The sequence below is a fragment of the Rattus rattus genome, chromosome 3 (assembly GCF_011064425.1).
Source record: "Rattus rattus isolate New Zealand chromosome 3, Rrattus_CSIRO_v1, whole genome shotgun sequence".
Taxonomy (NCBI): domain Eukaryota; kingdom Metazoa; phylum Chordata; class Mammalia; order Rodentia; family Muridae; genus Rattus; species Rattus rattus.
The window spans coordinates 176,894,691-176,966,779 of record NC_046156.1 but is presented as its reverse complement, the minus strand read 5'-3'; the positions used below and the strand labels follow the sequence as shown (position 1 = coordinate 176,966,779).

The 72,089-nt window shown below is 45.9% G+C and overlaps 1 long non-coding RNA gene and 3 pseudogenes across 1 annotated transcript; 2 read left to right on the top strand and 2 right to left on the bottom strand.

Annotated features, from left to right (window-relative positions):
* Positions 1-12,049: 12,049 nt before the first annotated feature.
* On the bottom strand, positions 12,050-12,559 carry LOC116896015 (annotated as a pseudogene).
* Positions 12,560-14,683: 2,124 nt separating this feature from the next.
* LOC116896014 lies at positions 14,684-15,296 on the bottom strand (annotated as a pseudogene).
* A 5,199-nt stretch (positions 15,297-20,495) lies between these two features.
* LOC116896013 lies at positions 20,496-21,833 on the top strand (annotated as a pseudogene).
* A 12,766-nt stretch (positions 21,834-34,599) lies between these two features.
* LOC116895639 lies at positions 34,600-38,951 on the top strand. Its single transcript, XR_004387296.1, has 4 exons — positions 34,600-35,167; positions 37,677-37,778; positions 37,920-38,232; positions 38,750-38,951. It is a non-coding gene; the product is annotated as an uncharacterized LOC116895639 (long non-coding RNA).
* The last annotated feature ends 33,138 nt before the right edge of the window (positions 38,952-72,089 follow it).

Below are 72,089 nucleotides of genomic sequence, written 5' to 3'. Positions count from 1 at the left end.
AACGTCTGCCCAGCTGAGGCCTAAGGCTTTGAAATATCAGAAGGACTCTAGTTAGTTTGGGGAAAGCTGGTAAAGGAATAATTACCACTGGACTAATTTCCAGCATTAGGTAGTATCAACAGAATGTTAATAATTTTTCATTTATATTACCCTTTTATGTTGCCTCTCTTCCCTCTGTGTTCTCATAAGAACTGGGCATATCCTATTTTGTCAAATCTTTCTCTGATTTATTACTTTGCCTGCCACTCAATTAAACATCACTTTCAAACATGGCTGCTTCCTTCTACAAACTAACTTAACCTTCATTGTGGGATTAAAAAACTCTGCGTAGTTATTACTCTAACGAAATGAGTTTTAATATATTCTAGGTATATTCATTAAAGAAAAAGGATTTTTCTATCCCTTCCACTTTACTTTTTAAATTGCCAATATTTAAATATTTGACAATTTAAAAAGTAAATAATGTTGAAAACTTCATCTTACCATCTCTTTAAAGGAAGCACTTTATAAACAAATGGTACCTTTTGTAAATTATCCAAATACCGCTCATCTTCCTAATTTATTTCTCTTCAGAGACTCTGTATATCTTTGTTGGTGTACAGGAATCACCACACAAACCACGAAAACAATAGTTCAGACAGATAGGGATAGTTTTTTTGAATGCACACCCAAGACTGATCAATCAGGGTCCCAGGACACACTCAGGAGCTGGCTGTGATGGTGGTACAGACTTTTTATAGGAAAACCACGTGCAGAAGGCAAGGGGCTGGGATTGTTGCATTTTTGCCTAAGTAGACAAAGTATTCCCAGCTGACCTTTAAGCTGATTGGTCCCAAGTGATGTTAACTGAGGAAGTGGTCAGGCATTTTCGAGAGCTTTGGGATAGCAGAGCATGAGTAATAAACTATATCACTGCGACCGTTTAGGAGAATTTTCAGAATCAGCTATGATTAATCACTTCTGAGAAATGGAATCTGAGAGCCTGAAACTTAACTCCACCTTATGATCAAAATGGAGACTGAATACATAATGGCTACAGTTGGGTTAAATGACTACAGTTAGTGAGGGGGGTCTCAACACTCTGAATGCCCTTAAACCCTTGTGTGATTTTGTGAGTCATTTTATGTCCCCACAATACAATTTTATAAGTTTTCATAAAGTCAAGGATATCTGGGGTTTTTTATCTTCTAATTTAAATTATTACTTTTAGTTTTCACATTATTTGTTTGTTTGTTTTTAAAGAAATGTTTTCCCTTTTTAGCCCCAGGTGACCTGGAACCTGGTCTGTAGATCAGGTTGGCCCCACACTCAGCGGCGCGTCTGCCTCTGCATCCTATGTGCTGGGCTCAAAGGCATGCACCACCACTGCTCTGCCATGTTTTTCGTATTCCTATTTATTGATTTATTAAGGAGTAGTTTGTTGCAGTAAAAATAAAAGAATGTTTTCTTTTATCCCATGCTAGTGCTGGCACTGTAGGGCCACATGACATCTGTGGGATATTTTCATCTCAGTCAGCAAAGTGTCACCTGCTAAGCTCCATCCCATCTCACACTATCAGTGGCTACTCTCTGAGCCCAGCAGCAATCTCTCTGCCTATCCATTTCCCAAAGCGGGTGACTGCCACGCCAGTTTCATACAGAGACCAGTTTGACACAGAGACTGCCTATCTTGCAGCTCTCTTACTGTGGACTCATGAATGAGCACACCACACAATAACCTCTGATCCAATTGATAGGATATAATTTGCCCACGTAGACAGCACGAAATCCTGTACACACCCATCCCTTAAAAAATAGCCATAACAACCTGATTCTGTGTGCAGAGAAGAGTCTTAATATCTGCCGCCATGTTCTCCCAGCTCTGTCCTCTCGCTCTGGCCCCTCTCTCTTGCTTCTAAGACTTTGTTCCCGCCCATCCTTCCTTCTCGTCCAATGACAGACCTTGTTCTATCCTCTACCTGCTGTCACCTACATAATGACGTCAACCTACAATAGTTCATAAGTTTCTTGTCTTCTGCATGAGCTGTGCAGAAGACCTATCTTAAAGCAAATGGATGTTGGTTACGTTCACACAGCATTGAGATGTCCCAGAGAGCTCTAGTGTTCCTGTGTGTAATAACTTAGGGAGAAATGAGCTCTGAATTCACTCAGGAATAGAGCAGTATGGAAGGGTTAGCAAGTGAGAGTTCAGGCCGCCTGTGTAATAACATGTCATAACGGACATTGGACATTAATGATCTCACATGGTGAACTTTGAATTTTCGTCACAACATCCTCCATTCAAGCAGAGATCAAAGAAACTAAGGTGAGAAGAGACTCTGAGCAAAGGGCACCTGGTCAGAAAGGGCATCTTGAAACGAAGCTCTGGAGGAACTAAGGTGAGCTCTATGGACAATGAATTAGCCATGTGTGAAATCGTTCAAATAAACATTTCTGGGGTTCACAGTCAAAAGCCTGCACTAGGTAATTTTAAATTGGTGGTCTGTTCTTTTTTATCCGCTAGTCCCTGTGTGGATGCTTTACCATTTATTCACAGGTCCACTCAGTCATTCTCTGATGTTTTAAATGAAGGCAATTCTCACAGTCTCATATGTTTGAATGCCAAATTTCTAGTTGGTGGAACTTTTTAGGAAGGATCAGGAGGTGTGACCATTGTGGAGAAAGTTCGTTTCTGGGACTGTATGTTCATGTTTCAGAAGACTCCCTTTACTCAGTCTCCCCTCTCCTCTCCCTCTCCTCTCCCTCCCTCTCCCTCTCCTCCCCCTCTCCCTCTCCCTCTCCCTCTCCCTCCCTCTCCCTCTCCCTCTCCCTCCCTCCCCCTCCCTCCCCTCTCCCTCCCCCTGTCCCTTTTTTTCTCCCTCTCTCCACTCTCCTGACTTCTGGTGGTCGATCAAGATGTAAGCTCTCTCAGTTATTCTCTCTGTCTGTCATCATGGACTCTTAACATTTGAAACTTTAAGCTAAGCTAAACTCTTTCTTTTAGAAGTTGCCTTGGTCATTGTGTATAATCACAGCAATAAAATAGTAACCAGGACACATTCATTCATTTTCTCTATTGGATGATATGAGTTTGCATGATGTTAATTTCGAACAACAGTATTGTCCTCTTTGAGCCTATTCTTCCTACTTCTCAACCTTTCTGATCAGCCCATTTTATTTCCCACACAATTCCCCAGCTACTTTCATATCATTGGAGCAAAACATGGTTTTATGTCTCTAGCAAGCCTAGGACCCTCGCATGAGAGACATTTGGTTCCTGTCACCTTGAGAATCCGTCATCCATTCAGTGATAATCTCCAGTTGCACCTATCTTCCTGAAAACCATAAGCCTCTGTGTTTCTCATGGATGGCAATAGTTGTTGTGCATCCATCAATCACACTTTCTTTCCCTGTCTTCCATTGCTGGATACTTCCTTCTGTTTCATAACTTAGCCTTTTTCATAACAGGGCTGAACTCAACATCAATGTGTAAGGAACTTTGCTAGTTATGCCCCTCAGGAGTTCGGGTTATCATACAGACATAGCCAAGACCAAGAACCACACAACAACCGCAAAATGACACAGAAATGGCATCAAGAAACCCTGGTCACAAATATACAAGTCTCTCACAGGAGGTGACTCAAGATCCAGAGGAACATGCACTACTCAGGAAGTGTAACCAGAGAGGCCCAACGAAGACACAAGGCCTGAGGAGACACAGGCTAAGCCTGCAAGGACAATCAGTGAGCAGGCAGAGGACATTAAGGCTCTTCTCAGGCCGAAAGCAGTTACGTCCAAGATGTCAAAGGGCCCAGCTGCAAACTCAACCATTTTTCTTTATCACTCCTCTCAGGCCTGGGAAGTAGATTTGAAGCTACCTGGCCAAGAGTCATGGCGTTCCCCAATCAACGTGCAAGGTTCAAACCAAGGCAGAGGCCATTGCTCCCGCTCTGGCCCAGCTTTCAGCTCCTGTTCAGGCTCCCAAATGTGCCCATGCGCTTGTGAAAGGGAAATGAAATAGATACAAATGTAACAAAAAGAAAAAAAATGAAAATAAATATAAAATGAAAGGACAGGTTGAAATATAAAGGAATAAAACAGGGCTGGAGAGAGGTTCAGAGGTTAAGGGCACTGACTGCTCTCCTAGAGGTCCTCAGTTCAATTCCCAGTAACCACTGGGATCCAGTACCCTTCCCTGGTGTGTCCCCCACAGTGTACTTATATAATAAATAAATAAATCTTTTTAATAAATCTATTTTTTCCAGGGAAGCCCGCTGAGCTACCTCCCACCTGTGGAGAACTTCCTCTTGTGGTGAAGCTCAGACCTCACCCAATGATCATAATTCTTCCAAGAACCAGAAGTAAGGGGTTGACCATGGTTACAGAATTTCCCAAGTCAGGACTGCAGGAGGCTGAGTCTCTGTGTCTGCTCCCCTGAGACACCCTAATCCCTTTGCATCGGCACAGACCAGAAAATTTGGCTCCAAGGCACAAGCGACAGTCACATTAGCCTGAATTACACAGCTACAGTGTTCTGTGTTCATGCTTATATGTGTTTGTATGTGCACTCCTAAATATGCAAACCAACAGGATTGTTCTGTATAATGGCACTGGTATGCATATGATTTCGATGCTGAATACATGGTATTGGATAGCGCTTTGGGGGGCTCTTCCTGGGGACAAATATTTCTTTTGTTATCTGGATTCCTTTCTTACTCTTAGTGGATGTCCTAGTGAGACATAGTGGAGTTACATAACTTCCGGGTTAGATGTCTACTTGTGCTTTCCTTGTTCAGGTCTTGTTTACACAGCCAAGTTGATGAGACTTCACATGTGCAGCAAACGGTGGATATTTTATGAAGAGGATATTTAATGTATAGGTTGGAGTTTTATGTAAAAGGCTGAATCTCTGGGCAAATGACTGACTTCTTATGGACCAGACCAGCTTTTTGTTTAAAGGATGCATTTTTTAATTTAAATGATTCTCTACATTAAATAAATTAACACTTTTTCCAAAAGACTTTTTTGTTATACACTGGACATTTATTTACGGATTCATTCCATTAAACAGATTGATCATTTAATGGAAATTATTATCTGTTTTTTATAGGTCCAACCTTTATTTAAAAGATTGACTTTTTATTAAAAGATTGGTTTTATGGAAAGAAAAATAGCTCTAATGGAAAAGATTAAGTTCTATTTTAGATCTGCAAGGCAAGGAAAACACGGGGAGAATTTTTATTGTAATGATTCAAGTCGTTTCCTTAGGATTGTCAGTTTAACCTCACATGATGTACATTGGAGCCCAAAGAACATTAGTTTTCTTCAGACTGTGGTTGTCTCCATTTTCCAGATCAGCACAGTGTCCCAGGAGACATCATCTCCAGGTAAAGGCAAATGTCTTAGGCAAGATAGTGCATCCTGGAATTTCTTCAAAGAGCTATTTCTAAACAGACCCACAACCCCATTTCCTAATAATGTTTCAAAATAAAATCCCACTCCAGCTGCCCCTCCTGCTCCTGTTAAAGGTTTGGTTTGTTTTCTCTTTCCAATGTTATTTAAGTGCAGAGCTGGGTGTGATGGTGCACAGCTGCAATCCCAGCCTCTACTGCAGATGTGGGGGAGGGATGGCTGCAAGGTCTAGGCCAGTCACACAGAACAGCTAATGTCTGGCCAGCCAAGGCCACTCAGATGGAGAGGGAAATATCCTTAAATATCCCAATTCATGTGAGATCACAAACGACCTAGGATAGTCCAACTCTCTCTTTCTATACAACAGTGCAGGAAGTGTCACTTCACCAGACTCTGGAGTCCCAGAAACAGAGAGGTAGAAACCGCACAGGGTGTGCTGAAGACCGGATACTTAGAGAGATGGATCAGACCTGAGTTTCCATGAAGAAATTCATGCCAGGACAACACTTGGTTTGTTTACTAGATGCAAACCCCTCCCCAAGGGAGGGTTTCTCTTTCCAGCCTTTACAGTGTTTCCCAGAGCCCTGCTCTGTGAACTGAGCCCCTGTTACCTTGCTTTTGGGTCAGAAGGTAGGGGACAAGCTGCCTGGATTGCTCTGCACACCTGGCATGTGAAACAGTGCTGCCAAAGGCAAGTGGGACTTCATGAAACGGCCAGCCTTCGGGCCAGCAAAGGAAGTGCTCAAATGCCCACAGGATAGGACAAACTTCTGACAGAAGATTAGGATCTAAAATAGGCAAATGACTCAGATACTATCATTTTAAATAAAGTATTTCTCTTTGTTATTTCTTATTTTCGTGTTTATTGGTGTTTTCCCTGAATGCATGATTATATGTAGATGTTATATGTCCTGGAACTATAGATACAGACAGTTGTGAACTGATATTCGTGGGCTACAAATGGACCTGGGTCCTAGTGTGATTCTGTAAATTGCTGAGCCATTTCTCCAGGCCCCAGAATTCAGAGTATTAAAGAAGAGCACACATAACCACCCAAACGACATGCCTGACAAAGTGAACAGCCCTTTCCATGAGGCAAAAACCTATCTGCATGGAGGAGGGCTTCATCCTAGCTGGCCAGCTGTGTGGAAGACAGGGAACCCTGGCAGCCTATTGGTGAGAATGTCCACTACTCAGGTCACTGTAGGTTGGCATAGAGGATCGTCACAGACACTAAACGGGACTCTCTCCCTAGGGCCCACATTTGCCAGTTTGGGTATTTACCTCAAAGACTTCAAGTAAGGAAGCATGCTTGCAGAATGCAGTCCCCAAAGGTGCCTGCCATTCTCTATGGTGTCAACAACTATGGGCAGCAGCCAGTAGCAGGAGAGCATTGGTGTATCAAAAGGATACTATAAACCCCATTTTTCATTTAAGGACCGGGCCTGATTTCAAAAGAGGCAGTGAGATACCAGCTTCAGGAATGGATAGTAAGTCCCAGAAACTAAGTCATAAGACACCAGCTCTAGAGTCAGACCATAAAATCCAGAGCAAGATCATAACCTCACCCCAACTCCCAAAGAACACCCAGGGGAAAACCACAGTGGGGAAAACCTTATCTCAGAATGGGCCACTGTGCTGGAGCCCTACTTCATCACAAGGCTGAACGCTCATGACATAAGAATGGAGACCCTGAGCACCTGTGAGCCCTCCAGTAGCCACCACTGAAATTCTCAATTACCTAATGCTTCCAGAGAGTTCCCTGTCCCTATAAGAGAAACTGCATGCCTTTGTTTGAGATCTACATTTTATACAATGGTTGGATTACTGCCTCACCCCCATGCTGTTTGTTTCTGCAGAATAAACCCTGACTCTTTTTGAGATTTTCAGACCCTCAAAATAGGATTCGCTCCCGGAGACCTAACAACAGAAAGTCTTCTCCACTCGTTGTTGGGGACAGACAGACCACACTTGCTCCAAGTCTGAGGTCTGCTCATGCTCTGTGAGCACCAGGCTGGGGGGCTCTAGTGTGACAGCATTGACTTGCTTCCCCAGGGTCCTCTTTTGGGAACTGAACCTCTGGTTTCTTGCTTCCAGGACAGAAGGGAGGAGCCAAGCTGCCAGGATTGCTGTGTTCTCTACAAGAATCAGTTGCCCAAGATGCAGCTCTCACCTGATTATGAATCTCCTAACACCTGGAGAGCAAGGCACCTGCCATGGCTGAAGGTTTTCCTGGGTGACACAAACAGGCTGAGCCTCTATAGCTCTCCCTGCTCTATCAACCTCACAGACAGGTAACTGGGCTCCATAGCCCAAACACAGCTCTAAGCAGGGAAGGTAAAGAGGTAAGGCCTGTGTATCTTCATCTTCCTCAATTTTTCTGTTTCAGTTTTCCTGTATTACAGAGTTTAAGAGAGCTGTGTTTACTTAACAGCTTGTTTCCCTGGGGCAAAGCCTTCTGCCGCCAGATGGCTCTGCATTTTCAAAGTCTAACAGCCAGCTAAACCAGTCAATCCTGGTTTGCCAACCTCTACCTGCCCCCCAAACCTGCCAGCATGCTGGGGTTGGGGTGGGGAACAGTTTAAGTGTGTCATTGCTAAAAACAGAAAGGAAATGTTCCCACAGAAGAGGAAATGGAGAGTCTGTCAGCAGCCAGGAAAAGGAAACCTAAGGCAGATCAGGGCTGAGCAGATGTAGAAGAGCCTAGACAATTCAGCCACTGCAGGGTGAGGGCTGCTGGATCACTGGGGAAGGTACTGGTCTGGCTTCTGAGTACTTGGGACACGGTTCCCTGAGGATGACCTCGTGCTGGTCCTGACTGGACCTGGATTTCCAGAGGACTGGAGTTCATCTGCATCCTGTCCACCACGGTCAGGGAACGGCTAAAAACACACAGACAATGCAGACACCACTGAGCTACTGCCCTTCTAGCTGTGCTGGCCCTGGTCACATGGTTGACTGAAAACTGCTTGTACTGAGCAAAGGGGAATTTCCCCTGCTGGCTCAGAAAACTTGCAGAAACTTGGAGGCCCAGCCAAAGAGGAACTTGTGGCCATTTACTGACCGAAATCTGCCCCACCCAGAACCAGCTGGCCTTGCTCTGAGACCCTGGGAACTAGGAGCCTTTAATTTCCATCCTGGGTGAGTGTTAGTTCCAGATAGAAACCATCCTTAGATGGGATGGGTGGTGGGTGGGTGGATGGCAGATACAAAAAGGGGACGACAGGAAGACCAACAGCAATCCAGGCAGCAAAACCTTGTAGTTGTCTCCTTGAGTCAGGACTTCTCATGACTGGGCAATCACACTCCAGGATGCATCTGGAACTGGAGACATGTGGAAAACCTCCGGCCAGGTTATGGAGGAAGATCCATGCTCACCAAGTCTGGCAACTCAACACCCAGCACTAATTAAGAAAAAGCAACTGAATTTCCAAACGGGAGCTGCAATGTTGGCTGAGTGTAAGCAGCAGCAGAACCAATCCCATCTCTGCCAAGACCCAGGATTCTGAACTTCAGAAGAAACTAAGTAATTCTTGCTGTGCGGACATTCAACCCTGGTCCTAGGTAAGTGTTGGAAGACTGGTCCCAGGTTTAAGTTTTAAGCTTTAAGAACTTCTCTGTCACATACTTAAACTTTTCGTTGTATTCTTAATGTTTGTTCCTCTTTTAGACAGTCCATACATTAGTACAAATTTCATGTAAAAATGACAGTTTTCATCTAACCATGGTTTGGAAGCTCCATTATGAAAGAAAACACGCATGCTTTGTGATTATGGCCAATGTTTAAAAGGCAGACTCTCTAGGAAGAGGACAGTGTTTCCTACAGAGGGTGAACATTTGTTCAAAGGGTTGACTGAGTGAGGAAAAACACTGCCTTTAGACCATCACACATCTATTTATAAACCCGGCTTCAGTTAGAGGATTGAGTCTGTATTAAAGAGAATGTGATTTTATTTTTTATCTTTTGAGATAGGATCTCTCTTCATAGCCCTGGCTGTCCTGGAAGTAGCTATGTAACCAGGCTGCCCTTGCACTAAACACATTCCTCTGCTGCCTGATTTTTTTATTGAAATATAATTAATTACCTTATTTTCCTCCCTTTTCCTCCGTCCCCTTCTATGTGCCCCTGTGGTAACAGCCTCTCTTTCTGTATATGTAGCATATATGTGATGGTTAGCATGTTTGTGTGTGTGTGTGTATACTTGGAGTGCTTGTGTGTGTGTTCCTAATGTACAAATACAACCTGATCAGTCTGTGCAGTGTCACTGGGATGTCCATGACTTCAAGGCTGAGCACTTGGCTTTAGAAATCTGAGTTGGGGGCTCTTCCCTGGGAAAGACTGTTTCTCTTGCTCTCAGATTCCTCTGGTGGTCTTATGGTTTTTGGTTTTGGTTTGTTTGTTTTGGTTTTTTAAAGTCAGTTAGTTATTTAGTTATTTTTCTTCTTTTCTTAATTTTTATTATTATCTCTAATCTTTTTTTCACCTTTATTAAACTGGGTATTTCTTATTTACATTTTGATTGTTATTCCCTTTCCCCTCCCCATCACCTTCTCCATGGGTGTTCTGCTCCCCATCCTCCCCCCATTATTGCCCTCCCCCCAAAAATCATGTTCACTGGGGGTTCAGTCTTGGGAGGACCAAGGGCTTCCCCTTCCACTGGTGCTCTTACTAGGATATTCACTGCTACCTATGAGGTCAGAGTCCAGGTTCAGTCCATGTATAGTCTTTGGGTAGTGGCTTAGTCCCTGGAAGCTCTGGTTGCTTGGCATTGTTGTACATATGGGGTCTCAAGCCCTTCAAGCTCTTCCAGTTCTTTCTCTGATTCCTTCAATGGGGTCCCATTCTCAGTTCAGTGGTTTGCTGCTGGCATTCGCCTCTGTATTTGCTGTATTCTGGCTGTGTCTCTCAGGATCGATCTACATCCAGCTTCCTGTCAGCCTGCACTTCTTTGCTTCATCCATCTTGTCTAGTTTGGATGGATGTATATGTATGGGCCACATGTGGGCAGGCTCTGAATGGGTGTTCCTTCTGCCTCTGTTCTAAACTTTGCCTCCCTATCCCCTCCCAAGAGTATTTTTGTTCCCCTTTTAAAGAAGGAGTGAAGCATTCGCATTTGGTCATCCTTCTTGAGTTTCATGTGTTCTGTGCATCTAGGGTAATTTGAGCATTTGGGCTAATATCCACTTATCAATGAGTTATTTAGTTATTTAGTTAGTTAGTTAGCTAGTTCGTTAGTTAGATACTTAGTTAGTTAGTGTGTTTGTCTAAGGCTGAGGCCTCATGGGCTCCCCCACTTCCAGGTCTGCATGGCTATTGGTGTCTCCTTTTCAGTCTCCATGTTCTCGGGGCTGAGACTGCAGTGGTGCAGCAAACGGTGAATCTTTATTATAAGGAGTTGCTTTAATATGGGGCAGAGCTTGTTGTGTTTGTTGTTACTTTGTTTTCTTTCTTTAATGACTCATCACTTAAAAACCCACTTTTTAAAACAGTTTAGGTTTCTATTTAGAGCTTGGATTTTATTTTTAAGAAAATGATTGGTGCTACATTAAATACATCGATACTTCATTCAAATGCTGAGAATCTGCTGTACACGCTGAATATTTATATAAAGATGTGTATAACAACATCTCCTGAAATTAGTGATTGACAGCCATGTTAATGAGGTCAACCGAAAGTTTTAAATCCAGTTTATTAATGGCCAGATAGAGAACAGTCTTGTGCCTCTGAAAAGTCTGATTCTGCCTGAAAACATAAGCACCTAGAAATAAAATCAAATTTGCTGTGTGCAGTCAAGGTCGGATTCAGCCTCTCCCTGCTGATAGCACAGCAGAACTTGCCTTGGCTGACAAGTCCCAGCCTCTCATGAACCAGGACGGACAGCCCCAAGCTCAGGCACTGGACATGGGAAATCGCTGAGAGTCTCATTCTTGGCCACACCGTGCTCTCTGCTGTAGAATTTGCTGGCCTGGATCTTGCAGGCAGAGTTGCAGGTCTCTGAAAATGAACCATTTTCGTTTAGGACTTATATTTCCTCCTGCTCCCCTATTACTATGGAAAAGCCAGCAGGCAGGTGCACTATCCGTGGACAAATCCAATGTCACAAGACTGGGTTAAAACCCGGACAGCAAAACTGAGAAGCCATCAGGTCTCCATCTTTGGCCGCTGTCTCCAGACCAAAAGCATATCAGGGAAATAACCCAGAGACCTCCTTAGAAAGAAAGAGTAGAGAGACCTAACAGCAGGGTCTGGCCCTGACCATGCCTTCCCTGAACAGCTAGAAACATGAAGCCAGAACTGCCTTCTCACTGCCCGTTGTATCAGGGTTGCCGTCTTCCTGGCCTTCCATTGAATCCTAGAAACCAGCGGTCCTGGGTGAAGCCAATATCTTTGGAAACGCTGGCACAACCCAAAACATTCTTTTGAAATCATCTATTAAAGGATTAAGACAGGACACAGACCATCCAAGGCAAATCGCTGGGTTGCTTTATTATAGCAGCAGGGGGCGCCCTGAACAGCCAGCTGGGAGGAAATGGAGAGGTTTAGGCACAGGGATCCTCTTTGCACAGACCTAGCTATACAACACCAGAAAGGCGCCTGCTGCGCCCTAAGGCTCCTTGATGCCAAAGGCAGGCTCTCAGTAGCCAAACATCAGGAAGCTTAGTCCGCGACAAAGGCTCTCTAGGTGTCCTGACAAAGTCCAGAGTCTTCCTCTCCAGTTTAGGGTTGCTGGTCACTGGAGAGACCTGTGCCACAGGTCTCGGTGTTCAGTGCATCGTCGCCACGGGTGGGCGCTGTGGAACTGGACTCGGGCTGCACCCTCACTGCAAATGATTTTTCTGCAGCATCCTCCGGGTTCCTGGAGTCTCTCTGGCTGTTCCTCATTGACGTCACTCACGGAATCCTGAATGCTGGGCTTCGAGGTGCTCTGGCTCCTGCGAAAGGCGGTCCCTGGGTAGATTCCCGCCAAGTCACCCATCCAAACTGGAAGCCTCTGTTCGTCTTGGTCACCGCCTTCGGATGGGAACTCGCCAAGGACCGGATAGAAGGGAAGAGGCCAGGGACCGCGGATTTCTGAGAAGCTGGGGAGCAGAGGAGGCTGGGCCTCTTGCTCCGGGAGACCGAATCCCAGGCCTGCTTCACTTGCACGGACCAGAAAGCCGACTCCATCCCTCGAGCAGCACTTGCCTCGCAAGGACAGTAGCAAGTGCAGCACTGCAGCCTGAGGAGCTTTTGCGGGCTCTGGTTGCTGGGTATTTGTAGTCTTCGAGGAGGGCGGGGTCGGAAATTGGGAAATTTCCCTTGCTGAAACTGTGACTTTGCTGGACGGAACTCCGAATGAAAACGTAGCTTTACGGATGGACAACCGCCCGAAATCGGCTTTGACAGGGAACCGAATGAATACGTAAATTTACCGAGGAAAAACTGCACGAAATCAGCTTTGAACACTTAACCGAATTCAAACACAACTTTACGGAGGACAAACTGCACGAAATCGGCCTTGGACAATTAACCGAATTCAAACGTAACTTTACCGACGGCCAACTGCACGAAATACGCTTTGGATACGGAAAGGAATGAAAACCTAACTTTACCGACGACAAACTGCACGAAATCGGCTTTGGACAATTAACAGAATTAAAATGTAACTTTACGGACTGCCAACTGCACGAAATCGGCTTTGGATATGTAACAGAATGAAAACTGAAATTTACCGAAGGCCAACTACAGGAAATCCGCTTAAGGTAAGGAAAGCGAACTTTCAATTTTCAACCTTTAGAAACACCTGGAGCTGAAGACACTTAATGGACTGAAAAGGAACTTTACTGTACAACTGACTGCAGGAAATTGTCCGTGGAGGCGTAACCGAATGAAAATGTAACTTTGCTGAGGACAAACTGCACGAAATCTTCTTTGCAAAGGTAACCGAAAGAAAACGTAACTTTTCCAAAAATGACTGCACCAAAGCTACTTTGGACACTTAACCGAATAAAAACGTAACTTTACTGATGCCCAAGGCACCAAATCGGTTTCGGACACGTAACCGAATGAAAACTGAACTTTATTGACGGCCACCTGCACGAAATCCACTTTGGACGTGTAACCGAATTAAAACGTAATTTTACCGACACAAAAAAATCCGGTTTGGACACGCAACCGAATGAAAACGTAATGTTCCCGACGACAAGCGGCACGAAATCGGCTTGGAAAGGTAACCGAATGAAAACTGAACTTTACTGATGACTGAGTGCACGAAATAGGCTTTGGACACTTAATCGAATGAAAACGTAACTTTACCGACGACAAACAGCTCGAACTGGGTCCTAGACACCTAACCAAAGGAAATAATAACTTTACTCATGGCCGACTGCACGAAATCTGCTAACAGTAAGGAAACCGACCACTGATTTTTCAACCTTTTGAAATACCAGTAGAGGCAGACAGTTAACGGACTGAAAACGTAACTTTACGGACCACCGACTGCAGGAAATCCACTTTGGAGACTCTACCGAATGAAAAGGTAACTTCCCGACGACGACTCACTGCACGAAATCCGCTTAAGGTAAGCAAACCGACCATTGATTTTTTTCAACGTTTAGGAACACCCGGAACCTGAGACACTTAACGGACTGAAAATGTAACTTTACCGATGACTGACTGCACGAAATCCACGTTGGACTCGTAACCAAATGAAAACGTAATTTTATCCAAGGCCAACTGCACGAAATCCGCTTATGAAAGCAATCCAAGCCTTGATTTCTCAGCGTTTAGAATCACCGGGAGGCCGCTATGCCAAGTAAACAAATGGAAACCCGGAAGATCCTTCTTATTCCCTGAGTAGTGGCTATCAGAACAGTGGGTTCGCACGGAATTCCGCAGCAGCCTCCCTGACAAAGTCACAAAACAAAAGAACAATCGCGTACAAAAGAGTCCTGAAATAAAATCGAGTACAGGGTTTGAAATCGCCATCGGATTTCAAGTCTACAATATTGAGAGCCAAGAATAACTCGGGCCGTCGGACACCTCACAGCTACCAGAAACACAAAGGTTAGTGATGCTCCAGCGGCTGGGGAAGATGCTTGAATTCAATTGAGGAAAAAAAAAACTTTGTTGAATCAAAGCAAAAAAATAGATGATAGAAAGAACGAACGAACGAAAGAAAGAAAGAACGGACACAGACCATCGGAGTCAAATCGCTGTTTCTTTATTGTGGAAGCAGGGGGCTGCACTGAGGACACTTGGGTGCAGGGAGGTGGGGAGGGGAGCAGTACAAAGACGCGTAAGGAACTTGCTCTAAAGGGGGCAGAAAGTCACCTGTTGCTCTCTAAGGCTCGGTGCTGCCCAAAGCCCGCTCGCTGGAGCCACACAGCAGGAAGCTGAGCTGGCCAAGAAGGCTCTCCAGGAGTCCGGACAAAGTCCAGAGTCTGCTTCTCCAGTTTCCATTGGCTGGTCGCTGGCACTCACTGGAGAGACCCGTGCCACAGGTCTCGGTGTTCAGTGCTTCGTCGCCACGGGGGGGCGCTGTGGAACTGGACTCGGGCTGCACCCTCACTGCGAATGATTCTTCTGCAGCATCCTCCCGGGTTCCTGGAGTCGCGGGTTTCTCTGGCTGTTCCTCGTCGACCTCACTCACGCAATCCGGAATGCTGGGCTCCGAGGTGCTCTGGCTCCTGGGAGAGGCGGTCCCTGCGTAGATTCCCGCGAAGTCACCCATCCAAACTGGAAGCCTATGTTCGTCTGGGTCACCGCCTTCGGATGGGAACTCTCCAAGGACCGGATAGAAGGGAAGAGGCCAGGGACCGCGGTCTTCCGAGAAGCTGGGGAGCAGAGGAGGCTGGGCGTCTGGCTGCGGGGGGACCGAATCCCAGGCCTGCTTCACTTGCACGGACCAGAAAGGCGACTCCATCTCTCAAGAAGCACTTGCCTCGGGAGGACAGCAGCAAGTGCAGCACTGCAGCCTGAGGAGCTGGTGCGGGCTCTGGTTGCTGGGTATTTGTAGTCTTCGAGGAGGGCGGGGTCGGAAATTGGGAAATTTCCCTTGCTGAAACAGTCGGTTTGCTGGACGGAACTCCGAAGGAAAACGTAGCTTTACCGATGGCTAACCGCACGAAATCGGCTTTGAACACGGAACCAAATGAATACGTAAATTTACGGACTACAAACTGCACGAAATCAGCTTTGGTCAATTAACCGAATTAAAACGTAACTTTACCGACGGCCAACTGCACGAAATCGGCTTTGGACACGGAAACGAAGGAAAACGTAAATTTACCGACGACAAACTGCAGGAAATCGGCTTTGGACAGAGAACTGAATGAAAACGTAACTTTAATGACAGCCAAATGCACGAAATCCGCTTAAGGTAAGGAAACCGACCATCGAATTTTCAACCTTTAGAAACACCCAGAGCTGGAGACTTAAGGGACTGAAAACGGAACATTACTGCAGGCCAAGTGCACGAAATCGGCATTGGAAACGTAACCCATTGAAAACGTAACTTTACCGTTGACCAACTGCACGAAATCAGCTTTGGACAAGTAACCGAATGAAAACGTAATTTTACCGACGACATAGAGCACGATATCGGCTTTGGACACGTAACCGAATGAAAACTGAACTTTACCAATGGCCAAGTGCACGAAATCAGGTTTGGACACGTGACCAAATGAAAAGGTCGGTCGTGCAGTCAGTCATCGGTAAAGTTACGTTTTCAGCCCCTTAACGGTTTGCTTCTCCTGGTATTTTTAAAGGTTGAAAAATCAATGTTCGGTTTCCTTACTGTAAGCAGATTTCGTGCAGTTGGGCATCAATAAAGTTACGTTTTCACTGGGTTACTTGTCCAGGGCCCATTTCGTGCAGTTTGTCATCGGTAAAGTTACGTTTTCATTCCGTTACCTGTCCAAAGCCGATTTCGTGCATCCCGTCGTGGGTAAAATTACGTTTTCGTTCCGTTACACGTGCAAAGTGGATTTCGTGCAGGTGGTCGTCAGTAACGTTCAGTTTTCATTGGGTTACGTTTCCAAAACCGATTACGTGCTGTTCGCCGTCGGTAAAGTTACGTTTTAATTCGGGTAATTGTCCAAACTCCATTTCGTGCAGTTTTTCATCGGTAAAGTTCCGTTTTCGTTCGGTTAAGTGTCCAAAGCCGATTTCTTGCAGAGTCATCAGTACAGTACAGTTTCCATTCGGTTACCTGTCCAAAGCCGATTTCCTGCTGCTTGTCGTCGGTAAAGTTAAGTTTTCATTGGGTTACACGTGCAAAGTGGATTCTGTCAGTAACGTTCCGTTTTCATTAGGTTATGAGTCCACAACTGATTTCGTGCAGTCAGTCATCGCTAAAGTTACGTTTTCAGTCGGTCAACGGTCTGCTTCTCCTGGTATTTTTAAAGGTTGAAAAATCAATGGTCCGTTTCCTTACTATAAGCCGATATCGTGCAGTTGGGCGTCAATAAAGTTACGTTTTCATTGGGTTACGTGTCCAGGGCCCACTTCGTGCAGATTGTCATCGGTAAAGTTACGTTTTCATTCGGTTAAGTGTCCAAAGCCCATTTCGTGCAGAGTCATCAGTACAGTACAGTTGCCATTCGGTTACCGGTCCAATGCCGATTTCGTGCATCCCGTCGTCGGTAAAATTACGTTTTCGTTCCGTTACACGTGCAAAGTGAATTTCGTGCAGGTGGCCGTCAATAACGTTCCGTTTTCATTAGGTTATGAGTCCACAACTGATTTCGTGCAGTCAGTCATCGCTAAAGTTACGTTTTCAGTCCGTTAACTGTCTGCTTCTCCTGGTACTTTTAAAGGTTGAAAAATCAATGTTCGGTTTCCTTACTGTAAGCAGATTTCGTGCAGTTGGGCATCAATAAAGTTACATTTTCACTGGGCTACGTATCCAGGGCCCATTTCGTGCAGTTTGTCATCGGTAAAGTTACTTTTTCATTCGGTTTCCTGTCTAAAGTCGATTTCGTGCATCCCGTCGTCGGTAAAATTACGTTTTCGTTCGGTTACACGTGCAAAGTGGATTTCGTGCAGGTGGCGTCAGTAACGTTCAGTTTTCATTGGGTTACGTTTCCAAAACCGGTTTCGTGCCGTTGGCCGTCGGTAAAGTTACGTTTTAATTCGGTTAATTGTCCAAAGCCGTTTTCGTGCAGTTTTTCCTCGGTAAATTTACGTTTTCATTCGGTTCCGTGTCCAAAGCCGATTTCGTGCAGGTTGCAGTACATTATGTTATGTTTTCATTCGGAGTTCCGTCCAGCAAACTGACTGTTTCAGCAAGGGAAATTTCCCAATTTCCGACCCCGCCCTCCTCGAAGACTACAAATACCAAGCAACCAGAGCCCGCACCAGCTCCTCAGGCTGCAGTGCTGCACTTGCTGCTGTCCTCCCGAGGCAAGTGCTTCTTGAGAGATGGAGTCGCCTTTCTGGTCCGTGCAAGTGAAGCAGGCCTGGGATTCGGTCCCCCCGCAGCCAGACGCCCAGCCTCCTCTGCTCCCCAGCTTCTCGGAAGACCGCGGTCCCTGGCCTCTTCCCTTCTATCCGGTCCTTGGCGCGTTCCCATCCGAAGGCGGTGACCAAGACGAACATAGGCTTCCAGTTTGGATGGGTGACTTCGCGCGGGAATCTACGCAGGGACCGCCTCTCCCAGGAGCCAGAGCAGCTCGGAGCCCAGCATTCCGGATTGCGTGAGTGAGGTCGACGAGGAACAGCCAGAGAAACCCGCGACTCCCGGAACCCGGGAGGATGCTGCAGAAGAATCATTCGCAGTGAGGGTGCAGCCCGAGTCCAGTTCCACAGCGCCCCCCCGTGGCGACGAAGCACTGAACACCGAGACCTGTGGCACGGGTCTCTCCAGTGAGTGCCAGCGACCAGCCACCCGAAACTGGAGAAGCAGACTCTGGACTTTGTCAGGATACCTGGAGAGCCTTCTTGGCCCGCTCAGCTTCCTGCTGTGTGGCTGCTGTGGGCGGGCTTTGGGCAGCACCGAGCCTTAGAGAGCAACAGGTGACTTTCTGCCCCTTTAGAGCAAGTTCCTTACGCGTCTTTGTACTGCTCCCCTCCCCACCTCCCTGCACCCAAGTGTCCTCAGTGCAGCCCCTGCTTCCACAATAAAGAAACAGCGATTTGACTCCGATGGTCTGTGTCCTTTCTTTCTTTCTCTTTCTTTCTTTCTATCATCTACCTTTTTTTTTTTTTTGATTCAATAAAGTTTTTTTTCCCCCTCATTTGAATTCAAGCATCTTCCCCAGCTGCTGGAGCATCACTAACCTTTGTGTTTCTGGTAGCTCTGAGGTGTCCGATGACCCAAGTTCTTCTTGGCTCTCAATATTGTGGATTTGAAATCCGACGGTGATTTCAAACCCTGTACTCGATTTTATTTCAGGACTTTTTTGTACGCGATTGTTCTTTTGTTTTGTGACTTTGTCAGGGAGGCCGCGGTGGAATTCCATGTGAACCCACTGTTCTCAGAGCCACTACTGAGGGAATAAGAAGAGATCTTCAGGGTTTTCATTTGTTTATTGGCATATCGGCCTCAGGGTGATTCTAAATGCTGAGATATCAGTGCTTGGATTGCTTTCCGTAAGCGTATTTCGTGCAGTTGGCCTTGGATAAAGTTACGTTTTCATTTGGTTACGAGTCCAAAGTGGATTTCGTACAGTCAGTCATCGGTAACGTTACACTTACAGTCCGTTAAATGTCTCAAGCTCTGGTTGTTTCTAAACGTTGAAATTCAATGGTCGGTTTGCTTGCCTTAAGCGGATTTCGTGCAGTGGGCCGTCGTGAAGTTACGTTTTCATTCGGTCCTGCAGTCAGTCATCGGTAAAGTTACGTTTTCAGTCCGTTAACTGTCTGCTTCTCCTGGTATTTTTAAAGGTTGAAAAATCAATGTTCGGTTTCCTTACTGTAAGCAGATTTCGTGCAGTTGGGCATCAATAAAGTTACGTTTTCACTGGGTTACGTGTCCAGGGCCCATTTCGTGCAGTTTGTCATCGGTAAAGTTACGTTTTCATTCCGTTATCTGTCCAAAGCCGATTTCGTGCATCCCGTCGTGGGTAAAATTACGTTTTCTTTCTGTTACACGTGCAAAGTGGATTTCGTGCAGGTGGCCATCAGTAACGTTCAGTTTTCATTGGGTTACGTTTCCAAAACCGATTTCGTGCTGTTCGCCGTCGGTAAAGTTACGTTTTAATTCGGGTAATTGTCCAAACTCCATTTCGTGCAGTTTTTCCTCGGTAAAGTTCCGTTTTCGTTCGGTTAAGTGTCCAAAGCCGATTTCTTGCAGAGTCATCAGTACAGTACAGTTGCCATTCGGTTACCGGTCCAATGCCGATTTCGTGCATCCGGTCGTCGGTAAAATTACGTTTTCGTTCCGTTACACGTCAAAGTGAATTTCGTGCAGGTCAGTCATCGTCAATAACGTTCCGTTTTCATTCCGTTATGAGTCCACAACTGATTTCTCTTGCAGTCAGTCATCGCTAAAGGTTGAAAAATCAGTCCGTTAACCTTACTCTGCCGATTCTCCTGGTACTTTTGGGTTGAAAAATCAATTTTCGGTTTTACCTGTCTAGGGCCCATTTCGTGCAGTTGTCATCAATAAAGTTACGTTTTCATTGGTTACGTATCCAAAGCCCATTTCATGCAGTTTGTCATCAGTAAAGTTACATTTTCATTCGGTTTCCTGTCTAAAGTCGATTTCGTGCATCCCGTCGTCGGTAAAATTACGTTTTCGTTCCGTTACACGTGCAAAGTGGATTTCGTGCAGGTCGCCGTCAGTAACGTTCAGTTTTCATTGGGTTACGTTTCCAAAACCGGTTTCGTGCCGTTGGCCGTCGGTAAAGTTACGTTTTAATTCGGTTAATTGTCCAAAGCCGTTTTCGTGCAGTTTTTCCTCAGTAAATTTACGTTTTCATTCGGTTCCGTGTCCAAAGCCGATTTCGTTCAGGTTGCAGTACATTATGTTATGTTTTCATTCGGAGTTCCGTCCAGCAAACTGACAGTTTCAGCAAATCCCCGAAGACTACAAATACCCAGCAACCAGAGCCTGCAAAAGCTCCTCAGGCTGCAGCGTTGCACTTGCTGCTGTCCTCGCGAGGCCAGTGCTGCTGGAGGGATGGAGTCGCCTTTCTGGTCCGTGCAAGTGAAGCAGGCCTGGGATTCGGTCCCTCCGCAGCCAGACGCCCAGCCTCCTCTGCTCCCCACCTTCTCGGAAGAAAGCCATCCCTGAACTCTATCTGAGCTTCTTTCGGGTCCTTGGCGCGTTCCCATTCGAAGGCGGTGACCACGACGAACATAGGCTTCCAGTTTGGATGGGTGACTTCGCGGGAATTTACCCAGGGACCGCCTCTCGCAGGAGCCAGAGCGCCTCGGAGCCCAGCATTCCGGATTGCGTGAGTGACGTCAAGGAGGAACTGCCAGAGAAATGCGCGACTCCAGGAACCCGGGAGGATGCTGCAGAAGAACCATTTGCGGTGAGGGTGCAGCCCGATTCTAGTTCCAGAGCCCCACCCCCACCCCCGTGGCGACGATGCACTGAACACCGAAACCTGTCACAGGGGTCCCTCCAGTGAGTGCCAGCAACTAGCAACAGGAAACTGGAGAAGAAGACTCTGGACTTTGTCAGGACACTAGAGCGCATGCGTGGCGGGCTAAGCTGCCTGCTGTGTGGCTACTGCCGGCTGGCCTTTGGCATCAGGGAGCCTTAGGGCAATGCAGGCGCCTTTCTGGTGTTTTATAGATAGGTCTGTGCAAAGAGGATCCCTGTGCCTAAACCTCTCCATTTCCTCCCAGCTGGCTGTTCAGAGCGCCCCCTGCTGCTATAATAAAGAAACCCAGCGATTTGCCTTGGATGGTCTGTGTCCTGTCTTAATCCTTTAATAGATGATTTCAAAGGAATGTTTTGGGTTGTGCCAGCCCGTTTTCAAAGATATCCGCTTCACCCAGGATCGCTGGTTTCTAGGATTCAAGGGAAGGCCAGGAAAACGGCAACCCTGATACAACCTGCAATGGGAAGGCAGCTATGGCTTCATGTTTCTAGCTGTTCAGGGAAGGCATGGTCGGGGCCAGACCCTGCTGTTAGGTCTCTCTACTCTTTCTTTCTAAGGAGGTCTCTGGGTTATTTCCCTGATATGCTTTTGGTCTGGAGACAAGCAGCCAAAGGTGGACGCCTGATGGCTTCTCAGTTGTGCTGTCCGGGTTTTAACCCAGTCTTGTGACCTTGGATATGTCCACAGATAGTGCACCTGCCTGCTGGCTTTTCCATAGTAATAGGGGAGCAGGAGGAAATATAAGTCCTAAACGAAAATGGTTCATTTTCAGAGACTGCAACTCTGCCTGCAAGATCCAGGCCAGCAACGTCTACAGCAGAGAGCACGGTGTGGCCAAGAATGAGACTCTCAGCGATTTCCCATGTCCAGTGCCTGAGCTTGGGGCTGTCCGTCCTGGTTCATGAGAGGCTGAGACTTGTCAGCCAAGGCAAGTTCTGCTGTGCTATCAGCAGGGAGAGGCTGAATCCGACCTTGACTGCACACAGCAAATTTGATTTTATTTCTAGGTGCTTATGTTTTCAGGCAGAATCAGACTTTTCAGAGGCACAAGACTGTTCTCTATCTGGCCATTAATAAACTGGATTTAAAACTTTCGGTTGACCTCATTAACATGGCTGTCAATCACTAATTTCAGGAGATGTTATACACATCTTTATATAAATATTCAGCATGTACAGGAGATTCTCAGCATTTGAATGAAGTTTCGATGTATTTAATGTAGCACCAATCATTTTCTTAAAAATAAAATCCAAGCTCTAAACAGAAACCTAAACTGTTTTTAAAAAGTGGGTTTTTAAGTGATGAGTCATTAAAGAAAGAAAACAAAGTAACCACAAACACAACAAGGTCTGCCCTGTATTAAAGCGACTCCTTATGATAAAGATTCACCGTTTGCTGCACCACTGCAGTCTCAGCCCCGAGAACATGGAGACTGAAAAGGAGACACCAATAGCCATGCAGACCTGGAAGTGGGGGAGCCCATGAGGCCTCAGCCTTAGACAAACACACTAACTAACTAAGTATCTAACTAACGAATTAACTAACTAACTAAATAACTCATTGATAAGTGGATATTAGCCCAAATGCTCAAATTACCCTAGATGCACAGAACACACGAAACTCAAGAAGGATGACCAAATGCGAATGCTTCACTCCTTCTTTAAAAGGGGAACAAGAATACCCTTAGGAGGGAATAGGGAGGCAAAGTTTAGAACAGAGGCAGAAGGAACACCCATTCAGAGCCTGCCCCACATGTCTCCCATACATATACATCCACCAAACTAGATAAGATGGATGAAGCAAAGAAGTGCAGGCTGACAGGAACTGGATGTAGATCTCTCCTGAGAGACACAGCCAGAATACAGCAAATACAGAGGCGAATGCCAGCAGCAAACCACTGAACTGAGAACGGGACCCCTGTTGAAGGAATCAGAGAAAGGACTGGAAGAGCTTGAAGGGGCTCAAGACCCCATATGAACAACAATGCCAACCAACCATAGCTTCCAGGGACTAAGCCACTACCCAAAGACTATACATGGACTGACCCTGGGCTCCAACCTCATAGGAAGCAATGAATAACCTAGTAAGAGCAGCAGTGGAAGGGGAAGCCCTTGGTCCTGCCAAGACTGAATCCCCAGTGAACATGATTTTTAGGGGGAGGGCGGTAATGGGGGAGGATGGGGAGCAGAACAACCACAGAGAAGGTGGTGGGGAGGGGTTAGGGGTTGTTGGCCCAAAAACCTGGAAAGGGAATAACAATCAATATGTAAATAAGAAATACCCAGTTTAATAAAGGTGAAAAAGAGATTAGAGATAATAATAAAAATTAAGAAAAGAAGAAAAAATAACTAAATAACTAACTGACTTTAAAAAACCAAAACAAACAAACAAAAACCAAAAACCATAAGACCACCAAAGGAATCCGAGAGCAAGAGAAACAGCCTTTCCCAGGGAAGAGCTCCCAACTCGAATTTCTAAAGCCAAGTGCTCAGCCTGGAAATCATGGGCATCCCAGTGACACTGCACAGACTGATCAGGTTGTATTTGTACATTAGGAACACACACACAAGTACTCCAAGTATACACACACACACAAACATGCTAAACATCACATATATGCTACATATACAGAAAGAGAGGCTGTTACCACAGGGGCACATAGAAGGGGACGGAGGAAAAGGGAGGAAAATAAGGTAATACATTATATTTCAATAAAAAAATCAGGCAGCAGAAGAATGTGTTTAGTGCTAGGGCAGCCTGGTTACATAGCTACTTCCAGGACAGCCAGGGCTATGGAGAGAGATCCTATCTCAAAAGATAAAAAATAAAAAATAAAATCACATTCTATTTAATACAGACTCAATCCTCTAACTGAAGCCAGTTTTATAAATAGATGTGTGATGGTCTAAAGGCAGTGTTTTTCCTCACTCAGTCATCCCTTTGAACAAATGTTCACCCTCTGTAGGAAACACTGTCCTCTTCCTAGAGAGTCTGCCTTTTAAACATTGGCCATAATCACAAAGCACGCGTGTTTTCTTTCATAATGGAGCTTCCAAACCATGGTTAGATGAAAACTGTCATTTTTACATGAAATTTGTACTAATGTATGGGACTGTCTAAAAGAGGAACAAACATTAAAAATACAACGAAAAGTTTAAGTATGTGACAGAGAAGTTCTTAAAGCTTAAAACTTAAACCTGGGACCAATCTTCTAACACTTACCTAGGACCAGGGTTGAATGTCCGCACAGCAAGAATTACTTAGTTTCTTCTGAAGTTCAGAATCCTGGGTCTTGGCAGAGATGGGATTGGTTCTGCTGCTGCTTACACTCAGCCAACATTGCAGCTCCTGTTTGGAAATTCAGTTGCTTTTTTCTTAATTAGTGCTGGGTGTTGAGTTGCCAGACTTGGTGAGCAGGGATCTTCCTCCATAACCTGGCCGGAGGGGTTCCACATGTCTCCAGTTCCAGATGCATCCTGGAGTGTGATTGCCCAGTCATGAGAAGTCCTGACTCAAGGAGACAACTACAAGGTTTTGCTGCCTGGATTGCTGTTGGTCTTCCTGTCATCCCCTTTCTGTATCTGCCATCCACCCACCCACCACCCATCCAATTCAAGGATGTCTTCTATCTGGAATTAACATTCATCCAGGATGGAAATTAAAGGCTCCTAGTTCCCAGGGTCTCAGAGCAAGGCCAGCTGGTTCTGGGTGGGGCAGATTTCGGTCAGTAAATGGCCACAAGTTCCTCTTTGGCCCGGCCTCCAAATTTCTACAAGTTTTCTGAGCCAGCAGGGGAAATTCCCCTTTGCTCAGTACAAGCAGTTTTCAGTCAACCATGTGACCAGGGCCAGCACAGCTAGAAGGGCAGCAGCTCAGTGGTGTCTGGATTTGTCTGGGTGTTTTTAGCCACTCCCTGACCGTGGTGGACAGGATGCAGATGAACTGCAGTCCTCTGGAAATCCAGGTCCAGTCAGGACAAGCACGAGGTCATCCTCTGGGAGCCGTGTCCCAAGTACTCAGAAGTCAGACCAGTACCTTCCCCAGTGATCCAGCAGCCCTCACCCTGCAGTGGCTGAATTGTCTAGGCTCTTCTGCATCTGCTCAGCCCTGATCTGCCTTAGGTTTCCTTTTCCTGGCTGCTGACAGACTCTCCATTTCCTCTTCCTCACCCATGTTTGCTTTTGGTTTTTAGCAATGATACAATTTATACTGGTCCTCACCCCAGTATGCTGGCAGGTTTTGGGGGGGCAGGTAGAGGTTGGCAAACCAGGATTGGCTGGTTTAGCTGGCTGGTAGACTTTGAAAATGCAGAGCCAGCTGGCTGCAGAAGGCTTTGCCCCAGCACACCAAGCTGCTAAGTAAACACAGCTCTCATAAACTCTAATACAGGAAAACTGAAACAGAAAAATTAAGGAAGATGAAGATACAGAAAGCCTTATCTCTTTACCTCCCCATGCTGAGAGCTGTGTTTGTGCTATGGAGCCCAGTTACCTGTCTGTGAGGTTGACAGAGCAGGGAGAGCTACAGAGGCTCAGCCTCTTTGTGTCCCCACCCAGGAAAACCTTCATCCATGGTCTGTGCCTTGCTCTCCAGGTGTTAGGAGATTTATTATCGGGTGAGAGCTGCATCTTGGGCAACTGATTCTTGCAGAGAACACAGCAATCCTGGCAGTTTTGCTCCTCCCTTCTGTCCTGGAAGCAAGAAACCAGAGGTTCAGTTCCCAAAAGAGGACCCTGGGGAAGCAAGTCAATGCTGTCACACTAGAGACCCAGCCTGGTGCTCAAAGAGCATGGGCAGACCTCAGACTTGGAGCAAGTGTGGTCTGTCTGTCCCCAACAATGAGTGGAGAAGACTTTCAGTTGTTAGGTCTCCGGGAGCGAATCCTATTTTGAGGGTCTGAAAATCTCAAAAACAATGAGAGTTTATTCTGCAGAAACAAACAGCATCAGGGTGCGCGGTAATCCAACCATTGTATAAAATGCAGATCTCAAACAAAGGCATGCAGTTCCTCTTATAGGGACAGGGAACTCTCTGGAAGCATTAGGTAATTGAGAATTTCAGTGGTGGCTACTGGAGGGCTCACAGGTGCTCAGGGTCTCCATTCTTATGTCATGAGCGTTCAGCCTTGTGATGAAGTAGGGCTCCAGCACAGTGGCCCCTTCTGAGATAAGGTATTCCCCACTGTGGTTTTCCCCTGGCTGTTCTTTGGGGGTCGGTGTGCGGTTACGATCTTGCTCTGGATTTTATGGTCTGATTCTAGAGCTGGTGTCTTATGGCTTAGTTTCTGGGACTTACGATCCATTCCTGAAGCTGGTATCTTACTGACTTTTTTGAAATCAGGCCTGGTCCTTAAATGACAAATGGGGTTTATAGTATCCTTTTGATACACCAATGCTTTCCTGCTACTGGCTGCTGCCCACACTTGTTGACACCATAGAGAATGGCAGGCACCTTTGGGGACTGCATTCTGCAAGCATGCTTCCTTACAGAAGGACATTTCTTTCAAAATAAAATCCCACTGCAGCTGCCCCTCCTGCTCCTGTTAAAGGTTTGGTTTGTGTTCTCTTTCCAATGTTATTTAAGTGCAGAGCTGGGTGTGATGGTGCACAGCTGCAATCCCAGCCTCTACTGCAGAGGTGGGGGAGGGATGGCTGTAAGGTCTAGGCCAGTCACACAGAACAGCTAATGTCTGGCCAGCCAAGGCCACTCAGATGGAGAGGGAAATATCCTTAAATATCCCAATTCATGTGAGATCACAAAGGACCTAGGATAGTCCAACTCTTTCTTTCTATACAACAATGCAGGAAGTGTCACTTCACCAGACTCTGGAGTCCCAGAAACACAGAGGTAGAAACCGCACAGGGTTTGCTGAAGACCGGATACTTAGATGGATCAGACCTGAGTTTCCATGAAGAAATTCATGCCAGGACACTTGGTTTGTTTACTAGATGCAACCCCTCCCCAAGGCAATATTTCTCTTTCCAGCCTTTACAGTGTTTCCTAGAGCCCTGCTCCCTGTGAACTGAACCCCTGTTACCTTGCTTTTGGGTCGGAAGGTAGGGGACAAGCTGCCTGGATTGCTCTGCACACCTGGCATATGAAACAGTGCTGCCAAAGGCAAGTGGGACTTCATGAACCGGCCAGCCTTCTGGACAGCAAAGGAAGTGCTCAAATGCCCACAGGACAGGAGAAACATCTGGCAGGAGATTAAGATCTAAAATAAGCAAATGACTCAGATAGTATCATTTTAAATAAACTCTTTCTCTTTGTTATTTCTTTTTTTCTATCTTTGTTATTTCTTATTTTCATGTTTATTGATGTTTTCCCTGAATGCATGATTATATGTAGGTGTTATATGTCCTGGAACTATAGTTACAGACAGTTGTGAGCTGACATTCGTGTGCTAGAAATGGAACCTGGGTCCTACTGTGATCCTGTAAATTGCTGAGCCATTTCTCCAGGCCCCAGAATTCAGAGTATTAGAGAAGAGCACACATAACCACCCAAATGACATCCCTGACAAAGCAAACAGCCCTTTCCATGAGGCAAACACCTATCTGCATGGAGGAGGGCTTCATCCTGGCAGGCCAGCTGAGGAAGGTACTAACATGACTGTGAAATTCTGTCTTATCCCAGTCAGAATATCAGTCACCAAGAAAGCAAAGGGAGGCCATGCTGGTAAGGAGGTGAGAAGGGGGAGTGTGGAAGACAGGGAACCCTGGCAGCCTATTGGTGAGCATGTCCACTACTCAGGTCACTGTAGGTCGGCATAGAGGATCTTCACAGACACTAAAAGGGACTCTCTCCCTAGGGCCCACATTTGCCAGTTTGGGTTTTTACCTCAAAGACTTCAAGTCAAGATACCCTTGAGAAATTGCACATCCATTTTTCTGACAGCCATGTCCAGAGCAGCTGAGTGAGGGAACCGACCTAGATATTCCATGGTGGAGAGATGGACAGCGAATGGAGGTTTTGCACACATAGCGAGTCATGAAGTGTGTGGGGTGTAGGAAGATGTTTGCAACTGGAGATAATCACACTGAGAGAAAGAAGTCAGTGTCGGAGTCTCAGGTCCTGCATGTCCCCAGGTGTGGCTCCTGCATCTGATAGGAACCGGAAATAGCAAATGTTCTTGAGATATGGAGAGACTGGGAGGAGAACTAGTTGGCGAAATGGGGGTGAGAAGGCTTGAGAAATGACACAGTATTGGGTTCATCGAGGATGGAATAGTCTCAGAGCAAATTCTGTAACTGCATGAAAATAACCTTGAGCAAAACACATGTCATCCAACAAACAAAAACTCTGAAGTGTGGTAGCAATTGAGTGTGTGTGCTGATGAATTTATGAATGCATGAGAGAGTATCCTGTGTCGAGACTCTATCAGTAGTAATCAGGGTGCATGGGTTTGTGGGTTCACTGTGCATCAACCACATCTGGGGTGCCTGGATCTTTTCTGCAACTCTCCAAAGACAGAAATACCAGCAATATCCGGATTATTGCTGTCATTCTTTCCATGCTGAAAGAATCAGAACCACTGTCAAACGCCATTGGTCCTTTTGCTTTCAAGTTCTGAAATTGGTGGATTATGTCCTATTTTTCTCCCATCAAGAACGGCTTCTTTTGTGTGAGAGTTCCAGTGAGAGGCTGTCCATCACAGCAGGGAAGGCACAGCAGCAGGAGGAAGAGGCCAGATGGTTTCCCTGCAGGAGACATTAAGAAGGAGAAATGTAGGCTTGGATTTTTCAAAACCTACTTTAAGCATGGTTCTTTAATGCTTCACCTCCCTTTTAGCTCACCAACAACCAGGGGTAGGGGAAAAGAAACGTTATTAGGAAATGGGGTTGTGGGTCTGTTTAGAAATAGTTCTTTGGAGAAATTCCAATCCTCATTGTCATAGTTCAGTCTAGTTGGCAAACACCTAACAGGAATCAGTACAGTAGCTCTATCCAGAAGAAGGCTTGAAGCTCTGGCAATGACTCCAAGGCCGTAGCAAGAGGCAGACAGAAAGCCATCAGAAATTCTTTAGTAAAGTTATGACAAGGAAGATCAGTAAAGAACGGGAGGTGAACCAATGCAAGAGTGTCCTCAGCAAAGACCAGCTTCAGTGAAGCCCCACGAAGCCCAGCAAAGGTGGTGAAACAATGCAGGAGCATCTCCCACTGTCTTTTAGGTTATACTTATACTCTTGTAAAGCATCACATGACCGTTCACCAGGCAGCTTCCAGAAGACACCATGGCTTGTTCTCAGCTGAACGCCCTCTCATAAGACACTTTCCAGAAAATCATCACATGACACAACCAGACACTCTCACTCCAGAGATGGAGCAAGAAGTGAGCCCAGCTATCATCCCTGAAGGTACGCCTTCCTTCTCACCTCTCCACTTCCTCTTGCCAGGTTCCACTTCCTAATGCTTCCACAACCTTCCAGCACAGAGCCATCCAATTCCCACTCAGAAGGACTCCATCATCATGGCTGGAGGCTATGGTAGCATGAGGCAGGAGACTGCCACTCTATGGCCCAAAGCTCTTTGGTGGGATGTGTGACAGGAGGCAAACCATTGACTGTATGGCTCAGATTTGTTTCTGTGAGGGAATCACACAGGGCTCATTGACTGCCCACAGAGCTCACCTTACTTCCTCCAGAGCCAAAGTCCAGGAGTTCTCATCAAGATGTCCTTTCTGAATGGCCTGGCACAGCTCTGCTCCCAGCCCCTCCTTTTCACCCAAGCTCCTTTGATCTCTGTCGAATGGAGGACATTGCCAGGAGAATTCAAATTCTCCATGAACCACCACTGTCTTCCAATGCTATTCACAAGGTGCTGTTGCACAGGTGAGCTGCACTCTCATTGCTGACACCCTTGTCCCTCCTGTTCTGAAAACTCCAGATCACACTTCCTCCTATGTTATGACACTTGGGAACAGTATATGTCTTGGGACCACCCATTGATAGGTGAGACTATGCAATATTCATTTGCGTTAAGACACAACCTCTAGTGTGCAGCTCACATGCCTAAAACGTTCCACCAACTAGAAATTTGTCATTCAAACATATGAGACTGTGAGAATTGCCTTCATTTAAAACATCAGAGAATGACTGAGTGGACCTGTGAATAAATGGTAAAGCATCCCACACAGGGACCAGAACAGACCACCAATTTGGGGTACCTAGTGCAGGCTATTGACTGTGAACCCCAGGAATGTTTATTTGAACGATTTCACACATGGCTAACTCATTGTCCACAGAGCTCTCCTTAGTTCCTCCAGAACTTTTTTTCAAGATGTCCTTCTGACCAGGTGCCCTTTGCTCAGAGTCTCTTCTCACCTAGGTTTCTTTGATCTCTGCTTGAATGGAGGATGTTGTCACGAAAATTCAAAGTTCACCATGTGAGATCATTAATGTTCAATGTCCGTTATGATATGTTATTACACAGGCGGCCTGAACTCTCACTTGCTAACCCCTCCGTACCCCTCTATTCCTGAGTGAATTCAGAGCACATTTCTCCCTAAGTTATTACACACAGCAACACTAGAGCTCTCTGGGACATCCCAATGCTGTGTGAACGTAACCAACATCCATTTGCTTTAAGATATGTCTTCTGCACAGCTCATGCAGGAGACAAGAGACTTATGAACTATTGTAGGCTGATGCCATTATGTTGGTGACAGCAGGTACAGGTTAGAACAAGGTCTGTCATTGGACAAGAAGGAAGGATGGGCAGGAACAAAGTCTTAGAAGCAAGAGAGAGGGGCCAGAGTGAGAGGAAAGAGCTGGGAGAACATGGCGGCAGATATTAAGACTCTTCTCTGCACATAGAATCAGGTTGTTATGGCTATTTTTAAAGGGATGGGTGTGTACAAGATTTCATGCTGTCTACGTGGGCAAATTATATCCTATCAATTGGATCAGAGGTTATTGTGTGGTGTGCTCATTCATGAGTCCACAGTAAGAGAGCTGCAAGATAGGCAGTCTCTGTGTCAAACTGGTCTCTGTATGAAACTGGCGTGGCAGTCACCCGCTTTGGGAAATAGACAGGCAGAGAGATTGCTGCTGGGCTCACAGAGTAGCCACTGATAGTGTGAGATGGGATGGAGCTTAGCGGGTGACACTTTGCTGACTGAGATAAAAATATCCCACAGATGCCATGTGGCCCTACAGTGCCAGCACTAGCATGGGATAAAAGAAAACATTTTTTTATATTTACCACAACAAACTACTCCTTAATAAATCAATAAAAAGGAATACGAAAAACATGGCAGAGCAGTGGTGGTGCATGACTTTGAGCCCAGCACATCGGATGCAGAGGCAGACGCGCCTCCGGGTGTGGGGCCAACTTGATCTACAGACCAGGTTCCAGGTCATCTGGGGCTAAAAAAGAAAACATTTCTTTGAAAACAAACTAACGAATAATGTGAAAACTAAATGTAATAATTTAAATTAGAAGAAAAAAAACCAGATATCCTTGACTTTATGAAAACTTATGAAATTGTATTGTGGGGACATAAAATGACTCACAAAATCACACAAGGGTTTAAGGGCATTCAGAGTGTTGAGGCCCCCTCCTCACTAACTGTAGCCATTTAACCTAACTGTAGCCATTTTGTATTCAGTCTCCATTTTGATCATAAGGTGGAGTTAAGTTTCAGGCTCTCAGATTCCATTTCTCAGAAGTGATTAATCATAGCTGATTCTGAAAAGTTCTCCTAAATGGTCACAGTGATATGGTTTATTACTCATGCTCTGTTATCCCAATGCTCTCAAAAACCCCTGACCACTTCCTCAGTTAACATCACTGCGCACCAATCAGCTTGAAGGTCAGCTGGTAATACTTTGTCTACTTAGGCAAAAATGTAACAATCCCAGCCCCTTGCCTTCTCCACGAGGTTTTCCTATAAAAAGTCTGTACCACCATCACAGCCAGCTCCTGAGTGTGTCCTGGGACCCTGATTGATCAGTCTTGGGTGTGCATTCAGAAAACTATCCCCATCTGTCAGAATTAGTGTTTGCGTGGTTTGTGTGGTCATTCCTGTACACCAACAAAGATATACAGAGTCTCTGAAGAGAAGTAAATTAGGAAGATGAGCGGGATTTAGATAATTTACAAAAAGTACCATTTGTTTATAAAACTCTTCCTTTAAAGAGATGGTAAGATGAAGTTTCAACATTATTTACTTTTTAAATTGTCAAATATTTAAATATTGACAATTTAAAAAGTAAAGTGAAAGGGATAGAAAAATTCTTTTTCTTTAATGAATATACCTACAGCATATTAAAACTCATTTCGTTAGAGTAATAACTACGCAGAGTTTTTTAATCCCACAATGAAGGTTGTTAGTTTGTAGAAGGAAGCAGCCATATTTGAAAGTGATGTTTAATTGAGTGGCAGGCAAAGTGATGAATCAGAGAAAGATTTGACAGAATAGGATATGCCCAATTCTTATGAGAACACAGAGGGAAGAGAGGCAACATAAAAGGGTAATATAAATGAAAGATTATTAATATTCTGTTGATACTACCTAATGCTGGAAATTAGTCCAGTGGTAATTATTCCTTTACCAGCTTTCCCCAAAATAACTAGAGACCTTCTGATATTTCAAAGCCTTAGGCCTCAGCTGGGCAGACGTTCAAGTAGCTCAGCCCAGTTGACCTGCTCATCTGGCCCCATCCAGTATGTGCCTAGCAATCCCTTCCAGGCCTGGGATCACATCCATCTCCTCCCATGTCTCCTGGCAAAAGGCCTTTCCTGCTTCTCTTTCTTCTTCCCAGAGTCCTCTCTTCCTCCCACCTCCCACCATCCAACTAATTAAAGCGAATCAGGAAATCCCTTAGGTAGGTGAGGAAGGACAGAGACAGTTTCACATAGTGTACCCCAACAGGTGTTCTCTTCTTTAATACTCTGAATCCTGGAGCCTGGAGCGATGGCTCAGTCCCAGTTAAGAACGCAAGCAGCTCTTCCAGAAGACCCAGGTTCAATTCCTAGCACCCATAGAAGCTCACAATGGCACATAACTCTATTCAAGGACCTATTACACCCACACACAGACATGCTTTCTGGCAAAACACCAATGCACATAAAAAATCAGAAATAATAAATATAGAAATATAAAATAAAGATAAAAGAGTTTCTTTAAAATGATTTAAAAACAATCTGAGTTCTTTGTGCATTCAGATACCAAATCTTCTGCCAGAAGAAAAGCTATCGAGGAGTTTCTTCCATTCTGTGAGCATTTGCCCATCTCGGTTTCATAACATCCCACTTGCCATCAGTGGCACAGTTTCCTATTAGTAGCACAATTTCCTGCTCAGTGCCTGCCTCCCGCCTGGAAGCAAGATACCAGTGGATCAGTTTACAGAGGCAAACACTGATGAAACCCCACATCCCTCCCGTGCTACACAAAACATACCCTGTCTTGGAGTGGAAAAAAAATCCAGTGCTGCTTTAGCATGAATTTGTTCATGGAAACTCAGGTCTGATGCATCCATCGAAATCTGTGGTGGTCAGTGCACTCAGTGCCCTTTCTACTTCTATGGCTCAATGAGACTCCAGAGATCAAGTGTGGTGACACTGCTGTCTTGTTTTACACATAGGAGCAGTTTGTCTCTCATGGGTCATTTGTGATTCCACATGAATTGCAATATTTAAGACTATTTCCAGGGGACTGAAGAGATGGCTCAGCATTTACAAGCTCTGGCTGCTCTTCTAGATGTCCTGAGTTCAATTCCCAGAAATCACATGGTGGCTCACAACCATCTGTAATGGGATTAGAGTCCCTCTTCTGGTGTACATGACAACAGATCAATCTCTCTCTCTCTCTCCTTCTCTCTTTCTCTCTCTCTCTCTCTCTCTTTCTCTCTCTCTGTGTGTGTGTGTGTGTGTGTGTGTGTCTGTCTGTCTCTCTGTCTCTCCCCTCAGTCTCTCTTTCTCTCTCTGTGTCTCTCTCCTTTGTCTGTCTGTCTGTCTGTGTGTATGTGTGTGTGTGTCTCCCCTCAGTCTCTCTCTTTCTCTCTCTTTGTCTCTCTCTAGGTGTCTCTCTCTCTGTCTCTCTGTGTCTCTCTCCTCTGTCTGTCTGTCTGTCTGTCTGTCTGTCTGTCTGTCTCTCTCTCTCTCTCACACACACACACATACACACACAGACACACACACACTAAATAAATAAATCTTTCTTCTGTATTACAAGTTTAGTACAGCTGTGCCTGCTTAGCACCTCAGTGTGGTAGGGCAAGGCCTTCTGCAGCCTGCTGAGTTTGTCTTTGAAGAGTCCTCAAGCCAGCTTTATGCAAATCCTGGCTTACCAACCTCCTACTCACCCCTATAAAAACACACAGGGGAAAACCATTTAAGTTGCACCATTGCTAAAAAGCAGAATTGAAATAGGCTCAGAAGAGGAAACAGGGACCCTGTCAGCAGCTGAGAAAAAGAAACCTAAGGGAGACCAGACCTGAACAGAAGCAGGAACAGCTATCAAGTTCAGCCACTGCCCTGTAGCCTTTGAAAAAGGCCCAGAGCTGGCTTCAGAGCACCCAGGGTATTCCCCCCCCCAATGCCCACCTGAAGCCTGTCCTGGCTGGATTTGGGTTTCCTGGTATCTGGAGTTTCTCCAAAGCCAGCACAGATCAGAGCTGTGCTGAAAATACACAGCAAAATTCAAGACACACTGCTCTCCTGGCTGTATTCCACCTGCATGACCCTGGCACCTGAAAACTGCTTCTTACATTCAGCAAAATGCACCTGCTGGGGCCAAGAGGACCTGGTGGCTATTTGCAGAGAGAAATCTGTCCCATCCAGATGTTGCTAGCCTGGCCCTGCTGCTCACCTCCCACTGCCCTGTGACCTTGGGAGCCTTGGATCTCCACCTAGGATGAACTCCAATTCCAGATTGAAGCCATCCATAGCAGGGGATACGGAAAGGGGACTGTAAAACCACCAGCAATCTAGGCAGCAAAAACCTTGTATTCCTCTGCCTGAGTGCCCCTCGGGTCGGGTTATGGAGGAAGATCCCTGCTCACCCAAGCCTGGAGGCTCTACACCCAGCAGGGTACCTGCTGTAGTTCGGAAAAAGGGATTGGGCTTCAGTCATCAGAATGGATGGGAGCGGCAAAGAAGAGTGAGTTTAAATCACAGCGGAGTCAGTCCAGTCTCTGCCAAACCCAGATTCTAATCCAGGAGCCTGAACCACAGCAGGAGAAACTAAGGAATTCCCCTGGTGTAGACATTGAAGCCCCCACCCCAGCCCTGCTCCTGTAAGGGTTGGAAGACTCACCCCAGGTGTGGGTTTTAAACTGTAGAAATTTCTTCATCACAGAGTTACACTTTTGACTGTATCTTTACATCTTTTCCTCTTTGAGTCAGTCCCATACCTCAGTACAAATTTCACGTAAAATGAGAGTTTCCATTTAAACATGGTTTTGAAGCTCCTTTACAATAGGAAATATGTTTTGTAGTTATAACTTCTGACATCTTGTATGGTTTTGCCTCCTTCTACTGTTCAAAATTTAGCAAACATTGGATCGTGGTTAAACTAGTTCTATTTCACTGAAAGAAGGGGAAGCCATATGTGGAACCATAGAAACATGTTCAGAGTGCATGCGACACTTATGTTCTTAAACACATTTAGATTCAGAATCCATTAAGGATTTGAGAAGTAGAACGTGAGGTTCTTAGGGAATTGAGTCTGAATTTTAAAGAATGTGTTTTTATATTTTATTTATTTTTAAAGTTTTCTTTATTTATTATGTACAAGTACACTGTAGCTGTCTTCAGGCACACCAGAAGAGGGCATCAGATCGCATTACAGATGGTTGTGAGCCACCATGTGGTTGCCCAGTTTGAACTCAGGACCTCTGGGAGAGCAGTGGGTGCCCTTAACCACTGAGCCATCTCTCCGGCCCCTGGGTATTTATGTTTTGAGATAGGAAATCTCTACTTAGCCCTGGATGTCCTGGAAGATCCTATGTAACAAGGCTGCCCTGCACTAAAGAGATTCTCTTACTGCCTGGGCCGGTGCTGTGATTAAACATGTGCACCACCAAGCCTGGCTCAGAAAGTTTATTTTTTTAAATTATGGTACTTTTGAAATTAAAATATAATTACCTTATTTTCCTGCCTTACTTCCCCACTCCATCCCCTTCTATGTACCCCAGTGGCAACAGCCTCTCTTTCATGTTCGTGGCATATGTGCATTATTTTATTTTGTGTATGTGTGTGTACATATGCATTCATGTGTATATTCCTAACATAGACAGACAACTTGATCAGTCTGTACACTGTCCCAAGTAAGGCTGAGCCCTTGGGATTGGATAAGCAGTTTGGGAGCTCTTACCTGGGAAGACTGTTTCTCTTGGTCAGATTACTTGATTTTGGTTGTTGTTGCTGTTGTTGTTGTTGTTGTTGTTGTTGTTGGTGGTGGTGGTGGTGGTGGTGGTGGTGGTGTTTGGTTGTCTGATAGGTTGGTTTGTGTTTTGTGGTTGGTGTTGGTATTGCTTATGATTTTCAAGACATAGTTTCTGTGTGCAGTCCTGGCTGTCCTGGAATTCACTCTGTAACCCAGGCTGGTCTCAAATCAAGAGATCAGCTTGCACCTGGTAGTGGTGGTGCCCGCCTTTAATATCTGCACTCCAGAGGCAGACACAGCTGAGTTTTGGGTTCTAGGCTGGCCTGGTTTAGCAAGTGAGTTCTAGGATAGCCAGGGAGACATAAAGTAAGCCTGTGTGGGGGCTGGGGGAGACAAGTAGAGACCTGGTAAGAGGGGGAAAGCAGGGGAGGGGGGAAGGAGGGAGGGAGGGAAAGTATGTCTCTGCCTCCTTAGTGCTGGGATTGAAGGCGTGCACCACCACAGCCCAGGTATGGGGGACATCCTGTCTTGCCTGTTTTGTTGTCCTTGTTTGGTTGGCTGGGGTTTGTTTCCTTGTCTTGATTGTTTTGTCTAAGGCCGAGGCCTCATGGGCTCCCCCACTTCCAGGTCTGCATGGCTATTGGTGTCTCCTTGTTCAGTCTCCATGTTCTCGGGGCTGAGACTGCAGTGGTGCAGCAAAAGGGGAATTTCCATAGAAGGAACCTCTTTAATATAGAAATAGGGGTTTTTCTGTCTTTTGTTTCGTTTGGTTTTATTTCATAAATGACTGACTCTTTATTCAAAAACTCACTTTTTATTGAACAGATTAGATTTTTGTTTAAAGCTTGGATTTCATTACATGAAGGTTTGACTCTACATTAAAAAGATTAATATTTTATTCAAATGATGAATAGTCTTGTACAAGTTGAAAATTTATTTAAAGATCAATTTAAGGATAACTCCAGAAATTAGTGATCGACAACCATGTGAATGAAGCCAACTAAAAGTTTTGAGCCCTTTTTATTGATGGTCAAATAAAGCACAGATCGGTGCCTCTGAAAACTTTAGGAAAACCAAGCTCAGGAGTACAAAGGTTTTAAAGGCAGAAGCAAAACTTGACATCAAAATTAGATAATGATCAGGGAAACCTTGAAACATTCATTGGCATGATTTTGTCAATTAGTTTTTACCTATATCTTTGGGGCTGATTTAGGTATTTTAATTGTTTTGATGACTACATCTGCACTATGATCAAGGCAGAAGAAATCTCAAATGTGTGGACGTTGGAGGGTGGGGTAGAGGGCTGAGAACTGTCTGGGCAAAGCAAACTGAGTCAGAATAGAGTGGTGAGACCTTAGATATTTCAGACTCCATTGAATAGATTGAATTTCATGAACATTGCTGATTGGTTTTTACAGATTCGACATTTATTTACAGAAGAGACCCTTAACTTGAAAGGCTGATTTTATGAAAAATTGAGCCTTTCTGAGAAGGAGCAACTTCTCATTTTGATCATGAAGGTAAAGGGAGTGCAGAGGGAATTTATATTCTTGATTGTTAAACTGGTTCGCCTTGGATTACCAGTTTAACTTCGCACATGAGCACACTGAAGTCCAAAGAACATGAGTTTTCTTCACAGCCTGGTTGTCTTCATTTCCTAGGTCAGCATCGAGAGTGTCCCAGGAGACACCATCAACAGGGTAAAGCAAATGTCTTGAGGCAAGATCCTGCCTCCCAGAGCAGGGACCAGCTTCTCTTCAGAAAGGAGCTGTGCACCTGAACAGTGGACCCTGAAAACAGATTTTCAGGGACATTGATGACCTCACATGGAGAATTTGAATTCTCATAGCAATGTCTACCACTCAAGCAGAGATCAAAGAAGCTTTGAGGAAGGAAGGAGGTTGAGAGCAGAGTTGCACCAGGCCGTTCAGAAAGCACATCTTGAAGAGATCTCCTGGCTCTAGAGGAAGTAAGGTAAGTTCAGTGGACAGCCAGTGAACCTCATGTGAAATCCTCTCACAGAAACATCACAGGACTGCAAAATCAATGGCCTGCCTCCTTCTCTTCCTAACACAAGAAAGAACTTTGAGCAATGTGACGATCATGCTTCTGTCTCATGCTGCCATGCCTTCTGTCTCTGATGGTGGGGTCTGTCCCCAGAGATACAAACTGCCTTGGAGGTTTGAAAGCCTGGGACACATTTCTTGTCTTTCTTAAGTGCTCATGCAGTGAGAACAACTGGCCTCTTCCTCCTGCTGCTGTGCCTGCCCTGCTGTGGTGGACAGCATCCCCCTGCAACTCTCTCATCCAATAGAAGCCTTTCTTGCCTTCAGGGACAAAAAAATCCCAAAAAACAAAAACAACAACAAAAACAACAACAAAAAAACAAAACAAAGAAAAAACCCAACAAAACAAAACAAAACACCCATCTACTTTAGAACTTAAAAGCAGAATGACCAATAGTGCTTGACATTGACTCTGTTTCTTCTAGGCCTGGAACCAGAGACAACCTGGGAACTTGGGAACTTGCTGGTGTTTCTGTCCTCAGAGAGCTGCAGGAAATATGTGGGTACCCAGATGTGGTGGTGGACCCACTGCACCTCCCAATGCATGCACCCTGATTGCAGTTGATAGCATATCAGCATGGAATCTTTGCCATTTTTAAGAAATATATTGGCTCATTTATTCACTCAGCCATACATTTTCATTCATTCATTCTGTGGTGGTTTAAAGGAAAGAGGTCCTCACAGACTCATATTTGAATGTTTGGTTCCTAATTGGTTGAATTCTTTTACAAAGATGAAGAAGTATGATTCTTTTGGAAAGATGTGAAGATGTGACTCTAGGTGTTCCCTCCCTCCCTCCCTCCCTCTCCCTCTCTCTCCCTCTCCCTCTCCCTCTCCCTCTCTCTCTCTCTCCCTCTCTCTCTCTCTCTCCCTCTCTCTCTCTCTGTCTCTCTCTCTGTCTCTCTCTCTCTGTCTCTCTCTCTGTCTCTCTCTCTGTCTCTCTCCTTCCCCGCTTCTGATGGTGCTGCCATCTGGTGGTGGAACAAGATGTGTGCAATCTCAGCCATTCCTTCTCTCTGCTGTCATGGACTCTAACCCTTTGGAATCCTTAATCGAAACTAACCCCTTCTTTCATAAGTTACTTTGACTTTGATTATGTTGTTAAGTCAGAGCCATGGACAGTAACAGATTCACGACTTCTGTTACAGATGATGTGGGGTTGCAGGTCATTAATTTCACACAGCTATTTGTTCTCTTTCTGGCTATTTCTCTTCCTACCTTTCAAGCAACCTTGAGTTTTCTAGCCAACTTTTCTCCACACATTTCACCCAGCTCCTCTCATGTGACAAGAGAAAAGCTTGATTTTATGGATCTAGCAAGCCTAGGGCCCAGTAATGAGAGACATTGGATATCTGTCATCTGGAGACTTGGTCATCCGTTGGGTGTGGCTGTCTCTGGGCACTAGCATCTCTCTGCAGACCTCACAACTTCATTCCTCTTGAAGAACAATAATTGCTACACATCTGATCCCCACTCCCTCTTCATTCAGTCTTTCACCAGAGCAAAGGATTCTTTCACTGGTTATGTCACTTAGCGTTTAGAAACAGGGCTGCAAGTGGGATCGCTGGTTAAGTATCTCTGGGGTGTCTTGATCCTCTGGTCCCCAAGGATATTGGACATTGAAATGGTATTCAGCCGTCCATGGAGGCTTCACACCCAGAGAAGTAAAGTAAACCTCCAACCAACAAAAGCACCAAACAAAACCAGGGAAATGCATTAGCAAGCCAGCGCTGACCACCCCATTAATCTTCTTCGAAGGGCAAATAGGCAGTTCCTGAATGAATCATTTTGGTTTCTGGCTCGGACTCCCTCATTGGCTCCTGCTTAGGCTGTGCCCTCTCACCTGAGTGGAGGAGCAGGTGGAGGGGGATGGGGGTAACAAGTCTTTCCCAGGATCCAGGTGCTTGGCTGCAGCACAGAGTGTGCAGGGTCAGGCTCAAGCTGACCTACTCCCCTGCAGGGGAAAAAAAAAAAGCAGGTTGACTCAGTAAGGGCAAAGCGCTGTCCAAAAGGATCCTCCTCCCTCCCTCCCTCCCTCCCTCCCTCCCTCCCTCCCCCTCCCCACCTTCCTCTCTCCCTCCCCCTCCCCCCACCCCCCGTGTGTGTGTGTGTGTGTGTGTGTGTGTGTGTGTGTGTGTGTGTGTGTGTGTGTGTAAGTTTGTGCGTTTGGTGTGTGTAGGCGACTTGGGCAGTGCTCAAAGAAAGAAATGCAGGACCTACTGAGGGGATTCGCTGCAAAAACCTAAATCCTAGTCTTCCAGGGTCAGGGGTCCGATGCTTTAGGAAATATTGACGGGGCTTAAAACGTGCCTGGGCATTTGCCGAGGGCATTCCGCACGAAATCCACAAAAAATCGGATTTGTCAGAGTTTAGAAATGAGTGGAAGAGGAGAGAGTGTGCAAAAACAAACCGAAACCACGGCGTCCTGGCCGCCTGTCAGTCACACTCGCTCCCCGGACCCAGGCGGTTTTCCATGGGTTATGCTGACACCGGATCCTGTGCTCTTGCCGAATCCCACCTCAGTTTGCCTGGAGGAGCCCGGATTTAAGCACAAAAAGAAAGTGCGGAGGAATAAAATTAGGGACGCTATTTAAAATCATGGTCGGGGTTTAGTCGGGTCCTGCAGGCAGGTGACTAGAACTTGATTCGCCAGACAAGTCGCAGCCTCTGGAGAACCTGACACCTGAGAACGGACTGCAGGGGCCCTGATGATCCGGAAGCGCCTTGAGACTTAGTGCTGAGGACAGACTCCCCAAGAGGGAACAAGCCAGCAACCTGAAGCTGGGAGGCTGAGCTGAGAATCAGCCTCTGAATGGTTTTCCTCTTGACTCTGGTTTTTTCATTGGCCTAAGCTTCCACCAGCCTTGAGGAGCGGGCCTGCAGAAAACCAAGGACTTTCCTAGGATGGCAAAGCTCGCCTAAAAACTCCAGCGTGCATAGGAGAAGCCCCCAGGTCAGCCTCCTTTCATAGGAACAAATGCATGCTGTAGCCCCAGCCACATGCTTACTGGGGAAAGAAAGAAGCGCTGGAGAGGTTCAGCCCAGACCCTGCTGCTTTGGAGCCCTGGACAGTGAGAGGAATAAATAAATGAAGGAAGAGAGAAAGGTGTGGAGGGAGGGAGGGAGGAAGGCTTCAATCGGTCTGAATGACAGGCCTTACTACATTTGCAGAGCATAAAAAGAAGCAGCTATGGAAAACAGTGCTCAGAACCTGGGAGGGTCAGGGATGGCATTTCCCCTGGATGTCACCTGTGTGAGACAGTGCCTGGGAAGTCAGTGGCTCTCACTCTGCAGCCCACCCTTTCCCTCCAGTGCCCCCTGTGTTCTCTACACCATGCTGAGGATGTGGATACCAGTGCTCAAGCATGGTCAACATCCTGTGTGATTCATCCTGTGTACTTTGTTGGACGATAAGTTGCAGTTTTAACTTTTCAGTATTCCCAAGAATTTTAAGTGATCTTTTATTTCCCCCAAAAGAACAAATCTGTGAACTAAGTCATGTACCATGGTAGAGAGTGACAGATGCCAGTGTTACTAAAACACTTAAGTATCATTGCCTACAATCTTTGAATTTTCTCTCTGAAATTCCTGTTTCTACAAGTGTTTGTAGGAAATAATGTAATCCCTGAATAGAAATGTTGACCAGAATGTTTCTCTTTGAATTTTAACATTTCTTAAATTCACATCTCCTGGACCTTTTGAAACAGGTTGACATTCTCAGATAATACAGTTTTGATCCCTGAGAGAATGGTAACTGTCCACAATCTCGTCTACAGAGCAGACCTGGGGAATAGTACTTCAATACTTCATCAACAATACCAATGCCAGACATTCCTGCAGAACTTCTCTTTCTAGTACAAAAACGACAAAAAATAGTTTTGTAGTAAATTTTACTGGAGATTATCTTGAAACTCATGGCTTAGCACTGTCTCTACTCCAAAATTGATTGGTTTCTGCATTTTTGATATTTTGATATGCATAAATTTAAACAAGTAGAAGCCTTTTCAGTTTGGATCCCTTGGAATAGATAATACACAAATATGGTCTATTTTTACTATTGAATCTTTGACCTCTAAAATGTTTTGTTAGAGCTGGGTTTGGAGAAGGTGTTTGGCATAGATATTGCTTGAGTATCTGCAGGTCAAAGAACAGCCACTATAGTGACCAGGACACAATGGTTGGATCCAGGACAGTCAAGTTCTGGAATCTTCCAGCCTGGTCACTGAGCCATGGGTGATGAGACTGGACCTGCTACACTGTCCTTGTGTAATCTAGTAGGACTGTGAGGACAGAGAGAAGGTCCCAAGGGAAGTAAGAACTGGATTCCCTGCCTACCTACCCTCTTTGACCCCTGGGTGAACTTCAAACACATCCTGAAAAGTATTGGACACAGGTGTCCTATCTTAAATAGGTGCCTTGGACACAAGGAGTCACATGTCTAGGTCTCAGACTGACCTCCGAGATCTCCCAGGGATGCACTCTGGATTTTGGAGGATTATTTAACTTGGAAATGTCCAGTGTACTTTCCTTGTTTGTAACTTGTCATGATTATGTGTTCTCTAAGACACTGAAGTACATTGAACTCTTACATGTACATGTGTGTGTGATATCCTGTTTAACGATGTTTTAAAGTAAACCAACCACAGTGGAAATCAGGAGACTGGTGATCAGGGTCCTGTCTCACAGCACCAAGTACAGCACCCCTTCCCCTTCCACTTCAGGAGTTCAGGAAGGGCTTTCCAGCTCAGCAGGAGGCTTCAGCATTAAGACTTCTTGTGGAAATCCATCCATCAAGAACACAGAGAGAAGCAGGGAGGAGGTTTGCCCCTCTGGGCAGGACTTTTATAGGGGAGTGGATGTACATCCAGGGAAGCAGGCTGCTGCCCCTTTAAATGATGGTTCTGGTCCCTGAAGGTTGATTTTTTTTTTCTTTCTCTGGAAAACTGTTTTGAGAGAAAACTAGCCAAGACTACTTAGGATGAACAGAGAAAGCCCAAACATAAAAATACAAAGAGGAAAGAACAGAAGAATTACCTTCCTACAGAACCCAGGTATGAGCTGCAGACCACCCAGGGGAGTGTATCAGCAGAGGGACCAAGGCTTGGATTTCAGGTAGAGAAGGGATTCAGTGTGACAGACAGACACAAACTCCAGGTGTGTGCTGCTGCTAAAAGCTTTACTTCTTGGCACAGATTTAAGCAGTTAGAACAGGTACATCATAATTGTCAATCATCCAGCTCTTATTCATCACCCTACCAAATGTCCCTTGCAAGGAGGAAAGCTGAACGTACAGTCGAGGAAACAATTCTCAACCGCAGACAATTGTTTAGAAAACTGCAGTTATACTGCCAGACCTGTGGGCACCAGGTATACATTCACCATTTACCTTTATTTTAATAAAGTTTAAACTCTGTGTTTGTGGTCCCTCAAGATTATATGGAAACTTTTGTAACCATTCTATAATTTCTTTCATTTCTGGCTCAATATTAATTTTTCTTTTTCCTTCTCATTAACTCTCAATAAGTTTGCTCAACTTGTTGGAACTTGTCCATGATCTTTCTAAAAAAGTCACTACTATTCTGAATCATGCTAAACAAAACTTTCCCAAAAGGGGGGAAAGGCTTTTCTGGAACAGTCATGTTCTTAACAGCTGCAATTAATTTCTCTCCTATTTGCTGGGAACGAATGGGTGCAGCAGGTGAATTCATCGCAGCCATTGAGTTCATCAGGATCATGATGGTGTAAGACGTTTCTGTCTCTGAACTTTCAGTTCCTGAGACATCTAAAGGTCCATGACCATCTTCCCACACTGCTATATTCTTAGATTTAGATATTGTTGACAGGCTTAAAGTTGTTGAGATCACCAAGGCCAGAACATAGAAGACACCTCCACCGCAAGCATGGACCCTGGTCATCATCTGTTTGTAGGGAGACGGCCAGGACCTCCAGGAGGCCAAGCCATTCCAGGCACAGGCCTCTGTTCTGGATAGAAACGAAGCACAAGAGCTTCCTGTCACACCGACTCCAGAGGAGTGGGTGTGGCAGGTTTGCAGGTCTCATCTGAGCCACCAGAGTGCTTGGATTCCCATTCCCCTTCTAAGTCAGGCATCTCTGAACTCTCAAACCCCAGGGGCTGCTATTGTAGAGGGGATTAGCCAGACCTCACATCCTACCTAACAACTTCCCTAAGCTCTTTCACTCCCGGAGTGGGACAACATGATTGGCTGTCTCAGGTGTTGCTTTACATTGTGTCCAATTCTGTTACTGACCTGGTCAGCTCAGGGACTTTTCCTCTAAATTCTATTAGCATTAGGGATTTATTTCCTTGTTCTGAGAGTTGCTAATTATCTTCTCCTTCTCTCAGCACACAGACACCACCCCACACCCTTGCAAGAGCTCAGATTATCAAAGAACCTGACCACCTGAAATTCTTGTCAGTAAAACTCTGTACACAACACATAAAGAATCCTTCCCTATTGAAACAGGTTTTCACTATGTAATCCATGCTGTCCTGGAATTTACTATATAGGACAGACAGACATTGAACCCAGAAATCTGCCTGACTCTAAGGTGCTGGGTATAAAATGTGCACCAGCACTCTGGGCTCTGGGAATTCTTATTTTCAATTATAAACATTAGAGGCCTTTTGCTGTACTTTGAACCCAATCATGAACACCATTTGTAGGATCTGGCAGTCAAACTTACACAGTAGCATCATAAAAGGGCTGGGGTTAAAGTGAAGTAATTTGTTCTTGCCTGGACCTGATATTCTGTCATCTCAGGGTGGCCACTTCATAAGATGTAAAATCAGATTGTCCCGTTCTTGTCACTATAACCTGCAGATTGCTTACAGCCACACCCCCACCCCCAATCCCTTCAACACCCACTCATGTACCCACACTTCCACTCTGTCCTCTTCTGGAAAACCATATTTAAGAAATCCGAGTGAGTGGACCACTCTTTTGTCCCTACCAAGCCTGTTAGTGTCCATATCCCATGACCAATGTACCCCTACCCACAGCAAAAATCCTCTGACTTGATTAATGACCACTTCATATCCCAGATTCGAATCCTGACTTTGCCCCTGTAACAATTACACACGTGGTGGAGAAGAAAGATTTTAATTATGTACACTTTCCATCAGAATGTAATGACTCTACATGGATTTAAGGAAATATTACATAACATATGCATTTAACAATTAGGAGCACAAAATAAAGAGACATCAAGGTGCCAGGGCATGTGGGGCACAGTCCTTAAGTCCAGAGAGGCAGCATGAGGCTCTGCTCCATGTTTCTCTGGTGCCTCCCAGGGAGTAGATTGAAGGATCTCAAGGCGTATGCTGTCCACAATGCTTGGGTGTCTTTCCTTTCCAGGTTCCTCTCTCATGTAAGCCTCGGTTTTGAGTCGTTTCTGGGAACCCTCTTGGCTCAAGGATTCACCTGGGGCAAGCATCTCTGCACCGCCGTGGGTTTCGTCATCTTCTGGCTGGTGCAGAGCCCAGTGAACCCTTCTCCTGGAAGTGGCTTCTACATCTTGAGGACCCCGAGGTCTCTCTGCAGTTTCATCCATTGGCTCCTCAACATGTGGCTCTCTGCAGCGTTTCTGTCCCCTCTCATCCCCAAATGCAGCTTCATCGAGCAGTGAGGCTATGCTGGGTTTCCCAGGTCCACAGCACCAGGGATGCTGGCAGGAGTGATCGCTGAGGGCCTCAAAATTATCCATTGCCCAGGCCCAGGCCAGTTCTAGGTTCAAGTCTGGCTCTGGGTGGTGCTTCCTTCCAGGCAGCTCTTCCAAGGCCGATGAGCTGAAAGCCATGGCTTCAGCTTCCCACCTAAGCAGCAGAGTTAAGCACCAGATGCTCTCTAGACTGGAAGCTGCTTTTATATAGTGTTCTGCTGCAGTTTAGGGCAGTTAACACTTCTTTGTAGAGCAAAAGAGTTTGGAGCCTAATCCTGTCAAAGTGAAAATGGAATACTGTGTAAAGGATTTGTTAATGCCCAGATTCCTTGGAATAGAGAAATGAGCAGCAAACACAGTAATTAGGTTGGTTTTCCTCTACAGCTGTGGTGTGGTGATGCAGACATTTAATACCACCATTCAGGAGGCAGAGGCAGGCAGATTTCTGTGAGTTTGAGGCCAGCCTGGCCAACAGAGCAGGTTCTGGTTCAACCAGGGCAACACAGAGATACCGCATCTCAAAACAAACAAACAAACAACAACCACCAAAATGAAACAAAAAACACCTGTGTTCCCACTTAGAATTTTAGCACTTGGAACCTAGTCCTAGATTACCTGTACCAAATGAGCGTTCAAATTTGGTATGATTTTCATATTTAAAATGAAATAAGTTAGCCATTACCCATGTAGTTTCTGTTTGACCTAGACCACAATCTTTTTTCCCTAGACAGTGTTTCTGTTTGTAGCTCGGGCTTTGGAGGGAGCAAAGGAAAGGGAGAAATGATGTAATTATATTAATCTGAAAAAATTGACAGTATAATTAACATTATATTTATCTGTTACTTCTTATTCTGCAATATTTCTCCTTGTAATATGTATTTAATATATTCACTTCAGGAGTGGTGTCAGATTTAGCTAATTTATTACTTGTATCAACAGATGCAGCTGCTAAATGTATCGAGATCAATTTATCAAACACTTTCAATTGATAGTTCTTTCATGATAGCTGCTTTCTGTATTTTGCCTGAATTCAAGGACAGAATGCTGTGTTACAGAATGACTGTGAATGTAGCTCAATGGCAAACACAGAGGAATAGACCTTCTTCTCAGCACCTCAGGGTCCTCCTCCAAAACTGCGAATATAGTTGATCCCAAAGTGAGCCTCAACAGATACAAGAGAATTGAAATAACCCCTTGTATCTTGTCAGACCACCATGGATTTAAATCTGGGCTTCAACAAGAAGAGAAACAGGAAGCCTCCACACTCTTGCAATTAGAACAACTCTCTACTCAGTGTTCTTTGGGTCAGGGTAGAAATACAGAAATTAAAGACTTTCTAGAATTTAATCAAAATGAAGTCAACACGTACCCAAATATATGACAAAAAAGTGGTCCTAAGGGGAAAGTTCATAATAATTTCTCTCCATAAAAAAATCAGATAGTTCCCATGTTAGACATTTAAAAGTCATAGTAGTTAGAGTTCTCTAGAGTCACAGAACTTGTGGAATGTCTTTATATATTAAGGGAATTAATTATAATGACTTACAATCGGTAGCACAACTAACCCAACAATGGGCAGCTGTGATGGGAAATCCAAAAGTCCAGCAGTTTCAGCTGGTCTTCTGGATAAGCGGCAATCCTGAAGAGGTAGGTTCCAACAGATGTGCTCGCAAGTAAGTGCAAGCAGGCAAAGTGTGAGTCTTCCTTCTTCCAGGGTCTTCATATAGGTCTCTAGCACAAGGTGTGGCCCAGATTAAAGACGTGTAACCCCAAGCCTTGATCTGGAACTTTGTTTTGTCACAAGCTGACCTTAAACTCAGAAATCCGACTGCCTCAAACCCTTAGGATTAAAGCTGTGTACTACTCTGCCTGGGGCTAACCTTTTCAAGGCCACTGTCCTTCCAGAACTCCCTGTTGAGATCTGGGGCACAGGTGTGCCATCATTTCCAGATGTAGTTTATTCCAGATATAGTCAAGTTGAGCCATAAATAACTATCACAAAGTACACCTGAAAGATCGAGGGGAAAAAAGAAGAAGCAACCACACAAAAAGGGAGTAAAATGTAGGAAATTATAGAAACCACGGCTGGAATCAATCACTTAGAAAGAAAGAAAACAATTCAAAGAATCAACCAAACCAAGACCTGGTTCTTTAGAAAATCAACAAGATAAACAAACCCTTAGCAAAACTATCTAAGAGATAGACAGACAGACAGACAGATAGATAGATAGATACATACATACATACATAGATACATGCATAGATACATAGATAGATAGATAGATAGATAGATAGATAGGTAGATAGATAGATACATACATACATACATACATTCATACATAGATACATGCATAGATACATAGATAGATAGATAGATAGATAGATAGGTAGGTAGATAGATAGATACATACATACATACATACATACATAGATACATACATACATACATACATACATACATACATAGATGGAGAATCCACTTTAACAAAACCAGTAAGGTAAAGGGAGGCTCAACAACTGTCTGATTTTGTCCCTAGTCTGCTGTGCACCTAAGGGAACGTGGCTCTGGGACAATTCAATAGGGGAGGCATTCCTGGGGAGAGATTGAAAGCCCTTGGCTAACCACCCTGAATCTGTGCTGGGAGAAGAGCAGGCCGCACAGCGCCCCCTGCTGTGAAGACTTCACCGACCCGGAGGTCAGAAGCAGCATTGTTTAGGGGTGAACCTGGATCCTAGCTGGAATTCCTTCGTGGCCCCCATCCCAGCTGTGGCGCCCACCACTGTGGACAAGCGCCGGCGGACTGATCACAGACTTGTCCAGGATCGCAAGTCTTGCCTAAAGTACAGCTTGTGCTGTGAGAAGCGTTACCCAGGCGTCTTCCTGAGACTTGGACCCCAGCAGAGAAAAGACATGGAGAAGAAAGAAGCATCCAAAACGGAATGACATTGGAGGCCTAAGCCGAAACTGAAACTCATAGGCACAGAATGAAAAGCAGCTGCGATGCAGGTCATTGCTTTCTCGGAAGTTGTCCTCTTTGCGGGAAAGGCGTCGCATTTCTTGGCGCACTTGCAGGATTGAAACTTGAATTTTCTGTTTGGATGACACGAATTGTGCTATCGAAAAGAATCAGATGATTTTTCAGCGTTTGGAAACATCTGGAGGCCCAGAGAACCAGAAAACAATAAGAAAGGCGGGGCATCTGCATCGCATCTTCTACAAACTCTCAGCAGATGTTAATTCTTTCCCTAAGTGATGAGACCTTGCGATCAGAACCTTGGATTCCCACAGAATCCCACAGCAGCCTGCCTGACAGAGTTTGATGGCGTCAGCAAAACGAAAGCACCGAGAAACAAAATCAGGTATGCAGTTCGAAGTCGACTTCAGATTTCACCTTGGAGCCAGCCTGATTTGGCTGGGCAGCAAGTCTCAAGCACTTGCAAAAAAGGGAAGGTTAGCAAGGACATCAGAATTGGCACAAAACACAGAGCTGGCGCCTGAGCGCCCTCTACTGTGCAGAAGTCGCCAGCTTGCAGCTCGGATATGGGAACCCTTCATATTTCTGGCCAGACTCATTCATTGGCTAAGCTCCCTTTGTGGGAACCACAAGTGTGGACAAGCAACTAAGAACTTGACCAGGATCGCCAAGTTAACCCAAAACTCTGCGTGGCGAGTGAGAAGCTGTCAGTCAGCGTCGTCTAGCCTTTTATACAGTGGACAAGTGCGTGCCGGGGCCATAGACATGGAGTTATTACTAAAATGAAACCGCGCCACAGAAAGACAGCTCAAACAAGCAGAGGTTTAGCGCCCTGGACCATTCTGTCTTGGGGGGGGGACCAAAACCTCTTACCAGAGGAACGCAAGTTCAACGGAGATTCCCTTGGATTCCAATTTGGTAGACCTCCAGAGGTGGGCTGTGATGGGGTAGGGCGGATACCTTGATCCACTTGCCAGACTGAAAATCTGCCTTGATTAATGACAGCATCAACACCTTCAATAATGGAAAGGAATTGAAGGACTTTTCAGCGTTTGGAAATGACAAAGAGGATTTCCAACAAACGGAAACCCGGGGTTCTGCTTTGCATTTTGTGCGTGTTCCCACCTGGGCGGCAGGCCTTTCTGTCAGCATTTAGAAGGGCTCCCTGAGTTCCAATAAAACCCCACTGCAACCTGCCTGGCAGAATCTGATCCCCTCAGCAAAACGAAAGCACTGAGACTCAAAATCACGTACACGGTTTGAAATCACTGTCGAATTTCTGCCTGCACCTGCTGACAGCCAGTAGAACTTGGTTCTTTGGGAAATTCGCAGATAGTCTTGCCCTGAAAATCCAAAGCGTGGACCCTGACCTTTGGATTGGTGCCTGGGCGAAGAGCAGCCCCACAGCGCCCCCTGCCGTGAAGATGTGTCCCTGCTGGAACTCGGAGGCAGAGCTGGGGATCCTGGGAGCTTTTGGGCTTCTGACTCCTTCACTGGCCCTGACTCCAGCTGTGGCCCCTGCAAGTGTGGACAAGGGGACAGGGGAACTAACTAGGAGGTGCCCAGGATTTCAGGGCTCGCCTAAAACTCGGGGTACGAGTGAGTTAACTGGGGTCATCCTGTGGTTTCCCTGTTGGACAAGTGTATTCTTGGGCCATGGCCACAAGGCTACAGTGGAACCTGCAGCAAGAAGGAAAACACCAACTGAGAGGGAATGGCATTGGAGCCCTGGTCCGTGCTGATCCCGAAAACCTTAGGAGAACAGAAAGGAAGGAGATTTGTGTTTGCCCCGAGTTTGTCCTCACCAAGGGGTGGGGGTGGGGGAGCGGTGTCCCGAGTCTTGGCACACTTGCCAGGCCAGAAAAAAAAATCATTTACCAACAGTAGACACTATGAAATCAGCCTTTATAAAGGTCTGGAGTCTGAGAGGACCAGAAAACAAAACGAAACCATGGCACCCACGTCCTCACACCAGGGCGCTAGTCCTTTTGGGCAGCGTTAGGTGAACATCTTGCCAACCCTGAATTCACACAGAATCCTACCTCTGCCTGCCTGGCAGAGTCTGTCCTGCCAGCAAAGCGAATGCACGGAGAAACAAAATCACATATGCAGTTTGAAATCACCACCGGATTTAAGCGCGGCTGCGGTAAGCAGAACTTGGCTTGGGGAGACAAATCACAGTTACTAGAAATTGTGAGCCCAGAGTGCAAGCACTGAGGTTGCTACCAACTGGAGTGAGGGCGCCGCCAAGATCCTGCTGTGAAGTAGTCATAGGGTCGCTCTGAAGCTGAACTGAGTCTGCCAATGGATACATTGGCTTCTTCCTGGGACAGGCTCCTTGGCTCTGGCTTCTGTTATCCCTGCAACCAGCACAGATAAGATGGAAGGCAGGGAGAGGCGGAGGACTAACAAAGGTCTTTCCCTGGATCTCAATGCATAGCTAAAACCCAGAGGCGGTGAGAAGTCCTCAGATCGGTTTGCTCATCCTCTTGACCAACTGACAAGTGCATGGTGAGGTAGTAGCCAAGTGGAGAACCAGGAAATAACAGAGGGAGGAAGGGAGGCAGGGAGGAGAGAGGAGAGGAGTGGGAAACACATGCACACACACAGTGGAGGGGGAGAGACAGTGAGACAAAGACAGAGACAGACTGGGAGAGACAGAGACAGACAGGCAGAGACAGAGAAAATGAGAGGGCATGAGACAGTGAGAGAGAGAGAGAGAGAGAGGGAGGGAGACAGAGAGACAGAGATTCAGAGAGAGAGAGAGAAAGACAGACAGACAGACAGACAGACAGACACACACACACACAGAGAGAGAGAGAGAGAGAGAGAGAGAGAGAGAGAGAGAGAAACGCCAACAGAATACAGCTCTGGAGCCCTAGGCAGTGTGTCCCCAGAGGAGTGTTGGCACAAAAAACGGACCAGAGCCTTGACAGATTTGTTGCAAACATTTATTTCATATGTAGATGTCCACGGGGTGGGGATCAGATTCCTAGGGAATCTTACTGGAGCACAAACACGGTGTACAGACGGCACTCTGAAGGGAACCCATGAAACAGAAATTTTCACAATTTACATATCTTCATGAGCAGAGAGGACTCGAAAATAAAAAGAAACCAGTATGCTGAGAACCTGACTCGGACACACTCCAACCCAGAATTCAGCGGTTTCTCTTAGATGTGGCCAACAGTGGGGTTGTTGGGGCCTAGGATTAACTGTGCACTGACCATTCAGACACCAGTCTCAGATGTGAAGAAAACAGGTTGAATGCGTTCAGATTGATCAGTCAGGAGCACAAGAATGAAAACCTGACTATGGCATAGGTCTGTCCTCCAGGGAGATTATTTTTAAAGATTTATTTCATGTATGAGTACACTGTTGCTTTCCTTAGGCACACCAGAAGAGGGCAACGGACACCTTACATGTGGTTTTGAGCCATCATGTGGTTGCTGGGAATTGGACTCAGGACATCTGGAACAGCAGTGCTCTTAACTGTTGAGCCATCTCTCCAGCCCCCCAGGTTCTTAAATTTTAAGGGAAGAATGGATGATTTCTCCCTCTGACCGCACTCCTCCTTGTCCAGCACCAGCAGACACTGGCTGGTTGCAGGACTTGTATAGATCAACCTGATTTTTGCCAAGGGCCAAAGCTTAGTCTGTGTGGGCTCTGCCTTCCTTGATTAGGGGAATCCAGTCTGAGATTCCCTCTGCACTTTCCCTAACTGCTAGAAGATTCCCTGAGGCAGATCCTCCCAGGATCTGTAGTCCTGAGGTTCTCTGGTCTTGGTTGGCTCTGGAGACACATTTCACTACTGCAGCGGCAGGAATGGCAGGATCCCAAGCTTGTGTAGTTTGCACCCTTAAAGTCCAGCCCAGCTGGGGGACTCCTGGTGTCAGCCATGTGGGGGACCAGCAGTCTTCTCAGGAGCTCTGGACCATAAGTACCTACCAGTGCTGCCTAATTGTAAATCCATGGGACTTAAAACTTATGCTTGTCTAGACCTGGGCCAATCAAAAGATTTTAACTTTTTCTGCAGGGCATCTTACCCAGCAGAGCACCAGATCTGGGGATGCTAACAAAGCCGTTCAGTAGTGCAGGAGACTAACATGGCCCAGCAATTGGAAGAGCAGTGAGTGCTCTTAACTATTGGGAATTGTTGGCACTAGGGAAGCCCTATTTTAAATGTTTGGATGCATTTGTTCTCCACAGATCTAGGTGGCAGGGAAAGGGACCTTTGCATTTCAGTTTTCAGCCCCCTACTAGTTCCTAGGAGACAGGCTCAGAAGGAAGCTCCACTACCTGACCATCCAAGGCCACCAGCAGAATGCTGGACTGACAGGGGGGCATCACAGTGCCAGGGTGAGGGGTGATGTTTTCACTCAGAGATTCCCACACCAGCAGGAGGGCCCTGTCCTTCCACAGACTTGATTAGTGCAGTGTCCTTTGGTCTCTTCTCTTCTCACCCTCACCTCCTTCTTGTTGCTTCTGTTTTACATACTCAAAGACCATCGTTTGCCTTTTCTCTTCCTTGTCTGTTTTGTGGCCTTCGTAAACATCAGGATTCAGAGTCCTTTGCTTGCCTCCCCCACCTCTTTCAGGATTATGAATACCACACAGTATGAGTGCAGAAGGCTCCTGTGATCTGTCCCAGGGAACACACGGCTGCTGTCCTTGGTGCCTGCACCTAGAGCACCAGAGCTGGCTTTTTGGTTCTGTGTGTGAAGAAGCTGACTTGGGATTCTGCAGCAGTGACTCCTGGCCTCCTCCAGTGCTGCCATGATCTGATCTGGACCCATGGCTTTCTGCCCTTGATGTCCCTGACTTAGAGAACTCAGGTCTGACAGTTACCCAAGAAACTGCTTTCCAGTCTTGCTGCCTGATTCCCTGCAAATATGACTCCAGCCCATGGCACCCTCGAGCCCTGCTATCTGAGCAGATCCCTGCCTGCCTCTGTCCAGACCCAAGAGACTGGAGGATGGAAATGTTCTGTGTATTCATTTCAAACACAGGAAATAAATGTGAGTCAGGAAGAGGGGTTGGGGAGTGGGCAGGTGAGAGGAGATTCCATGTCCTGAAGTTCATCTCTACACTTAGGTGCTTTCCCCCCAACCATTTCTCTGCTGGGAACATAGGATCAGCATCTGCTCAGGAAACAGCTGACCTAAGGACTATTAACAGGATTTCCAAGCAGGAACAGGTGACTCATGCCTTTGATCTCAGCGCAAGGGAGGCAGAGGCAGGGAGATCTTTGAGTTTGTGTCCTGCTTGTTGTACAAAGTGAGCATCACAACAGCCAGAGATAAACAGAGAAACACTCTGTGGATCTGAGAATGGTGGCTATTCTTTGTTGTCAACTTGATTACATCTCAAATTAAGCAAAATTCAAAATTAGACAACACACCAGCAAGGGATTTTTGAATAATTTGTAGATAGTAATCCAAGTCTTAAAGGTAGGGAGACTTGTTTTTTAATGCAGATCTCTTTGACCTTCAAAGATCCCAGCCTTTAATCTGGATATGGAGCAATCAAGACACAAATCATTGTTTTTGTGGCTATTGTTGGTCCTGTGAGCCAGGGTTTCTACAATACCCCTGGCTGTCCTGGAAGACAGTTTGTAGAGCAGGTTACTCACAGAGATCCACTGATTCATTCACCACCACAGTGCTTGGATTAAAGGCGGGGGCCCCCACAGCCCACTGAAGACACACACAGCTTTAATCCAGATCATTGAAGCTGGAACACACACCTTTAATTTGGGCCACACCTTTGGATGGGAGCCTATATAAGGACATGGGGGAAGAAAGCCTTTACTGTGCCTGCTGCTCTCTGCCAGGTAGCAAGTCTGTTGCTTTGCTGGCACTGGAGCCCACAGTCTGTGGTTCCATCTTCTACTGAGGACCAGTTGAGACATCCAGCCTCGGGGACCGAGAACTTCTGGACTCCTGGAGTTTGGTTCCTATCCAGCTGTTGAAGAATTTCCTGGACTGTAAGTCATTCATTCTAATAACATTCATTGTACAGAGAGTATGAGTGAGTGAGAGCTCATCATATCCAATCATTACTCTCTAAATCAGGCACCCCAAGTAGATTTGCTGGCACAGGAGCGCTTTCCCCATTGCTTGTCTAATCAGTCACCTATAAGGTTTAACTCTAGACAATTGCATCCAGAGTGATAGGATCTGGCTGTGAGAAGTTTCAGTCCTTTTTTTTTTCCTTGTTTTGGTTTTTTTTTTTTTATTGTTTTCGTTGTTTTGTTGTTTGTTTTGGTTTGTTTGTTTTGTTTTGGCTTTGCTTGTTTGGTTTCATTTTATTTTAGAGAGATCCTGTGTTCATTACTCCTACCCCCAAATAGATTTGTCCCAAGCACTTTCCCCATTGCTCCTCTAATCAGTCACCTAGAATTCTAGATGATTGCATCCACAGTGATAGGATCTGACTGTGAGAAGCTTAAGCTCTTTTGACCTGTAAGCCCTAAAATTGTTCAAACTAGGTCTGACAATTAAGGTAGCCTTAAGCTCAGAAACCTCTGCTTGCCTTTTTTCCTTGTGGTCCTGGGACTAAAGCTTGCACCCCCAGACTGGTCAGAATCTGGCCTCCTTATGCAGTATAAAAACCTGTTAGGACCATGGGTTTGAAACCCAGATTCCCACAGTGCAATGGTTGGGAGGGAATGGAAATATATAACACAATTAACTGACTGAGACTTTCTTTGAATCACAGGTCAAGGACCTGCCCTCAGATTACCATGAATAAAACCCTGAAGGAGTACGGTCTCAGTTTTGTCAGGATTCATCAATTCTGCAGCACATGCACTGCCCAGGCACAAGTCCTGCCAACCCTGTGTCCAGGATGTTCCATATGTCACCCACTTCATTTCAGCACAGAGCCAAGCGACTATGTTGACAATGACTGGATTGTTGAATGGCTTCCGTACCCCTTTTCTTGTGTATCTGGGAGCATGGACTACTTGAGATACTGTCACAGCTTGAATTGTGCCATGAAGAGGGGCAGAGAGGCCTTCCAGAATGGGACTCAGAGGAAGCCAGACCAACCCTCACCAAACTTGCTCAGGAAAAAAGGGCTCAAACATGAGAATAGTCATAGTGGAGACTGCCTTGACCAGGATCCTGCTTCTGACAGTCCCAGGAATCTAGGGTGCTGGGCATGGCTTCGAAGGGCCTTTGGCCAGAAGAAGAAGAAGAAGTAAGAAAGCACCCAGAACTCTGTTTGGAACCCAGGAGCTCAGATGCCCACTAAGACTAGCCATTAGGGGATCTTCTGACAGCTCCTGCTATTACAGGGTCACCCCTACCTCTTCCACATACAAAGGCAGTTGTGTCTTTGTAGCCATCTGTTTTTTCTTTCTTCCTTTGTTTGTTTGCAACTTTCTGAATAAAATATTAAAAAGCTAAATACAGTTGTGTTCTTCTTGAAATGGTGTAAGGGAAAAGATGAAGGGTGGGGTGGACACAGAGGAGGATACACTAAATTTCCCACAGTTGGTTACAGTGCTAACTGGTGGTTTGTTTTAAAGGAAGTCCTCAGGGGAATTTAGGCATCCTGGTGCTCAGTGTGGTGGGCCACAAGATAACCAGGACATAGGGAGCAAACTTGAGAGCTTAGAGAATACACTGTGCTGAATCAACATGGATGAAGACTCATCTACACAGATGCTTCCACTCCGAATTAACCTAGGGGCTGCCTGCAACTTCCATTTTACCCTTCTTCCTTCTGTGTAGTCTAGGCTGTCCTGGACGCAGATTCACTTTGCCTTGCCTCTCTAACATGGGGATTAGAAGCCTGTGCCACCATTTCTGCACAGGAGAGTCTACTTTTAGCAATTTCCAGAGCAAATTTCTGCCTCACAAGTGAACTCACCTGCAGAAACAGGACTGGCTATGGTGGAAGGTCATGGCAGTGCTGGCCCTGACACAGAAAACCCAGCCACCTGGTCTCGAGAGGGTGGCCTTTATGCACTTCCAGTCTTTGAAGCCTTCCCATTTATAAGCCTTAGTTCAGCTGCTGGTCTTCTAGAAAGTGTAACCTCTCTGTAGGAAATGGGTCTGAGGTGGGCATGATTGCTCAGACAGGTGGATCTGTCTGAGTTCCAGGCCAGCCTGATTCACATGGAGAATTCTAGGAAAGTAAGGGCTATATAGTGAGAGGAACAAATAAAGGAAGGGACAGAGGGACGGAGGGACGGAGGGAAGGAGGGAGGAGTGATGGATGGGACTGAATGACAGTCCTCCCTACATTTGTTGAGCTCTAGAAGAAAGAAGTTATGTAAAACAGTGCTCAGATCCTGGGGGAGTCAGCGATACTATTTCCCCTGGATGTCACCTGTGTGAGACAGTGCCTGGGAAGTCAGTGGCTCTGACTCTGCAGCCCACCCTTCCCCTCCAGTGCCCCCTGTGTTCTCTACACCATGCTGAGGATGTGGATACCAGTGTGGAAGCATGGTCAGCATCCTGTGTGATTCCAAGATAGTATCTTTGTAATTTCCTGCACTGTGGGTTGCAGTTTCACCTTTCAGTAATCCCAGGAATTTTAAGTGACCTTTTATTTCCCCAAAAAGACCTAATTTACAAACTGAGTCATGTACCAGGCTTAGAGAGTGAGCCCACAGATGTCAGTGTGAAGGGGACACTTAAGGATCATTGCTTGGAGTCTTTGAGTTTGTTCTTTGAACTCCATTTTTCAGGAATTCTATGCTTCACTTTTCAGGAAGGAGGTCTTTTACTGGTTACTGTGCCTCAGACCCCATCCATGAACCCAGAGTGTTGGGTCTGTCAGTCAAATTTACACAGTAACATTGGGATCTACCGTGGTTGAAGGGAAATATTTGTTCTGTCTTGGACCTTATATCCTGTCATATTTTGGTGACCAATTCAGGAGGTCTAAAATCAGATTTTTCCTTTCTTGTCTTTATAACCTGGAGATCATTTACAGGAACCACACATCACCCACCCACCCCACTCCACTCCCACCCATGTACCCACATTTCAACTCTGCCCTCTTCTGAAAAAACCATACTTAAGATATCCAAGGAAATGGACAACCCATGTGTCCCTACCAAGCCAGTTACTGTCCACATCCCATGCCCAGTGAAACTCCACCCACAGGGAAATTCTTCTGACTTCGTTAGTGACCACTTCCAACCCCAGACTCAAATCCTGACATTGCCCCTGAAAAACATTTACAAAGGTGGTAGAGAGAAAAGATTTTATTTATATACACTTTCCACCATAATGCAGTGATTCTATATGATTTAAGGAAATATTACATATCACTGAACAGTCAGGAGCACAAAATAAAGAGACTTCAAGGCTGCAGGGCATATGGGGCACAGTCCTTAAGTCCACAGAGGCAGCATGAGGCTCTGCTCCATTGTTCTTTGGCTCCTGCCAGGGAGTAGATTGAAGGATCGCAAGGCTTATGCTGTCCACAATTCTTGGGTGCCTTTCCTTTCCAGATTCCTCTTTCATGTCAGCCTCTGTTTTGAGTCATTTCAGAGAACCCCCTTGCCTCAAGGATTCACTTGGGGCAAGGCTCTCTCCTCTCCTGTGGGTGTAATCACCTTCAGGTTGGTGTAGAACCCAATGAACCCTTCTCCTGGAAGTGGCTCCTACTTCTTGAGGACCCCGAGGTCTCTCCGCAGTTTCATCCTTTGGCTCCTCAACATGTGGCTCTCTGCAGCGTTTCTGTCCCCTCTTATCCCCAAATGCAACTTCATCCAGCAGTGTGGCTATGCTGGGTTTCCCATATCCAAAGCACCAGGAATGCTGGCAGGAGTGATGGCCCAGGGACTCAAAATTATCCATTGCCTTGCGCCAGGCCTGTTCTAGGTTCAAGTTTGGCTCTGGGTGGTGCTTCCTTCCAGGCAGCTCTTCCGGGGCACATCCAATGAAAGCCGTGGCTTCAGCTTCCCACCTAAGCAGCAGAGTTAAGCACCTGATGCTCTCTAGACTGGAAGCTGCTTTTATAGAGTGTTCTGCTGCAGTTTAGGGCAGGTTGCAAAGTAAGAAAAATACCACTTCCTCTAATTGCAAATGAGTTGGAGCCTAATCCTGTCAATGTGTAAACAATGTGTAAATGCCCAGATTTCTTGGAATAGAGAAATGAGCAGCAAACATGGAGAACAGTAGTTAGGTTCATTGTCCTGTCCAGCCTTGTGGTGGTGATGCACACATTTAATGCCACCATTCAGGAGGCAGAGGCCATAGTGGCCAACATGTTAAGTTCTGGTACAACCAGGGCAACACAGAGAGAGATGCCATGTCTCAAAACAAACAAAAAACAATGTCAACCAACAAAATGTAACAAAAATAGTCATGTACCCACTTATAACTTTCCCAGTTGGAGACTAGTTCTAGATTACTTTTTACTAGTGGAGAATTCAAATTTGATATGATTTTCATATTTAAAAACTAAACACGTTAGTCATTACTCATGTAGATTCTGAATGATATTGACCCCAAATTTCTTTCCTGAGACAGAGATTCTGCGTGTATCCCTGGCTTTGGAGGGAAGAAAGAAAAGGGAGAAATGATGTAATACATTAATGTGAAAGAGTTGAAAATATGATTATTATATATTTAACTGTTACTTTATACTCTGCAGTATTTTTTCTTGTAATATGTATTTAATTTATTTACTTCAGGAGTGGTGCCTGATTCAGCTTATTTATTACTTGTATCAACAGATGCTGCTGCTAAATCTGTGGAGAGCCATTTTTCAAACACTTTCGGTTGATATTTATTTTATGATAGTTGCTTTCTGTATTTTGCCTGAATTCAGTGACAGAATGCCATGTTACAGGAAGACTGTGAATGTAGCTAGATGGAAAACACAAACAAATAGATCTTCTTCTCACTACCTCATGGATCCTTCCCCAAAATTGATTATAAAATCAATCCCAAAGACACCCTCAACAGATACAAGAAAATTGAAATAACACCTTGTATCTTTTCAGAACACCATGGAGTTCAACAAGAACAGAAACAACAGAAAGCCTGCACACTCTTGGAAACAGAAAGACTCTCTACTCCATGATCTCTGAGTAGGGGAAGAAATAAAGAACAAATTTAAAGATGCTCCAGAATTCAATCAAAATTTAGCCACCATATAATCAAATTTATGACAAAGGAAAGAGTGGTCATGAGAGGGAAGTTCATAGTAATGTGCCTCCATGAAGAATCCAGAAATTCCCCATAGTAGTCAGTGTTCTCTGGAGTCACTGAAATTATGGAATGACTCTATATATTATCAGAATTAATCGTAATGTCTTACAATCTCAGTCCAACTATCCCAAGAGTAAGCAGCTCTAGATGGGAAGTAAAAGTCTGGTGGTTTCTGCTGGCCTTCTGTCTAAGCTGCATCCTGAACAGGTAGGTTCCAAAAGATGGACTGGTAAGTAAGTACAAGCAGAAGCAGGCAGAGGGAGTTTCCTTCTTCTAATGCCTTTATGTAGGTCTCTAGTGGGATGTGAGGTTCAGATTAAAGGAGTCAACTGCCAAGATTGGATTTGGAACTTGGTTTGTGTATCACTGACCTTGAACGCACAGTTCTGATTGACTCAGTCAATTGACTCAGTGCTCAGGCACTGGACATTGCTAATCTGCAAGAGGAGCATTCCTGGGGAAAGGTGCCCACTGCTGCCCTGGTGGCTGGCCTGGATCTTGCCAGCTGAGCCAGTCTCTGTAAATGACGCTCTTGGTTTAGGACTCTTTCATTGGCTCCTGCTCCCCTGTTGATATGGAAAATCCTGAGGATGGAGTAACCATGGACTTAATCAGGAGCACAAGGCTGGGGTAAAACCTGGACTGTGACAGTGAGAAGCCATCAGACCTCTGTCTTTGGCTGCTTGTGGCTGGACCAAGAGCACGGCAGTGAAATAACCAGGAGGCCTCCTGAGAAAGTATGAGTACAGAGACTTCAGCCAACAGAGTAAGATTTTAGAACCCTGGTCCACGCCTTCCCTGAATTTGGAAAACCTAAAGCCAGACCTGCCATCCCACTGCAGGTTGTATCCAGGTTGCCTCCTTCCTGGCCTTTCCATGAATCCTAGAAACCAGGGATTCCAGCTGAAATCAATGCCTTTGAAAACCGGTCTGGCATAACTAAGAACATAATCTTTGAAATCATTTGTCGAACACTTAAGAAAAGTCACAGACCTTAGAATGCAAACCGCTGTGTTTATTGTGGAAGCAGGGGCTGCACAGAGAGAGCCCACAGCAGGGAACAGAGAGCTTTAGGCACCTAGAATCTCTTTGGCACAGACCTTACTCTAAAACGCAGAAATGAGCCTGGTGCTCTCTTTGGCTCCCTGCTGCCAAAGGCTGGCATGCAGAGCCACAGAGCAGGTGGCCTAGCTGTGAAAGACTGCGCTCCAGGGTCCTGGCAAAGTCCTGAGTGTACTTTTCCAGTCTCAGGTGGCCAGATTCTGGCACTTGCTGGAGCAACTCAAGCCATGGTTAGAGGTCGCATGCATCCTTGCCACGGTAGGGGGCTCTGGAACAGGACCCGGCCTCTTAAGCAGTGTGATTTTTTTTTTTTCCTGCAGCCTCCTCCCTTGGTCAATGGCTGCTCCTGCTGGACCTCGCACATGGAGTCAGGAATGCTGGGCTCTCAGTGGCTCTGGATGTTGCAAGTGTTAGTTCTGGGGTAGATTACCGCGAACTCACCAATCCAAACTGGAAGAGGTTGTTTCTGGTAGTCACTGTCATTTTCTGATAAGACCACGACTTGATAAGGAGGAAGAGGCGAGGGATCAATCCCTGTCTTCCAAGAAGCTGGGAGCAGAGGAGGCTGGGCCTGCTTCACTTGCATGGGCAGAGAGTGGACTCCATCCCTAGAGCAGTACTGGCCTCCTGTGTTCAGCTGCCTGTGCAGCAGCCCAAGGAGCAGCCTTGGGCAGGGCCGGTTTTTGTTTTTTTGTTTTTGTTTTTTAATTTAGTCTTGGAGGAGGATGGGTTCGAATGAACTGGGAAATTTTTCTAGCTGAAAACGTCCCTTTCCCGCACCGTACCTCGGAGTGAAATCCGTAAACTAAGAAAATCCGACAAATATTCGTAGCCTGCAAGTTGGAGCCTGAATCTTGGGACAGCAGTAAACATGGAAAAACAAAAACCGGTAAGCGGTTTGAAATCAGGGTCTGATTTCGCCCTTAGTCCGCTGAGCGCCTAAGAAAACTTGACTCAGAGACAAGTCTAAGTGAACAGAGGAGGCAGACCTGCAGAGAGACTCAGAGAGGGTCACTAAGCACCCTGAACTTGTGCTGGGAGAAGAGCAGGCAGTGCTACAGGAGCTGAATTTGTGCTGCTGTGAGGAAGTAGCCGGGCTGCAGGTCTGAAGCAGCACGGTTCATGGGTGAACCTGGTTTCTAGCTGGAATTCCTTCATGGCCCCCATCCCAGCTGTGACTCCTACCATTGTGGACAAGCGCGGGCGGACCAATCACTGACTTGCTCAGGATCGCAAATCTTGCCTAAATCTGGGTTGTGCTGTGAGAAGTCTTATGCAGGCGTCCTCCTGAGAATTACTGGTTCATGCCTGAGCCCTGCCAGCGAGGCACTGGAGAAAAGACATGGAGAAGAAATAAACATTCGAAACGGAATGGCACGGGAGCCCCAGGTCGAAAACGAAAATCGTAGCCACACGGAATGGAAAGCAGCTGCGATGGAGATTATTGGTTTTTCCGAATTTGTCGTCATTCTGGGTTCGGCGTGGCATTTCTTGGCGCACTTGCCGAACTGAAAATGTGCGTTTACTGTTTGGATGACACGAACTGTGCTGTCGAAAGAACCGAAAGATTTTCCAGCGTTTGGAAACATCAGGTGGCCAAAGAGCGTGAAAACCAATCAAAACGTCGCGGCATCTGCATCGCATCTCCTACACACTCACAGCTGGATGTTAGTCCTTTCCCTAAGTGATGAGGCTCACGCGGTCAGGATCTTGGATTTGCACAGAATCCCACAGCAGCCTGCCTGACAGAGTCTGATCCCATCGGCCAAGCGAAAGCACCAAGAAACAAAATCGCCTCCGGGATTTGAAATCACTCTCGAATTTCTGCCCGCACCTGCTGACAGCAAAGAAGAACTTGGCTCTCTGGGAAGTCTCCCTTAGTGCCCTGAGGATCCAAAGGCCAGAGCCTAACCTTTGAGTTGGTCCCTGGGCGAAGAGTGGCCCCACAGCTCCCCCTGCTGTGCAGAAGTGGCATTGCATCATGTTGGAGGCAGCGCTGGGGATCTTGGGAGCTTTTGGGCTTCTGGCCCTTTCATTGGCCCTGGCTCTAGCTGTGTCCCCTACAAGTGTGGACAAGGGGACAGGGGGACTAACTAGGACTTGCTCAGGATTCAGGACTCGCCTAAAGCTCGGGGTGCGAGTGAGTCAAGCGGGGTTATCCTGTGGTTTCTCTATCGGACAAGTGTATTCTTGGGCCATGGCCACAAGTCAACTGTGGAAACTACAGCGAGATGGAAAATACCAACTGAGGCAGACATTGGAGCCCTGGTCCGTGCAGATCCTGAAAACCTTAAGCAAACCGAAAGGGAACAGACACAATAGAGATCTGTGTTTGTCTTGAGTTTTTTTTTTTTTTTTTTTTTTTTTTTTTCACTGAGGGATAGGGGCGGAGTGTCGCAAGTCTTGGCACACTTGCTTAGCTGAAAAAAAAAAAAGTTTCCCAACAGTAGGCAGTATGAAATGTCCTTTTAGAAAGGTCTGGAGACTGGGAGGACCAGAAAACAAACCGTGGCACCCCCATGGTGTCTCCTACACCTTCACACCTGGCGCCAGGCATTTCGGGAGCGTTGAGTTATTATATATAAGTACACTGTAGCTGTCTTAAGACACACCGGAAGAGTGCATCGGATCTCATTACAGATGGCTGTGAGCCACTATGTGGTTGCTGGGATTTGAACTCAGAACCTCTGGAAGAGCAGTCGGGGCTCTTAACCACTGAGCCATCTCTCCAGCCCTTCGGGAGCGTTTAGGTGAACACGCGCGGCCAACCATGAGTTCAAGCAGAATCCCACCTCCATCTGCCTGACAGAGTCTGATCCTTCCAGCAGAGTGAATGCACTGAGAAACAAAATCACATATGCGGTTTGAAATTGACATCGAATTTAAGCTCGGGCTTGCGCACAGCCAAGCAGAACTTGGCTCAGGGGACAAATCATAGCTACTAGAAAGGGACTGTCCAGAGTGCAAGCACTGAGGTTGCCACCAACTGGAGTTGCCCCTGCTGTGAAGAAGTGGCTGGGCTCCCTCTGAAGTGCAATTGCTGATCTACCAATGGATACTTTGGATTCTTCCCTGGACTCCTTCCTTGTCTCTGGCTCAGGCATGGCCCTCTAGCCAGCACTGGAGAGCAGGCTTTCAGGGAGAGGCAGAGGACTAACAGAGGTCTTTCCCTGGGTCTCAATGCATAGCTAAACCCCAGAGGATGTAAGAAGTCCTCAGATCGGTTTACTCATCCTCTTGACCAACTGAGAAGTGCATGGTGAAGTAGTAGTCAAGTGGAGAACCAGGAAATAACAGAGGGAATGGGATAGAGGGGAGGGACTAAGGAGAGAGGAGGGAGGGAGGGAGGGGAGGAGAGAGAGAGAGAGAGAGAGAGAGAGAGAGAGAGAGAGAGAGAGAGAGAGAGAGATCACAGCCAACAGAATACTGCTTTGTTGCCCTATACAATGCTACCCCCTAGGACTGTTGGCACAGACACACACACACACTCTCTCTCTCTCTCTCTCTCTCTCTCTCTCTCTCTCTCTCTCTCTCTCTCACACACACACACACACACACACACACACACACAAACACACAAACAAACAAACAAAAAACCCTGAAGCCTTGACTGAGATTTGGTGCAAACATTTCTTATGTATATTTCCACGGAGCAGGGTTCAGATTCCTAGGAAATCATTCCTGACCAACATCGTTGTGTTGCCGATGGCACTTGGCAGGAAACACACAAAATAGAATTTTTTACCTTTTAGAAACCTTCAAGAGCAATGAGGACTGGAAAACCATTATATCTAGGTCCTAACTTGGGCACACTCCAACAGGGACATTAGCGGGTTTCTCTTAGATGTGGTCAACAGTGGGGTTGATGGGGCCTGGGCTTAGCTGTGCACTGACCACTCAGACACCAGTCTCAGATAGGAAGAAAATAGGTTGAATGAGTTCAGACTGATCGATCTGGACCACAAGAAGGAAAACCTGATTATGGCATAGGTCTGTGCTCTGGGGAGAATTTTGTTTAAGTTTTTTTTTAATGTGTGAGTACACACTTATTCTCCTTAGACACACCAGAGGACGGCATCTGACACCCTACATATGGTTGTGAGCCACGATGTGGTTGCTGGGAATGGGACCCAGGACCTCTGGAACAGCAGTGCTCTTAACTGTTGAGCCATCTCTCCAGCCCCCTAGGTTCTGTATTTTTAAAAGGAGAATGGTTGATTTCTCTCTCTGACTGCACTCCTCCTTGTCACACACTGGCAGACACGGGCTGCTTGTAGTATTTGTACAGATCAATCTGATTTTTGCCAATGGCCAAAGCTTGGGCTGTGTGGTCTCTGCCTTCCTTGATTAGGGGAATCCAGTCTGAGATTCCCTCTGCACTTTCCATAACTGCTAGAAGATTCCCTGAGGCAGATCCTCCCAGGATCTGTAGTCCTGAGGTTCTCTGGTGTTGGGTGGCTCAGTGGACAAATTTCATTCCTGCAGCAGCAGGAATGACAGTGACCCAAGCTAGGGTAACTTGCACGCTTTGGAGTCCAGCCCAATTGCAGAACTCCTGCTGTCACTTGTGGGGGGACAGGCAGGGTGTGTCTTCTCAGGAGTTCTGTATCATAAATACCTTCCAGTGCTGCCTAACTGTGACTCCAAGGGACTTACACATAGCCATGTCTACCCAAGGATCAATCAAAAGATTTTGACTTTTTCTGCAGAGTTTTACTCAGCAGGGCATCTGATCTGGGGATCTAACAAAGCCATTCAGTAGTGCAGGAGACTAACATGGCCCAGCAAATTCAGGTTTGCTCTAGAGAAGCCCTACTCTAAAACTTTGGATGCATTTGTTCTCCACAGATCTAGCTGTCAGGGAAAGGGACTTTTGTATTTTGGTTTTGAGCACTAATACTTCCTAGGAGACAGGCTCAGAAGGAAGCTCCACTACCTGACCATCCAAGGCCACCAGCAGAATGCTGGACTGACAGGGGGGCATCACAGTGCCAGGGTGAGGGGTGATGTTTTCACTCAGAGATTCCCACACCAGCAGGGGGCACTGTCCATTCACAGACTTGATTATTGCAGTGTCCTTTGGTCTCTTCTCTTCTCTTTGTGTGTGGTTTCTGTTTTACATACTCAAAGACCATCTTTTGCCTTTTCCTTCTTTGTCTACATTGTGGATTTGTAAACATCAGGATTCAGAGTCCTTTGCTTGCCTCCCCCACCTCTCTCAGAATTGTGAATACCACACAGTATGAGTGCAGAAGGCTCCTGTGATCTGTCCCAGGGAACACTCTGCTGCTGTCCTTGGTGCCTGCACCTAGAGCACTAGAGCTGGCTTTTTGGTTCTGTGTGTGAAGAGGTGACTTGGGATTCGGCACCAGTGGCTCCTGGCCTCCCCCAGTGCTGCCATGATCAGATCTGGACCCATGGCTCTCTGCCCTTAATGTCCCTGACTAGAGACCTCAGGTCTGACAACTCCTCATGAAACTGCTTTCCAGTCTTGCTGTCTGATTCCCTGCAAATATGACTCCAGCCCAGGGTACCCTGGAGCCCTGCTCTGGCAGCATATACCTGCCTTCCTGTCCAGACACAAGAGATTAGAGGATGGAATGTGTTGAGTATTGGTTTCAAAAACAGAAAATAATATTTGAGTCAGAGAGAGGGGTTGGGGAGTGGGCAGGTGATAGGGGATTCCATGTCCTAAAGTTTATCTCTACACTTAGCTGTTTCCCCCTAACTATTTCTCTGCTGGGAACACAGGATCAGCATCTGCTCAGGAAACAGCTGACCTAAGGACTATTAACAGGATTTCCAATCCGCACCTGATGACTTATGAATTTGATCTGGACACAAGGGAGGAAGAGGCAGAGAGATCTTTGACATGGTGGCCAGCTTGGTCTACAAAGTGAGTTTCACAACAGCCAGGGATACACAGAGAAACACTCTGTGTGGTGCCTATTCTTTGCTGCCAGCTTGATTACATCTCAAAATAAGCAAAATCCAAAATTGGAGCACACACCTATGGGTATTTTTGATTAATTTGTATAAAATCATCCATGTCGCAGGAGGTAGGAAGACTTGCTTTTTAATGCAGATCTCTTTGACCTTGAAAGACACAGGCCTTTAATCTGGATCTGGAGCAATCAAGAATTAAATCTTTGTTATTGTGGCGGGTTTTGGTGTTGTTGTTATGAGCCAGGATTTTAGATAATACCCCTGAGTGTCCTGGAACTCAGTTTGTAGACCAGGCTACTCACAGAGATCCACTGATTGATTCACCACCAAAGTGCTTGGATTAAAGGCGGGGGCTACGACATCCTACTGAAGACACACACAGCTTTAATCCAATCATTGAAGCTGGAACACACACCTTTAATTTGGGCCACACCTTCGGATGGGAGCCCAAAGACATGGGGGAAGAAAGCCTTTACTTTGCCTGCTGCTCTCTGCCAGGTAGCAAGTCTGTTGCTTTGCTGGCACTGGAGCCCACAGTCTGTGGTTCCATCTTCTACTGAAGAGCAGCTGAGACATCCAGGCTCGGGGACTGAGAACTTCTGGATTCGTGGATTTGCTTCCTATCCAGCCTTTTGAGAATTGCCTGTACTGCAATCTGTAAGTCAATCTAATACCATTCATTGTACAGAGAGTATGAGGGAGTGAGAGATCATTGTATCTGTTCATTACTCTCTAAATCAGGCACCCCAAATAGATAAGCTGACCCAGTAGCGCTTTCCCCATTGCTTGTCTAATCAGTCACCTGTAGTGTTTATCTCTAGACGATTGCATCCAGAGTGATAGGATCTGACTGTGAGAAGGAAGCTTCAGTCCTTTTTTTTGTGCTTGTTTTGGTTTTTTGACACAAAGTTATCCTGTGTAGTCCTAGCTTGTCTTCAAACAAGGTCTGAAAACTAAGGTGCACTTAAGCTCAGAAACCTACCTGCCTCTGCCTCTGTCCCCAGATCTGCTCTTTTCACACAGATCCTGGGTCTAAAGCTTGCACCCCCAGACTGGGCAGAATCTTTCCTCCTTAGGCAAAACAAAAACCTGTTAGGATGGTGGGTTTGTAACCCACATTCCCACAGTGCAATGGTTGGGAGGGGACAGGAAATATAGAACATAATTAACTGACTGAGACTTCTCTGAATCACAGGTCAAGGACCTGCCCTCAGATTACCATGGATAAAACCCTGAAGGAGTACCGTCTCAGTTTTGTCAGGGGTTCATCAGATTCTGCAGCACATGCACTGCCCATGGCACAAGTCCTGCCAACCCTGTGTCGACTGAGTTCCATATGTCAGCCACTTCATTTCAGCATAGAGCCAAGCGACTACTTTGACAATGACTGGATTATTGAATGGGTTCCATACCCGTTTCCCTATATATCTTAGAGAATGGACTACTTAAGATACTGCCACAGCTTGAATTGTGCCATGAAGAGGGGCACAGAGGCCTTCCAGAGTGGGAGTCAGAGGAAGCCAGACCAACCCTCACCAAACTTGCTCAGGAAAAAAGGGCTCAACCTTGAGAACTGTCATTGTGGAGACTGCCCTGACCAGGATCCTGCTTCTGACAGTCCCAGGAATCTAGGGTGCTGGGCATGGCTTCGAAGGGCTTTTGGCCAGAAGAAGAAGAAGAAGTAAGAAAGCACCCAGAACTCTGTTTGGAGCCCAGGAACTCAGATGCCTGCTAAGACTAGCCATTAGGGGATCTTCTGACAGCTCCTGCTATTACAGGGTCACCCCTACCTCTCTCACGTTCAAAGGCAGTTGTGTCTTTGCATCCATTTGTTTTTTCTTTCTTCCTTTGTTTGTTTACAACTTTCTTAATAAAATGTTAAAAAGCTAAATACAGTTGTGTTCTTCTTGAAATGGTGTAAGGGAAAAGATGAAGGGTGGGGTGGACACAGAGGAGGATACACTAAGTTTCTACAGTTGGTTACAGTGCTAACTGGTGGTTTGTTTTAAAGGAAGTCCTAAGGGGAACTAAGGCATCCTGGTGTTCAGTGTGGTGGCCAGAAGATAACCAGGACATAGGGAGCAACCTTGAGAACTTAGAGAACACACTGTGCTGAATCAACATGGATGAAGACTCATCTACACAGATGCTTCCACTCCGAATTAACCTAGGGGCTGCCTGCAACTTCCATTTTACCCTTCTTCCTTCTGTGTAGTCTAGGCTAGTCCTGGACTCAGATTCACTTTGCCTTGCCTCTCTAATATGGGGATTAGAAGCCTGTGACTTCATTTCTGCATAGGAGAGTCTATTTTTAGCAATTTCCAGAGCAAATTTCTGCCTTACAAGTGAACTCACCTGCAGAAACAGGACTGGCTAAGGAGGAAGGTCATGGCAGTGCTGACCCTGACACAGAAAACCCAGCCACTTGACCTTGAGAGGGTGGCCTTTATGCACTTCCAGTGTTTGACACTTCGAATTTTATAAGCCTTAGTTCAGCTGTTGGTCTTCCAGAAAGTCTACCCTCTCTGTAGGAAATGGGTCTGAGGTGGGCATGGTTACTCCTGCAGGTGGATCCCTCTGATTTGCAGGCCAGTCTGGTTCACAGAGAATTCTCAGATAGTCAGTGCTATGTAGTGGGAAGAATAAAATAATGAGTGAAGGGAGGGTAGGAGGAGTGATGGATGGGTCTGAATGGCAGGCCTCACTACATTTGGGGAGAATAAAAGGAAGCAGCTCTGTAAAACACTGCTCAGAACCTGGGAGAGTCAGCGATATTTTCCCTGGGATTTCACCTGTGTGAGACAGTGCCTGGGAAGTCAGTGACTCTCACTGTGCAGCCCACCCTTTCTCTCCAGTGGCCCCTGGGTTCTCTACACCATGCTGAGGATGTGGACACTAGGGCTCAGGTATGGTCAACATCCTGTGTGACTCCATGCATTGCCGTTTCACCTTTTCAGTAATCCCAGGAATTTTAAGTTATCTTTTATTTCACCTAAAAGACCTAATATTTGAACTAAATCATGTAACAAGCTACAGAGTGACCACACAGATGCCAGTGTGAAGGGGACACTTAAGTATCATTTCTTAGAGTCTTTCGGTTTGTTCTTTCAACTTCATTTTTCAGGATTCTATGTTTCACTTTTCAGGAAGGAGTCCTTTTACTGTTTACTGTTCCTCAGACCCCATCCATGAACCCTGTGTTTTGTCTCTGGAAGTCAAATTTTCACAGTAACATCTGAATCTAGTGTGGTGTAAGGGAAATATTTGTTCTGGCTTGGACCTTATATCCTGTCATCTATGGGTAGCCAATTCAGGAGATCTAAAATCAGGTAGTTCCTTTCTTGTCTTTATAACCTACAGATTAGTTACAGTCACCCCACTCTACCCCTCACCCATGTACCCACTCTGCCCTCTTCTGGAAAATCCATACTTAAGATATCCAAGTAAGTGGACTTACTTTTCTAAGTAAGCCTTTTCTCAATACCAAGCCAGTTCGTGTCTACATCCCATGCCCAATGAAATGTCCCCACCCCAGGGAGTTCTTTTGACTTAATTGGTGACTACTTCCAATCCCTGACTTTGCCCCTGAAAAATATTTACAAGGTGGTGGAGAGAAAAGATTTTAATTCTCTGCACTTTCCATCACAATGCAAAGATTCTACATGGATTTAAGGAAATGTTACAAAACACATCAACTGAACAGTCTGGAATACAAAATAAAGAGACTTCAAGGCTCCAAGGCATGTGGGGCACAGTCCTTAAGCCTACAGAGGCAGCATGAGGCTCTGCTCCATGATTCTCTGGGGTCTCCCAGGGAGTGGACTGAATGATCTCAAGGCGTATGCTGTCCACAATGCTTGGGTGTCTTTCCTTTACAGATTCCTCTCTCATATCAGCCTTGGTTCTGAGTCATTTCTGGGAGCCCCCTTGGCTCAAGAATTCACCTGGGGCAAGCCTCTCTCCACCACTGTGTCTATAGTCAATTCTGGCTGGTGCAGAGCCCAGTGAACCCTTCTCCTGGAAGTGGCTCCTACTTCTTGAGGACCCCAAGGTCTCTCCTCAGTTTCATCCTTTGGCTCCTCAGCATGTGGCTCTCTGCAGCGTTTCTGTCCCCTCTCATCCCCAAATGCAGCTTCATCCAGCAGTGTGGCTATGCTGGGTGCCCCATGTCCACAGCACCAGGGATACTGACAGGAGTGATGGCTCAGGGTCTCAAACTTATCCATTTTTCTGGCCCAATCCAGGTCTAGGTTCAAGTCTGGCACCGTGTGGGGCTCTGGGTGGTGTTTCCTTCCATGCAGCCTATGCATTGAAAGCCATGGCTTCAGTTCCCAACCCAGCAGCAGAGTTAAGCACCTGATGCTCTCCAGACCAGAAGCTGCTTTTATAGAGTGTTCTACTGGAGTTTAGGGCACGTTCCAAAGTCCAAAGAATAACACTTCTTATAGCAAAAGGGTTTGGAGCCTAATCCTGTCAAAGTGAAAATAGAATACTTTGTAAAAGCTTTGTAAATGCCCAGATTTCTTGGAATAGAGAAATGAGCAGCAAACATGGAGAACAGTAGTTAGGTTGGTTGTCCTGTCCAGCCTTCTGGTGGAGATGCACACATTTAATGCCACCATTCAGGAGGCAGAGGCCAGACTGGCCAATATATTAAGTTCAGGTACATCCAGGGCAACAGAGAGATCCATCAATATAAAGTATCAACACTGATCATCTATGAGACAAATGCAAGGGCACCTTCATTCATTTAGTAAGAAACCTTACTAAAGCTCAAAGCACATAGTGAACCTCACACAATATGAGTGGGAGATTCCAATACCACACTTTCATCAATGAACAGATCATGGAAACAGAAACTAAATAGAGACATAGAGAAACTATGACAAGTTATGAACCAAATGTATTTAACAGATACTTGT